We start from the raw sequence: 64,079 nt of genomic DNA on the forward strand, positions 1-64,079 counted from the left end.
TGCAATGTTTTAGGGCTGATCCATTTCCAAAAGTGCATGAGGGCTCTCTTGCAGGCATTTTGAGCGCTTTATGGCCATGTTACACAAGTCTGCACAGACTTTGCCTGAGTGAGTTAGCAGCAGGTAATAGAGTTAAAAATGGGGTTACCTTAGGTTACCACAAGAAAGCCTGAAAATGCTAGAAAAAGTATTTTTTTTAAAAAAAAAAGGTAATGTCACTCTTGAATATATGTGATTAATTGATTTTATATTCAATATTTTTTATTCACCAACAAAAATAAAGAATGGACATTTCCTCCTAGAACTGATCCCTCAGTTTATTACAACATACATAAACAACACATATCAGAAGAAAATAATATGACATTGGGATCTCGTCTATGATGGTCTGCTTCCTCCTATAGTGTAAAGCTTGCTGAGAAATGTTTCACATAATATTTGTTTTGGACTGTTGTGAGTTGACCCCAGTTTGTTTAGGATTAGGCAGCAAGACTACTTGGTTGGGTTCAGGAAAATATCATTTTCAGGACAAATTTGTGTTAAGTCGTTGACTTTTAGTTACGCAAAGGACTTAAACTCAAGTCATTTGGTTGAAAGCCCTGTGTTTGACCCATCAAAGCACCCTGACCCCCTCCAGAAACAGACTTATACTACTGCAAAAAAAAAAAAATGCCTCCAGAAGTGGCATGCAGTGTGATAGTTTGAATGCGTTGCCCGAGTTGCCGTTTTTGGAGAGAAGATAAAGCTGCAAATAATAAAAACAAACAAAAAATTAAAAATCATGACCTGATTTTTCAGAATTTATCAAAAGTAATGGTATATGTTGTTTCAATTACCTTAATCTTGCTTCAACAGTTTGATTTTGAAGTAGGTCTTGATCGAAAAGTAACTGCAACATACTGTACTTGTACTCAAATCTTCCTCCTTCTTCTTTTAGGTTCTTTCTTCCCGGCTCTGAAGCCATCCGAAACTGTCTTCAAGGTGATCTTCTGGCTGGGCTACTTCAACAGCTGCATCAACCCCATGATCTACCCCTGCTCCAGCAAAGAGTTCCAGCGCGCTTTCACTCGACTTCTCAGGTGTCAGTGTCACCAGAGACAGAGGGTCCTGCGCCGCTTTTATGACCAAAAGTGGCGGACAGCTGTCAAGGGAATGGCAAGGGATCAGAGGGGAGACTATAAGCCAGGCTATGCTATACACGAATCCTGCGGCAGGTCTTTGTTACACAAGGGGAAAGGGCGCTCGCTAGGTTTCAAGAGATGGAGTCTGTTCCCACCACTGCAGAAGTCTTCTTTCCAGCTGAAAGAGAAAGTGAACAATTTGTCAAACAAAATCAAGGGAGGGACAGGAAAAAGCACGACACCTGCAGTGGGCCGGATTGAAATAGTGGACACGGTCTCTATGGGGATTTACAACTGTGAGCAGAGCAGCTATCAGTTCTATGATCTGGCAGACTGCTATGGCCTGAAAGAGACTGACATTTAGACGCCACTAGAGAATCTTTTATTTATTTTCAAAGGGTCGTATTTGACCAACATGCAAGAAAGACTGTATCTGAGAATCAAAGCCTGATTAAAGGTGTGGACTGAGAACGATGGCTTGATCCCAGCAAAAAAAGACTTTGTATCAACCCCATCATCCCCGTCTTGTTTACTTAAGATGAAACTGCTTGTGAAGCTGCCACATTTTTGGAAAAGGACACAAATGTAGCCAACTCCTCGGACTCACTGCTGTCTTTTGGAAAGCATTGTGCATTGACATTTCACAGCCCTCAGTTGACAGATGTACTTTTGGCAAGATGTTTAACATGAGCCTCATTTGACAGTTCCACTTCTTTCTTTACATTTTTATATCACACTGTCGCCTTTTTTCTTCTTCTTCTTCTTCTTTTTTTTTTTTTTACTATTTCCCAGCTGACACTGTGCAATGATGACGACTCCCAATGAATGGTGACTGCGTTGATATTCGGTGGACTTTAAATAGAAAACTTAGAAAACAAGGGAAACAGACTGAACCAAATATTTTGAAGCTCTAACAGAGCAAATTTAGTCATAAGTGCAATTTTCATTGTTGCCAGAATGTACGAATTACTTAAATGAAATGTTTCTTGATGAATTCTGATGCTTTTTCTGTTTTGACAAGGCATTGTAAAGACAAGAGGCCAGCAAAGAATAAAGATGTTGCACAGTCAATATTTATTCCAAGTGTTGAATTATGAATTAACATGGCATTGATATATAAACATAACATTGAAATGTACACTTGTTTGATTGAAAACCTGTCAGTCTACTTGGCCAAGTGAGTGCTGATGTGAAATAAACGTGCTTTGTTTTTTTGTATTTTTAGATGTTATGTTTGTTTATGTAAGATGAAAAGATAAATAAAAAAGGAAGGACTATTTGAGTCAAAGGACACTTGTGCCATAAATTGATTCTTCATTTTAAAAAAGTCTGCCACATCCATCAGATGCTGTTATAGTTTCAGTCTTTTAACTGACTGGCTATTGGGCTTCCTCCTCTGTACAGTGCAATGAGCAACTTGAGATGCGTGAATGGAGTCGGAGTTACTTGGTAAAACACATTAAGCTGTGTTCACAGGCCTTGGGGGACAAATCTACTGCAAAATCTGAGGCCTAAATTTCTCACAGTGCAACTCACATCACTGGAGACAATGTATCACATTAAATGCAGCTTCCTCTGGAGCCACAAAAAGTTTTTATACTTCCTCTTCACGTAAGCAGTAGTACCCAAGATCTGTACACACACCTTAATGTGCAGAATTGGTGGGGATGAAGCTAAAGCTGATAAAGCTAATAAAAAGCTAAATTGTCCTCAGACAATAGCAGATTAACTTTTGCTCTCAACTGTTTACCTGCATGCAATCAGAACCTGCTCAAACATGGTTGGTTAACACCAGAGACTTCAAACCAGAAGCCTAGAGATTCTTTATTATTATGCAGATATCTCTGATCCTGCTCCTTTGTTTTAGCATTATTTCAAACATGTGCTTTTGGGAAGCAAAAATTATGTCTTTTTAGGAGATAGTAATTAAACAGATGGAAATATAGCAATATCTAAATGTGTCAAGCAAGGTGAACAGAGTGGTGAGAATCTGCTGACTGAAAGAGAAAACAGAAGATTTGAGGGATTCAAAGAGAGTGACAGACACAGACACTCATAATCTGGAGCTTCGGGCGGTGTGGAGAAAAGAAGAGACAGATCTCTCTATCTAGGCTCTATCAACACTAGAATATCTCAATTCCATCCTTCATTCCACCATGAGTTTACTCATGTCTCGGCCAAGGAGAATGTCAAATAGCTGAATTGCACTGAAAAATATACAAAACAAAACACAAAACAAATATGCTAAAAAACACAAAATAAAAGCTTGCTGTCATGGTTCAAATGCCTTTTAAAGTGTTTTTCCATTTATTCTCACTCACCCCTCTGTCCCGAAAAACAAATTAGACTTGAAACAACATTATAACTCCATCAAAGCCTCATCCTAACTAATGATAAAAGTCACTGGAATGTGTTGATGGTGCTTTCACACTTAGGGTTCAAGAGAGAGCCACTTCCCTGTGCAATTTTAATAAAGAAAGGCTTTGAGTCTGTCTGAGAGCTAATAAACGGACTGCAGATAAGACATCAGCGTTCATCATTTGCACAAAGCTGGTACTTGACCGTCTTGAGTAAGACTAATTTGCTTTGCATTCAGGGCACTGAGTAGTCCTGTGCCATGCAGGATTAGGTTACAAGTTACAGGAAGAATGAGGCAATAGCAGAAAATACATTATACCTTCAGTGAGCTCTTAGGGTTTCCAAAAACTCTTACCACTTGCGCTTCTCACTTTACAGCAATGCTGAACCGCAAATTGAGTCATGTTTTCTTCTTTTTGTCAGTTGTCAGCAAATGTAATTGTGTGTTACCGTGGAAACACAGCCCATAGGGGCTGTCTGAGATAGCCTTGGGTTACACCGGCAGCCTTTTTAGCCTTTGAGCTAAGCCCTTTTTAGCATTTTAGCCCAAATTAGTCTGCCTTCATGCTGCTGTTATGTGCAACTCAAGTAGTACAGTCTGAGAAGCAAAGCTACGACTGGCCTGAAGTGCTAAACAAATCCACGGTGCCGACTTGCGAAAGATAACGATAAACTAAAACAACACTGTGAATAAGATTTTGAGAATAGATTAAGGTTATTGGCAATGTGGAAAGAGTGGACGGGGGAGAAACTGGGGGGGGAGACCCTAGCTCCATCAAGACAAATAAACCTCAATTACTTCCTGCTATTAGCCCCATTCCACCATGAACATGTATTCTAGCACTCTGGCAAAACTAGATACTAAAACAATATTCCTGTTGAAGTGCAGGTTGGTGTGAGTAAGATTACAAAGCTAAATAACCTGTGAAAAACCCATCGGCCAGTTCACGTGTCAACACAGAAACAGCAAAGGTGTTAAATCTAAAATTGTGTAGTTTGCGGGTGACCCAAAAGGACCAGGACCTAAACTGTCTTCACACAAAAATCCACAAAATCCATCTTCATAAAGCTCTGACCAGACCTGGACTGGTCTCCACAGTGTATTCCATCTTGCATGCGGCGTCCTGTAAACCCCTGCCTAGTGACAGGCTTGTGGAAGGTGGATTGGAAACTAATCTAGCAGAACATATCTTCCAGGAAAAGTGATACATTTTAATTTCATATACAGAGCAGACCTCACTCCCTGCACTTTGCCTTTCACTTTTCTTTACCATCACCAAACTGCACCCTGTGCACTCAACATGCAAAGGGAACACGTTTTCCCATAGGGGACAGGGAGTTCCCAACAATTACGGACTTCTGGAAGAGGTTTTCAGAGATGCAATCAAGCAATTTGTCCTAAACAATTCCTTACTTGCCAGAAGTCCTTTTTACTCAATGACTTCTCTGATTTTGAAATTCTTTGTTAAGCTGAGATGTCTCTGTTTAGTTGGCCTTAGCTCCCAAGCTACTAATAGATTGTAGATGGCTCCTCATTCTGTTAATACACAAACATGCTTTATGCTTCATGAATACTGGGCTACCGACATAGGTCAGGCAAATGCAGAAGACATTAAAAAACAGGAAATGACTAAAGTAAAATCCCTTAATTTAACTGTTGTGTGTTCGTATGGTCAAGGGTGGGAATGAGCAAAAGGCATATATATATATATATATATATATATATATATATATATATATATATATATATATATATATATATATATATATATATATATATATATATATATATATATATATATATATATTTGGAAACACTGAAACAGCTAACTTTGTTTCCATAAAATATTCATATTATTATTAAATTTTTCATTATATATTTTCACATCATCAGTTGTAAGCCTACTTTATTGAATGTGTCATTGCCACAAAACCATTATCTATCATTCAGATATTCCCAAAGAAGAGTATTCAAAAATGCTGAGTTTGTCTAAGGCATAACATCAATTTATTTAATGTTTTTGTGTCATCTTGCTGGAAACACTGAGCATCATCACGTTGCAACATAATCCATATCTGGTGATGGGCTGTGTAAGAATGTTTCAGCACATTTGCAATAAAGAAGTGAAAGAAATTGACATTTATTTTTTTTTTATTTGTTTTTCTTTTTTAATGATTGCTTCTCATGTGATATGCATTTAAGACTTATAGTGTAACTATTGTAATCAATAATATAAAAAAAACAAAAACATTTTATGTTATCCTTAACAATGAATGTAAAATGTGGAGCGATGAAATAAAAAGCATCCTCAGCATCCACCACTACCCACACCTGCCCTCAATCATCCACCACCTGCCACTTTGTCACAACAGCTTGAGGTCTGGTATTACCTTTCGCTATTTTTAGTGAAGCTAATAAGGGTGCTGCAACTTCTGAAATCTGCCTGTCATCAATTTTTTTATATGAACAAAAAAAGAAAACAAAACCCTTATTTTATATTCCCTTCTATAAGACCTCCTCTATTCTACAAGAGTAATCCTGCCTCATGATTATACACCCACCTCTTGGTTCTGCCATCTTCCCTGACCCATTTGAAACTTCATTTATTATTTACTGGGGAAAAAACCAACAATTTGTTAAGGAAAGCTCTTTTCAAAATGATGCACAACATTTTTGATTGTGGCTATAATACATCTGGGAATCATTTGAAGGATTTAACTCCAACATATCCATGTGCTTTAGGCATAAACAAAATACAAGGCAATACACCATCTTGCCTAATTATTCTTGCAGGTCATGACCACTGTCTGGGTGACTTGTCAGGTCATATCATGCTTCCGACATCGGGGAACTGCTCTTCCAAGGCTGGAGAAACAGACTAACACATGGACATAATCCAAAGATATTTTCCTAGAAATGCTAATATTGAAAAAAAAAAAAAAAGAGTAAGACAGGAATATTTTTTCCGTCATACAATAAGAAAAGAAGAAAAAAGAAAGAGCACATTACACAGAATGCATTATGATTGAATGCATGGTAAGTGGCCCAGCTCACTAATATTTCTCATAGTATAGTTATGATTCTTTCTGATTTAAACATACATTATTTTTCCATGCTGTTTCAGTTCCTTTGATTCACTAAAAAAGGCAGCCCTTTCTTTTCACAGATTTTTACCTACATAAAACATACGTATACTATCTTTATTTCATAGTTAATCTGCACGTTCGTTTGCATCCTTCCTAGTGTGCGATAGCTCCATCCCAGGAGAGGATCCAGGCAGGCATACCCTGCAGCCCATGAACATGAGGAATGCCCTACGGAAGGAACGGTTGAAGAAACCATACAGGAAGGGGTTTAGAGATGAGTTGATATATCCTAACCACAGAAATATGTCCCAGACGACCACATCTGTGCTGTATTCAATGAACGGGTCCACAATGTTGACTGTAAAGAAGGGCATCCAGAAGATCAGGAAAACTCCCATGATGATACCCAACGTTTTTGCGGCCTTTCCTTCCCTCTTCATTGTGTTGCGGTGTCGTTGTTTCTTGCTTGAATCTTTGCCCACTCCATTAGCCATCTGACTTTCCATGGCACTGATCTGCCTGGCCTGCCGTTTGGCAGCTTTGAAGATTTTCCAGTAGGCTATTAGCATGATAGCCATCGGCAAATAAAAGGCTACCAAGGAGGCCATGACAGCGTAAACTCGGTTGACCAAGAACACGCACACATCCTGAGGGAGCAGGATGTCCACACCGGCAATATGGAGATCTAGCATTATGGGGCCAAAGGAGATGAGCATGGGAACAGCCCAACATACAACAATTAGAAAGGCCACCCGATTGTGGGACATCTTTAAGGAGTAAAGCAGGGGGTTGCAGACGGCGTAGTAGCGGTCGAAGGCAATGCAGCTGAGATGGAATATTGAGGCAGTGCAGAGCATGACATCTAGGCTGGAGTGAAGCTTACAAAAAAGGAAACCAAAGTACCAGCACCCCTCCACAGTCCGAATCATACTGTAAGGCATCACTAATAGGCCAACGAGGCAGTCAGCCACTGCCAGAGACATGACAAAGTAGTTTGTGGGTGACTGCAATTGCTTGAAGTAGGCAATGGACAAGACCACCAGGAAGTTGCCCACCACTGTGCAGATAATGCCAACAGAGAGGAAGGCATATAGGAAAATACGAGACGTCAGGTTCCTCAGTGTAGTACAGGACTCGAGAGATGTGTTACCATCTCCGAGCAATCCCCAGCTGCTGTTATCCATGGTCTAATCAAACCTGTCAAAACACACAGATACGGTCATAAATAATGAGAGTTTTGGGCTCAAGCGAGACGTCTCAAAGCAGTTTGCCTACGCTCTTCTATGGTACATTAACAGTGAAAAAGTGCACAAACCACCCAGAATTCTGTTTGTTTCTGACCCAATTGCTGCTCCATGGTAACTTCTCATGAGCTGAACTCCAAACTTTAGTTTGCGTACGAATTGCAGGAGACCATGGACCTGCTTGTTCTGGTGTGGTAACCGTATCTAAAATGCCATCTCTTTGTTTGGAGAGAAAAAAAAAAAAAAATTTTTTTCATCAACACAAATCTTGATATGATAAGGGAGAATGATACATGGCCACCTGTTGTTTTCTGGAACTAGACAAAAAAAACACTCTTGCCATATAACAGTTAACAAGTTTCAGGATGAATCTTTCACAGCAGGGTTTTTTTTTTTGTTTTTTTTTTAAAGTTGAAGCTTGTTGGAAAGTTGAATGGAAATTAAATAGAAAGCTAAGTAAATAATAAGTCATCAAAATAAAGAATCTTTGTATTGGAGTGTGGAGGCTGAGTTAAAAAGAAGCTGGTGTATAGTCCGTCAGTTCTTCTCTCATTTACCAATATATTTAGGAGAGCAGAACTCTGTGTGTTACATTTATTGCAACATTATTTAGAAACTGAATATAAGAATGTACAAATATCAGTAATTGACAAAATTTCACAAAGGATTGATTTATCCTAAGGGAACAATTACATACTTATGAAACTTTAGCTCTCTGAATTCAGTGAATGCACTACACATTGGAGTATGTCACACAGCAGAGCACATATGACTGTAAGGAACAGAATAACATTAAGTTCCGAGTGCCAGTGGTGTGAACAGGGAGCAGATGTTCCAGCTGACTTGGAGTAGATTTTAATGAACACCGCAGGGACTGGCGGTGATGGCAAAGTGATGCTGAGTGAAAACTGCAGACTTTTTGCTCGGCTTGTATACTTGTTGAGCTGAACCGACGCACAACATCACAGCTTGCATGTATCAGTGAAATCAATTTAAAGTAAGTCATTTTTTTTCGTTACCTATAGATCCTATAGTTATTTTCTGTTGTGATTGTCATAAAGGCTGCTGACGTATTAATTCTTCATTCAGTGCGAGGAGGTATCAGTGCTGAGTGCTGAAGTGCCCTCCTCTACCTCTCTGAAGAGGTAAAGGGCACTTAGCAAAAAAGGGTACGGCTTGTATCAAAGACTTTTAATTTTGTGTATTACCTTTTCTCTGCTATTGTCAACAAAATAACAACAAAACCCCAAGTTTTCAGTTTACTTACACTGCCAGTAGACAATGATTCATATGATTTTAAAGCAAAACCTTCCTATCGAGCTTATAAAAGTTTAAGTCATTGAATAAAACAAAGTGTGATCATATTTGTCTTATATGTCTATATGCCTGGTATTAATACAAATATCATATCATATTCTGTTTATTTGTTCTGTTATGTTTGCTGTGCAACAATACTCAAAAAAACAGTTCTATTAGTATAATGATGATGTCCACATTTAAATGTTGTATAAAATTCTCCAGGCAAGATACTTTCTTTGTTAGTAAGATATAGTATCTACAACTCTGACAAAGCTACAATTAAATCTCACAAATGCAGAAGGATTTTTTTCTTTCCGTCTGATTCTACGGAGAGCAGATAGTTTTTAAACGTGACTCAATTAACTTACATTTCAAACCAGGTCTTTCTAAATACAATCAGCTTTCTCTATCGACTACGTCACATCGAGCAGTACCAGAAAACTGTAAATGACACTCACCTGTACAGAAGAGCAATGATCATCCGTCTGCCTCATGTCTGTATCATACTGCAGGTCTGTCAACCTTGGTTTTTACACAGAGATGAGGGTGGTGGGAGGGCTGGGTTGTGGGCTCTGATGAACACATGCAACAACAATCACGGTAACAAAATACAGTCTGCTGCCAGCTCCCCTGCCAGCTCAATTTAAATGAGTGTAGAAAAGGGCAACTAGGACAGTGACGTTTCTTCATTTTCTGCTCTTACTGTGGTATCCGGAGATTAATTGAAAAGGTTCACATGTGTACAGACCTGTTTCAAAAAATCATTGCATCATTGCTTTTTCCAACACTGATAAGCCAGGAAATTATATATGACACAAAATCAATGCAAGAACATAACACTCCAATTAAGACTATTGATAAATCCATAAACAGGACTGCTTAGGCTGAGTATATGCTATGTGCAATACAGTGCAACTCGTTTTCTACGGATAATTCATCACGAACTCGGTATCAGTCACAGCACTGTGTGTTTTTTTAAGCCCTGTTGTCAGTATGGCTCTGGGGATGGCATTCAGTCCACAAGTTCTCCAGAATGACACACCTCAACAACTATTGAACAGACATGGTTGCAACTTCACATTCGACATCGCCCTAAAACAGCTCTCATCAACCCTTTCATTTGTTTCAGTGTGCAGTAGAGCACATTCAATCCAGCCAAGCTTGAATACCTTGGGCCTCCGCCAGTGACAGACGTATCTCAAGTGTGGCGGATGTGTTCTAATTAAACATGGGGGGATTTTTAATGAAGGGCGCAATAAAAGGCACACTGGCTCCATAACTACTGTTTTGTTGGACCAGTTATTCATATGTGTAATGCAAATGTACTTTACAGATGGCGTAGACTGGCTGCACATCTGCTCTTTTGTTTCTGAAAGAGGAGTGGAAAGAGGTTGATTCCCAGGCTTTGTTTCATTTACAAGAGAGCAAATGAAGTGACCTGTATAATGTGATTACACATGTTATTATCAACAGTGTAGTACAGACTCAGGCTACTATAAATTTAATGTAAGTGATCCTTCACGTTATCTATCATTCTGGACCTGCCTGTGGAGATTTCATGTAATGTGATCAGGAAACAAAAAAAGATAACTGAATTTCAGTTAAGGTACAAAACAATGACAAACACACAATAAGGAATGGAGCGCTTCCTGTAAAAATTCTTTCCCCTTTGTTTTTGTCCGAATGATTAATTTGACTATTTAAGTTTGCTTTATCTAAGCTAATGTGTTATTATGAACTATTTGAAGACACTGACAGATGTGCCACCCACATTTTTTTCACATTTCATTTTTACAGTGGGTTAACAGCAGCTTCTCAATCCTGGTCACTTAAGGTGGAATTTTTCGCAGCATATGCCCATTGAGCACTAGCTTACCAAACCGATTTTATTTGTGAGAATAGAATCATGGTGAGAAACCTGTAGAAGGGTTTTGAAACATCCAAGACAACAAGAAGTTATGTATCCCACAAGGACTGTGACAATCGTGTCTATGGAATTTAGCACATTTGCTCTCTTCCTCCTTTCATCATCTGAATCTTTCTGTGTTCACCTGACACTGGAGCAAGATATCTTAAGGTTCAAATTAAACTAAACACTAAGGCATCAAATGACCCAACTGTCCTCAGTACCCCCTTTGTCTTCATATTTAGGAGTGGGTGTGTGTTCAAGGCTCTGTTTGTAACTGATTGAGGTGGCTGTCATCTGTCTAGTAAAGTGGATTTTGTATGTGCTTCCCCAAAATCTCAACATAGATTTATTCTAAAATCAATACAGATTACTGTACTTTCTATCCTTCAAGTTTCCAAAAGTAAAATCTCAATGCAATTATCATTTCTTTGATATTCCCTCCTGTGCATGTTTTCTCTAAAAGTTATAAATAGTGAAAGGATTGAGAGGAAACAACAATTGCACTTATTTTCATGTGTAGTATGAGAAGAAGGGAACCTACTTTCTCTACTTTTGTGTCCTTAATCTCTGGTTTTAATTAATCAGTGAACTCCAGTCATTGCTATGGCCGTTAAGTTCATGTGTCCATGTGTTTTTATTCACAAAACCTGAAAGAGATTAAATGCGAATACACCATAACAGTCAATTCTCTGATGCGCACACAGACATGTTCCGGACACAGATGTTCCTCTTCTTCATCTCACTACGTTCTGTTTTATTTTTTTAATTTCAACTGTTGATGACTGACTTAATCAAAACTGCTGTGGCCATGGCTGGAGCCAATGTGAGGACTGTGACCTTGACTCACAGAGCACACAAAACTGTAAATATTGCAAATTTAGCTGTACAGACACTAGTTAGGATGATCTTTGGGGCAATGAAGCCCTCTTCTGGTGTGTCATTGCAATAGCATGTACATCATGGAACCATCATCGCTGTATGTATGCACAAACCACATACAATGCAAGAGTACATTTATCAGGTAAAAAAAAAAAAAAGAAAAAAGAAAAACACCTCCATGTGCAACCCCACTCCTGACCGGCACATTTATGAAATTGTGCTAATGTAACAATGTTGACTCATGTCTATTAATGTTGCCTCTCCAAACTCTAAGAATGATTTCATGATGCTTTTGTTAGTCGTTAGCTGCTGTTTATGTCAAACCACTAACTACTCTGATGGAATGAATGTGTGAAGATACCACAGTCAAAGACAATTAGAATATTCTTCCTTGAAATTAATTTATCAGAGCAAAATTCACTTTGCGCTGTTGCTACTTCAGTGGGCAGCTAAGTGCTCAAGCGACAAATGACCAGATGTGTAAAGAGGCTCAGCTGTTTTTCTCTACATTTGACCAGATGATTTGGATCCCTGTTTCCTGCCAAACTCAGGGTGACACATTCTCATGCATTGATATTCATCCAATTTCCGCCATATATGCGCTTGCTTGTTTTTCTCATGCCTGTGTGCGTCAATCTTGCTCTTGTTCTCGTACACATGCTGTGGACACCATTCCTAGGACAGGACTGATAATGCCGACCAACCAGCATCTCTACATGTGTAAGAGACTATAATCGATACCTTACTGTGCATGATCTCACACTTGTTCTGTAAGTTTTAAGATTGGTGAAGAAAGCCTTCCAATGTATAACAATTCATACAGGTATGCTATAGTGTGCATAGACGTAAGGTTAAAAAATAGATTAGAAATGATGGCAAACACATGCAAAACATGAATCCTAAGTTGTTGACAAAGTGAAGTTTTATATGTTTTTTAATCAGACACTACACAACTGATAAAAAAGTAAAATATGTTTTTTATCTGTTCAAAAAAAGAATCAAAAAGAACAATTTAAGAAAACAAGAAGGTATATTTTAAAATGATATTTCAATATTCTGTTTATGAACAAAATATGCAAATGTTGATTATTCCCCTTCTCAGAAACATACAGGAATCAGTATTCTATTCAAAACCTGAATCATTTAAATGAAAAATAATAAATCATAGTACTTCAGCTATTTCAGATTAGCATCCAATAATCAGCATATCAATGTTGACACATTTTCTTCATAGAGTATGATTATGCAACACCCAGCATTATATTCTATGGCAATATTTTCCTGCAATAATCTGACACGCTGAATGTAAAGGAACCCACCTTAACTCCATTGTTAGGGTTATGTATAAGTCATCTTCATCGTTAAATATGTTTTTTAAAACTCCAACATCAATGGTTGGTCTCAGACATAATATGAATTATCGCTTTCCATCATCAAGATTATGTCAACTTTACACCCTAAGCTTCTGGCACGATATGAACTGCACACTTCTTCCCTCATTCGCAGTGGATGTAAACGGGTTTTTTTTATGTTAAAAATGCATATAAAGAGGTATTCCCAAACACATATGAGGGCAGCTCTAACAAAGAATCTCCATAAAGTATAACATATGATATTGCATTCTTAATGATTAGTTCCTTAAATCTAAGAGAATCAAAACACAAGTGATCTGTAAATCATATGTGGAAAGTACTGAGATTTTCTGAAACATAATATGCATCTTTTACAACATGGTTGTGTATTGGTAAATTTAAAATTACACACTTGTTATGTGATTTGGTCTTGGCTCATTGGATCATTGCCTTTTCCAATTCAACTGGCTTAGTCAATGTATCTGACTTAGGGGCCTATATGTCCATCAGCATCTGTGCTGCAACCAGCAGTGTTAGTGACAAGACTGCCAATGAGCCCACTGTGGGCCAAGGAGCACTGCCAGATGTCGATGTTGATTCTGAAATATTAGAAAAATCAGAGGTATTAGTTAAGGACATTCTGTGGAGTTAAAAAAGCACGCATAAAAGAAAGCTTCATCCCAACCTCATCTTTACTTTCCTATTTAAAAATGACAAGAGAATTACAAGTATGACATTGAAACACAAATTTGATTTTTAAATAGATTAATACTACTATCCATTCATTTCTTTATGTCACAACTTACGTGCAGAAACGCTTCCTGGTATAACATTCAAGGCAGTAGATTTGCTGAGCTCACTGCTGAACAGGGAAGTCGCATTAGTAGCTGAAGGAACTGAGTTTTTATCTCTGAACACAGCGGTCGTGTCGACAACCACTGACCCGCTCCTGCAGGGACAAAGACACAAAGGAAGACTTTTTAAAACTACATAGATACCAAAAATAGAGCATAATGCTGTTCAAAAAATTTAATTTTGTCTTACGTGAAGTTGTTTACAATGCAGCGGCTGTAGTCTGCTCCAAAAGCTGCATTTCCCGCAGTGTTTACCTGAAAGACAACTTAACTGTTAGCTTAAAAAAATACAACAAAAGTACTAATGGACATCTTACCAGACAGGATCTAGCTTTCTTATTGCCCTGCAAGGTAGGAGTGTTACTTAAGCTTGAAGAGAGTGGAGACTGAGCCCCACTGGGACCTGGGGCTTAACCTCACTTCTGGGATGTTGCTACCTTGCACCAAGTCAGCACAAAAGAAAACCTTCCAGTAGGTGCAAAAATCACTGTGTGATTAATGGAAATTAATATATTCACCACTTCAGGCGAGGCTTGGGAGTACAAATACAACAACAACTCAATAAATATAACTGCAATTTTTTATTTCTCAGAATTTTTAAGCAGCGGGATGATCTGGAAAATGTGTTTTGTTCTGTTTGGTGTGAATAACAGGTTCCATAAAAAAAATAATTATATTGGCTTAGATTTTTTTTCCAGTGAAAACAATGGTGACTGACTGCTTAAATATTCGATGCATATTTGAAAATTAAACTTCTGCACTTAAGTTCAGAAGATGCTTCTCTGTTTTATGTGCCCATGGAATGTTATTGTTAGAAAGTGAATTCAATTTATCACAATAAAATTTATGTTGTTAGTAGTACACTGTTGTAGAGCATAGACAGCTTACCTCTGTGACCACTGTTGCAGCCAAAGTCTTAAACGCTGCTGAGGATTGATCGGCGAGATCCGATGTGAATGTTTGGTTGAGCCTAAACACAAGGCTAAGGGTTCCCTCAGTGGATGAAGGAGGATCTGTTGATGCTGGAGAAGCTGTCGTAGAGCCGGCTGTAACAGGAGTCGCAGTGGAGGCTTCTGTAACTGGAGCCGCAGTGGAGGTTGCTGTAACGGGAGCCGCAGTGGAGGCTTCTGTAACTGGAGCCGCAGTGGAGGTGGCTGTAACGGGAGCCGCAGTGGAGGTGGCTGTAACTGGAGCCGCAGTGGAGGTGGCTGTAACTGGAGCCGCAGTGGAGGTGGCTGTAACTGGAGCCGCAGTGGAGGTGGCTGTAACGGGAGCCGCAGTGGAGGTGGCTGTAACTGGAGCCGCAGTGGAGGTGGCTGTAACGGGAGCCGCAGTGGAGGTGGCTGTAACTGGAGCCGCAGTGGAGGTGGCTGTAACGGGAGCCGCAGTGGAGGTGGCTGTAACTGGAGCCGCAGTGGAGGTGGCTGTAACGGGAGCCGCAGTGGAGGTGGCTGTACCAGGGGCCGCAGTGGAGGTGGCTGTAACGGGAGCTGCAGTGGAGGTGGCTGTAACGGGAGCCGCAGTGGAGGTGGCTGTAACGGGAGCCGCAGTGGAGGTGGCTGTACCAGGGGCCGCAGTGGAGGTGACTGTAATGGTGGGAGTTGTAGTTGGGGCAGTTATAGGTGCAACTGTTGTTGTAGCTGTTCCTACAAAAACAAAATTTAACTTCTTTTACCACGTGCAAGAACCTCGGGAACACAATATTGTAAAAAAAATAAAAAAATAAAATAAAATAAAATAATAAATAAATTATATAAAATAAATAAATAAATTAAATCATTAAATCAACTCTTACTTGTTGCAACAACACTTGATGTATTCACTGGAATGCTGATGGAACCATTGGTTGCTGCCTCTACCAGAGTATCTACCACAACACTTGTTTCTGGCACTGAGCTGGCATTGTTGAATATCAGCTGAGAATTCACCACGACTGAACCTTGACTGTAAGATGAAGTATTGTTACTATATTTACTGGTATCTGTTAGTTGTGACGCCTCAATATCACATGACACTTTATGAAGACCGAACTATAATTAAGCAAATGAACGATCAATTTTAGAAAAACATATATGATCAAAATAACAACAATGTCTCCAGATTTGTAGGTTAAGAAAACACATATTTAACTTTGCTAAGTTTCAATTAACACAGTGCTGTGCATACAGCTTTAATAATACGCACATTTGTTTTTCTAATGTTAGATAACGAAAACTGTCATATACCTGAAAGAGGTGATCTCAGATCGAAGGAAACGGTTTCCAAATCTCTTAGAAAAGACACCATCAAGCTGGAAAAATGAAATTAAAAAAACAGTTCAAGTAATATCTAAAAACAAGAAGGAGAGATGTGAGAGAATTGTTTTTGCCAGTCTATAATATCATTTGGTTATTCAGTCACCTGTTTTTATTTCATAACTTCATAATCTACATCTCTGCTGTCCATCTGTATGCTCATTTGTTTTATATGTTACTATACCAAACAGGCAAGACTTTGCATAGCATAATGGAGTTCCTTGCCCCTTAACCTAACCTTAACCAATACAATGAAATAACCCGTCACGTTACCCTTACAAACAAGTCTTGACCCTCAGACAGCCATTTAAATACCTCTCTGAAAATGAAGATTGGTCAAATGCCAATAACCACACACACACTCAAGCACACACACAAACACACACACACATTTCACATATATTTATTTAAAAATATACTATGCAAGTTTACAGTTATATAAGGATAATAACAAATGTTAATGTACTTACTTGTGTTGTTACATTATTTTCTAAATCCTTAAACTCTTGAGAGGATCGGTTTGAGAGTTGTGGTCTAAAGGTTTGCTGCAACCTGAATCCCAATGTGATCTTTGAGTCTTCGGGGACAGCTGTAGAGGCTGGAGCACCAGTTGTGATAACTGGTTGTGCTGATGTTACATTCACTGAAGGGGAGATTGGATTACTTAGAAGTATTCAAAATATTTATTACTACCAAATTATGCAAGTTTAAAGATACAAGAGCTGCATAAACTGCATCGACTTCACGTGATGTATGAGCGTGAGACTTTGCATTACCTGCTGGTGAGGTTGCATTAACAGGTGGTGAAGTTGTGTTGACTTGCGGTGAAGTGGCGTTCACTAGTGGGGATGTTGCGTTGACTGGCGGTGAGGTTGCATTGAGAGGTGGAGATGATGCATTGACTGGTTGTGAAGTGGTGTTGACTGGTGGTGATGTTGCATTGCCCGGTGGGGGTTGAGTTGGTGCCAACACAACTGAAAACAACAGTTATCAAAAGGGATTTTGTTGTATTTCTAAACAAATGTTTGTTATCATTTATTCTGTATGGGATTCCAATAATCATTTACAAAATATAAGATTTTGAATGATATCATGTCTTACCTGCTGCTGAAATAGATGATATGTTGACAGTGAGTGAAAAGTTAGAGCTGGAAGCAGCAGTCCTCAACGTTTCAACTACAGAACTGGCATTTGGTAGTGTAGTCACATTGTTGAATATCAGCTCAGCTTCTACCACAATGGATCCCTGTCTGTAAAAGAAGCATTTGTGAAAAGTAATGTTTAATGCCTTGATGTTATTTGGTTGTTGTGGTCATTATTGTTTAACTATGGCTAAGTGACAAGGGCTGATACAGATACAAAAATGAGTAATTTAAATGTATTCTACAAATCTGAACATGTTTGTAATACATGGTAAACCCTAATGGACAAATGAAAAAAGTACAGCACTTCTTTCAGTTTTCATCAATTATCAACAAAAAATTAATGTATTACCAAACAACTTTCTAATATGCGAAAGTAAGCAGTGTTTTATACCTGAAGCCTCTGATTTCAGTTCGATTGAACGCAGCTCCAAATTTTTCCGAATACACAGTGTTGAGCTGTGAATGAATATAAATGTTAATTTCAAAATATGTATTAATCAATGATAATAATAATATCATGCCAGAAATATTCCATGTTTTATTTTCTCTTCGACTTTATGTGAAAAGGTATTAGGCATTGTTGATGAAAAATGCAAAAATAGGCATTGTTGTTGAAAAATGCAAAAAAACGAACAAACATAGAAAAACATTACAAAGTATGCAAACTTACCACTGATGCAACTTGGCCTTTTAATGCCTGGAACTGTGGTGAGGATTGGTTACTAAGTTCTGCTGTAAAATTTTGCTGCAACCTAAATCCCAACTTGATTCTGGGCTCTGGTGGTGTTGCAACTGTTGTAGCTGGGGCTCCAATAGTGGTGACTCTTGGAGGTCTGGAGGTTCCATTTACAGGTGGAGAGCTCGTATTACCTGCAAAAAAGTATTCAAAAAATTAAGTCACATGAACAAATTGCACTTGGTGCCAGAGTTCTTATAATGACACATATTATAGCAACGTTTTTGTGTGGCAGTCATTTAAACTAAAAAACTATTAGATTTTCTTTGAGTGTAGGATTTGTATTACAGGTGGTGACATAGTGGAAATTGTTTGGAATGAGGACAAGGTGACTGGTGGTGCTGTTGCATTGACTGCTGCTAATGTTGCACCGATGGGTGGTGATGTTGCATTTATGGGTTGTGAGGTTGCATTGATGGGTGGTGCTGTTTCATTGATGGGTGGTAATGTTGCATTACCTGTTGGTGAGGTCACGTTAACTGATGGTGCTGTTGCATTGACTGGCTGTGATGTTACATTGATGGGTGGTGATGTTGCATTGACTGGTGGTGATGTTGTATTGATTGATGGTGAGGTTGATTTGAGGGGTGGTGATGTTGCATTAACTGGTAGTGAGTTTGCATTGATGGGTCGTGATGTGTTGACTAGTGGTGAGGTTGCATTGACAGATGGAGAGGTTGCATTGATGGGTGATAATGTTGTGTTACCTGGTGGTGATGTCATGATGACTGGTGGTGAGGTCATGTTGACTGGTGGTGAGGTCACATTAACTGGTGGTGAGGTCGCGTTTACTAGAGGCACTGTTGAATTGGCAGGTGGTGATGTTGCATTTACAGTTGGTAAGGTTGCGCTGACTGATGGCGAGCTTGTATTGATGGGTGGTGTTGTTGCATTGACTAGTGGTGATGTTGCATTGACAGTTGGTAATGTTGCGCTGACTGATGGTGAGGTTGCATTGATGGGTGGTGCTGTTGCATTGATGGATGGTGATGTTGTGTTGACTGGTGGTGAGGTGGCATTTACTGGGGGTGCTGTTGTATTAATGGGTGGTGATGTTGCATTGATTGACGGTGAGGTTGCACTGATGGGTGGTGATGTTGCATTGACTCTTGGGGATGTTGCATTGATGGGTGGTGATGCTGCATTGATTGGTGGTGAAGTTGCATTGATCTGTTGTGATGTTGTATCGACTGGTGGTGAGGTTGCATTACCTGATGGTGTGGTCATGTTGACTGGTGGTGAGGTCATGTTTACTGGTGGTGAGGTGGAGTTGACTGGAGGTGCTGTTGCATTGATGGGTGGTGATGTTGCATTGACTGGTGCTGAGGTCATGTTGACTGATGGTGAGGTCACATTGAGTGGTGGTGAGGTCATGTTGACTGGTGGTGATGTTGCACTGCCCGGTGGGGGTTGAGTTGGTGCCAAAACAACTGAAAAGAACAGTTACCAAAAGGGATTTTGTTGTATTTCTAAATAAATGCTTGTCATCATTTATTCTGTATGAGCTTCCAATAATCATTTGCAAAAGATAAGATTTTGAATGACATGATGTCTTACCGGCTGCCGAAATAGATGATGTGTTGACAGTAAGTGAAAAGTTAGAGCTGGAAGCAGCAGTCCTCAACGTTTCAACTACAGAACTGGCATTTGGTAGTGTAGTCACATTGTTGAATATCAGCTCAGCTTCTACCACAATGGATCCCTGTCTGTAAAATAAGCATTTGTGAAAAGTAATGTTTTAATGCCTTAATGTTGTCTGGCTGTTGTGGCCATTATTGTTTAACTATGGCTAAGTGACAAGGGCTGATACAGATACAAAAATGAGTAAATTAAATGTGTTCTACAAATCTGAACATGTTGGTAATATATGATAAACTCTAACAGACAAATGACAAAAGTACAGCACTTCTTTCAGTTTTCATCAGTTATCAACAAATAATCAATATATTACCAAACAACTTTCTAATATGCAAAAGCAAGCAGTGTTTTATACCTGAAGCCTCTGATTTCAGTTCGATTGAACGCAGCTCCAAATTTTTCCGAATACACAGTGTTGAGCTGTGAATGAATATAAATGTTAATTTCAAGATATTAATTAATTAATAATGATAACAATATCATGCCAGAAATATTCCATGTTTTCTTTTCTCTTCAGTTTTAGGTGACAAGGTACTAGGCATTCTTGTTGAAAAATGCAAGAAAAGTTAAAACTAAAAAAGAAAAATAATACAAACTATACAAACTTACCACTGATGAAACTTGGCCTTTTAATGCCTGGAACTGTGGTGAGGATTGGTTACTAAGTTCTGCTGTAAAATTTTGCTGCAACCTAAATCCCAACTTAATTCTGGGCTCTGGTGGTGTTGCAACTGTTGTAGCTGGGGCTCCATTAGTGGTGACTCTTGGTGGTCTGGTGGTTCCATTTACAGGTGGAGAGCTTGTATTACCTACAACAAGGATTCAAAAAAATTAAGTCAAATGAACAAACTGCACTTGGTACCAGAGTTCTTATAATGACACATATTATAGTAACTTTTTTGTGTGGCAGTTGTTTAAACTAAAAGCTATTAGATTTTTTTTTTTGAGTGTAGGACTTGTATTACAGGTTGTGACATAGTCAAATTTGTTTGGAATGAGGTCATGGTGACTCGTGGCGCTGTTGCACTGACTGCTGCTAATGTTGCACCGATGGGTGGAGATGTTGCATTTATGGGTCATGAGGTTGGATTGATGGGTGGTGCTGTTGCATTGATGGCTGGTAATGTTGCATTACCTGTTTGTGAGGTCACGTTAACTGATGGTGATGTGGTGTTTACTAGAGGTGCTGTTGCGTTGATGTGTGGTGCTGTTGCATTGATAGGTGGTGATGGTGGATTTATTGATGGGGAGGTTGCATTTATGGGTGGTGATGTTGCATTGACTGGTGGTGATGTTGTATTGATTGATGGTGAGGTTGATTTGAGGGGTGGTGATGTTGCATTGACTGGTCGTGAGTTTGCATTGATGGGTCGTGATGTGTTGACTAGTGGTGAGGTTGCATTGACAGATGGAGAGGTTGCATTGATGGGTGATTATGTTGTGTTACCTGGTGGTGATGTCATGATGACTGGTGGTGAGGTCATGTTGACTGGTGGTGAGGTCACATTAACTGGTGGTGAGGTCGCGTTTACTAGAGGCACTGTTGCATTTACAGTTGGTAAGGTTGCGCTGACTGATGGTGAGCTTGTATTGATGGGTGGTGTTGTTGCATTGACTGATGGCGAGGTTGCATTGATGGGTGGTGGTGTTGCATTGATGGATGGTGATGTTGTGTTGACTGGTGGTGAGGTTGCATTGACAGATTGAAAAGTTGCACTGATGGTTGGTGATGTTGTATTACCTGTTGGTGAGGTCATGATGACTGGTGATGATGTCATGTTAACTGGTGGTGAGCTCATGTTGAATGGTGGTGAGGTGGCATTTACTGGGGGTGCTGTTGTATTGATGGGTGGTGATGTTGCATTGATTGACGGTGATGTTGCACTGATGGGTGGTGCTGTTGCATTGATGGATGGTGATGTTGTGTTGACTGGTGGTGAGGTTACATTGACAGATTGTAAAGTTGCACTGATGGTTGGTGATGTTGTATTACCTGTTGGTGAGGTCATGATGACTGGTGATGATGTCATGTTAACTGGTGGTGAGCTCATGTTGACTGGTGGTGAGGTGGCATTTACTGGGGGTGCTGTTGTATTGATGGGTGGTGATGCTGCATTGATTGGTGGTGAAGTTGCATTGATCTGTTGTGATGTTGCATTGACTGGTGGTGAGGTTGCGTTACCTGATGGTGTGGTCATGTTGACTGGTGGTGAGGTCATGTTTACTGGCGGTGAGGTGGAGTTGACTGGAGGTGCTGTTGCATTGATGGGTGGTGATGTTGCATTGACTGGTGCTGAGGTCATGTTGACTGATGGTGAGGTCACATTGAGTGGTGCTAAAGTCATGTTGACTGGTGGTGATGTTGCATTGCCCGGTGGGGGTTGAGTTGGTGCCAAAACAACTGAAAATAAGAGTTACCAAAAGGGATTCTGTTGTATTTCTAAATAAATGCTTGTCATCATTTATGCTGTATGAGCTTCCAATAATCATTTGCAAAAGATAAGATTTTGAATGATATGATGTCTTACCGGCTGCCGAAATAGATGATGTGTTGACAGTAAGTGAAAAGTTAGAGCTGGAAGCAGCAGTCCTCAACGTTTCAACTACAGAACTGGCATTTGGTAGTGTAGTCACATTGTTGAATATCAGCTCAGCTTCTACCACAATGGATCCCTGTCTGTAAGAGAAGCATTTGTGAAAAGTAATGTTTTAATGCCTTAATGTTATTTGGCTGTTGTGGCCATTATTGTTTAATTATGGCTAAATGACAAGGGATGATACAGATACAAAAATGAGTAAATTAAATGTATTCTACGAATCTGAACATGTTTGTAATAAATGATAAACCCTAAAAGAGAAATGAAAAAAGTACAGCACTTGTTTCAGTTTTCATCAATTATCAACAAAAAAAAATCAAACAACTTTCTAATATGCGGAAGCAAGCAGTGTTTTATACCTGAAGCCTCTGATTTCAGTTCGATTGAACGCAGCTCCAAATTTTTCCAAATAGACAGTGTTGAGCTGTGAATGAATATGAATGTTAATTTCAAGATATTAATTAATTCATAGTAATAATAATAATGTCATGCCAGAAATATTCCATGTTTTCTCTTCTCTTCAATTTTAGGTGAAAAGGTATTAGGCATTCTTATTGAAAAATGTAAGAAAAAAAAAACTAAAAAAGAAAAAGTATACAGTAGTACACAAGTACACAAACTTACCGCTGATGCAACTTGGCCTTTCAATGCCTGGAACTGTGGTGAGGACTGGTTACTAAGTTCTGCTGTAAAATTTTGCTGCAACCTAAATCCCAATTTAATTCTGGGCTTGGGTGGTGTTGCTACTGTTGTAGCTGGGGCTTCAATAGTGGTGATTCTTGGTGGTCTGGAGGTTCCATTTACAGGTGGAGAGCTCGTATTGCCTACAAAAAAGGATTCAAAAAAATTAAGTCAAATGAACAAACTGCAATTGGTGCCAGAGTTCTTATAATGACACATTGTAGTAACTTTATTGTTTGGCACTCATTTAAACTAAAAAGTATTAATCTTTTTTCTTGAGCATAGGATTTGTATTGCAGGTGGTGACATAGTGGAAATTGTTTGGAATGAGGTCATGGTGACTGGTGGTGCTGTTGCATTGACTGCTGCTAATGTTGCACCAATGGGTGGTGATGTTGCATTTATGGGTCGTGAGGTTGCATTGATGGGTGGTGCTGTTGCATTGATGGGTGGTAATGTTGCATTACCTGTTGGTGAGGTTAACTGATGGTGATGTGATATTTACTAGAGGTGCTGTTGCATTGCTAAGTGGTACTGTTGCATTGACTGGCTGTGAAGTTGCATTGATGGGTAGTGATGTTGCATTGATGGGTGGTAATGTTGCATTGATGGGTGGTAATGTTGCATTACCTGTTGGTGAGGTCATGATGACTGGTGGTGAGGTCACATTAACTGATGGTGAGGTCACATTAACTGATGGTGATGTGGCGTTTAGTAGAGGTGCTGTTGCATTGACGGGTGGTGTTGTTACACTGACTGCCCTTAATGTTGCATTGATGGGTGGTGATGTTGCGTTACCTGTTGGTGAGGTCATGATGACTGATGGTGAGGTCACGTTAACTGATGGTGATGTGGCGTTTACTAGAGGTGCTGTTGCATCGATGGGTGGTGTTGTTGCATAGATGGGTGGTGATGTTGCATTTATTGATGGGGAGGTTGCATTTATGGGTGGTGATGTTGCATTGACTGCTACTAATGTTGCATTGATGGGTGGTGATGTTGCATTGACTGCTGCTAATGTTGCATTGATGGGTGGTGATGTTGCATTTATGAGTGGTGATGTTGTGTTGACTGGTGGTGAGGTTGCATTGATAGGTCCTGAGGTTGCGTTTATGAGTATTGATATTGTGTTAGCCATTGGTGATGTCATGTTGACTGGTGGTGAGGTCACATTAACTGGTGGTGAGCTCGTGTTTACTAGAGGCACTGTTGCATTGACGGGCGTTGATGTTGCATTGACAGTTGGTAAGGTTGCGCTGACTGATGGTGAGGTTGCATTGATGGGTGGTGTTGTTGTATTGACTTGTGGTGATGCTGCATTGACAGTTGGTAAGGTTGTACTGACTGATGGTGAGGTTGCATTGATGGGTGGTGATGTTGTGTTGACTGGTGGTGAGGTCATGATGACTAGTGGTGAGGTAAAGTTGACTGGTCGTGAGATCATGTTTAATGGTGGTGAGGTTATGTTGACTGGTGGTGAAGTTGCATTCACTGGAGGTGCTGTTGCATTGATGGGTGGTGATGTTGCATTTATTGATGGGGAGGTTGCAATTATGGGTGGTGATGTTGCGTTGACTGGTCGTGAGCTTGCATTGATGGGTGGTGATGTTGCATTGATGGGTGGTGATGTTGCATTGACTGCTGCAAATGTTGCATTGATGGGTGGTGATGTTGCGTTACCTGTTGGTGAGGTCATGATGACTACTGGTGAGGTCAAGTTGACTGGTGGTGAGGTCAAGTGGACTTGTGGTGAAGTTGCATTTACTGGAGGTGCTGTTGCATTGATGGGTGGTGAAGTTGCATTGATGGGTAGTGATGTTGCATTTATTGAAGGGGAGGTTGCATTTATGGGTGGTGATGTTGCGTTGACTGGTCGTGGGCTTGCATTGATGGATGGTGATGTTGCATTGACTACTGCTAATGTTGCATTGATGGGTCGTGATGTTGTGCTGACTGGTGGTGAGATTGCATTGACAGATGGTGAGGTTGCATTGATGGGTGGTGATGTTGCGTTACCTGTTGGTGAGGTCATGATGACCAGTGGTGAGGTCAGGTTGACTGGTGGTGAGGTCGTGTTGACTGGTGGTGAAGTTGTGTTTACTGGAGGTGCTGTTGCATTGATGCGTGGTGCTGTTGCATTGATAGGTGGTGATGTTGCATTTATTGATGGGGAGGTTGCATTTATGAGTGGTGATGTTGCACTGAATGGTCGTGAGCTTGCCTTGATGGGTGGTGATGTTGTATTGACAGCTGCCAATGTTGCATTGACGGGTTGTGATGTTGTGTTGACTGTTGGTGTGGATCCATTGACAGGTGTTAAGGTTGCATTGATTGAAGGTGAGGTTGCCTTGATTGGTGGTGCTGTTGCGTTGATAGGTGGTGATGTTGCATTGACAGGTGGTGATGTTGCATTGACTGCTGCTAATGTTGCACTGATGGGTTGTGATGTTGCGTTGATAGGTGGTGATGCTGGATTGATAGGTCCTGAGGTTGCATTTATGAGTGGTGATGTTGTGTTGACTGGTGGTGAGCTTGCATTGATAGGTCCTGAGGTTGCATTTATGAGTGGTGATGTTGTGTTAGCTGTTGGTGATGTCATAATGACTGGTGGTGAGGTCACATTAACTGGTGGTGAGCTTGTGTTGACTAGATGCACTGTTGCATTGACGGGCATTGATGTTGCATTGACAGGCATTGATGTTGCATTGACAGTTGGTAAGGTTGCGCTGACTGACGGTGAGGTTGCACTGATGGGTGGTGTTGTTGCATTGACTCGTGGTGATGTTGCATTGGCAGTTGGTAAGGTTGTACTGACTGATGGCGAGGTTGCATTGATGGGTGGTGATGTTGCATTGATGGGTGGTGATGCTGCATTGATTGGTGGTAAAGTTGCATTGATCTGTTGTGATGTTGCATTGACTGGTGGTGAGGTTGCGTTACCTGATGGTGTGGTCATGTTTACTGGTGGTGAGGTGACGTTGACTGGAGTTGCTGTTGCATTGATGCTTGGTGATGTTGCAATGACTGGTGCTGAGGTCATGTTGACAGGTGGTGAGGTCACATTGAGTGGTGGTGAGGTCATGTCGACTGGTGGGGATGTTACGCTGACTGGCGGGGGTTGAGTTGGTGCCAAAACAACTGAAAATAAGAGTTACCAAAAGGGATTTTGTTGTATTTCAAAAAAAAAATGCTTGTCATCATCTATTCTGTATGAGCGTCCAATAACCACTTACAAGACATAAGATTTTCAATGATATGATGTCTTACCGGCTGCCGAAATAGATGATGTGTTGACAGTGAGTGAAAAGTTCGAGCTGGAAGCAGCAGTCCTCAACGTTTCAGTTACAGAACTGGCATTTGGTAGTGTAGTCACATTGTTGAATATCAGCTCAGCCTCTACCACAACGGATCCCTGTCTGTAACAGAAGTTTTTGTGAAAAGTAATGTTTAAATGCTGTGATGTTATTTGGCTGTTGTGGCCATTGTTGTTTAAATATGGCAAAATGACAAGGAGTAATATAGTTATCAAAAATGAATAATTTAAATGTATTCTACAAATCTGAACATGTTTGTAATAAATGACAAACCCTAACAGACAAATGAAGAAAGTACAGCACTTCTCTTAGTTTTCATCAGTAATCAACAAAAAATCAATACATTACCAACCAACTTTCTAATATGCGAAAGCAAGCAGTGTTTTATACCTGAAGCCTCTGATTTCAGTTCGATTGAACGCAGCTCCAAATTTTTCCGAATAGACAGTGTTGAGCTGTGAATAAATATAAATGTTAATTTTTAAGGTATTTATTAATTAATAATAATAATGATATCATGCCAGAAATATTCCATGTTTTCTCTTCTCTTCGACTTCATGTGAAAAGATATTAGGCATTGTTGTTGAAAAATGGAAGGAAAAAAAAAAAAGGAAAACAATACAAATTACACAAACTTACCGCTGATGCAACTTGGCCTTTCAATGCCTGGAACTGTGGTGAGGACTGGTTACTAAGTTCTGCTGTAAATGGTTGCTGCAACCTAAATCCCAACTTAATTCTGGGCTCTGGTGGTGTTGCAACTGTTGTAGCTGGGGCTTCAATAGTGGTGACTCTTGGTGGTCTGGAGGTTCCATTTACAGGTGGGGAGCTCGTATTACCTACAAAAAAGTATTCAAAAAAATTAAGCCCAATGAACAAATTGCAGTTAGTGCCACAGTTGTTATACAGACACAGATCAAAGCAACTTTTTTGTGGCAGTCATTTAAATTAAAAACTATTAGATTTTTTTTGAGAGTAGGATTTATATTACAGGTGGTGACATAGTGGAAATTGTTTGGAATGAGGTCATGTTGAGCGGTGGTGCTGTTGCATTGACTAATGCTAATGTTGCATCAATGGGTGGTGATGTTGCATTTACGGGTCGTGAGGTTGCATTGATGGGTGGTAATGTTGCATTACCTGTTGGTGAGGTCATGATGACTGGTGGTGAGGTCATGTTAACTGATGGTGATGAGGCGTTTACTAGAGGTGCTGTTGCACTGATGGGTGGTGATGTTGCGTTGACTGGTTGTGAGCTTGCATTGATGGGTGGTGATGTTGTATTGACAGCTGCTAATGTTGCATTGATGGGTCGTGATGTCGTGTTGACTGGTGGTGAGATTGCATTGACAGATGGTGAGGTTGTATTGATGGGTGGTGATGTTGCGTTACCTGTTGGTGAGGTCATGATGACTAGTGGTGAGGTCAGGTTGACTGGTGGTGAGGTCGTGTTGACTGGTGGTGAAGTTGCGTTTACTGGAGGTGCTGTTGCATTGATAGGTGATGATGTTGCATTTTTTGATGGGGAGGTTGCATTTATGGGTGGTGATGTTGTATTGACAGCTGCTAATGTTGCATTGATGGGTCGTGATGTTGTGTTGACTCTTGGTGTGGATCCATTGACAGGTGTTAAGGCTGCGTTGATTGATGATGAGGTTGCCTTGATTGGTGGTGCTGTTGCATTGATAGGTGGTGATGTTGCATTGACAGGTGGTGATGTTGCATTGACTGCTGCTAATGTTGCACTGATGGGTTGTGATGTTGCGTTGATAGGTGGTGATGTTGGATTGATAGGTCCTGAGGTTGCATTTATGAGTGGTGATGTTGCATTGACTGGTGGTGAGGTTGCATTGATGGGTGGTGATGTTGCATTGACTCTTGGTGATGTTGCATTGATGGGTGGTGATGCTGCATTGATTGGTGGTGAAGTTGCATTGATCTGTTGTGATGTTGCATTGACTGGTGGTGAGGTTGCGTTACCTGATGGTGTGGTCATGTTGACTGGTGGTGAGGTGGCGTTGACTGGAGTTGCCGTTGCATTGATGCGTGGTGATGTTGCAATGACTGGTGCTGAGGTCATGTTGACAGGTGGTGAGGTCACATTGAGTAGTGGTGAGGTCACATTGAGTAGTGGTGAGGTCATGTCGACTGGTGGGGATGTTGCGTTGACTGGCGGGGGTTGAGTTGGTGCCAAAACAACTGAAAATAAGAGTTACCAAAAGGGATTTTGTTGTATCTCTAAAAAAAATGCTTGTCATCATCTATTCTGTATGAGCGTCCAATAACCACTTACAAGACATAAGATTTTCAATGATATGATGTCTTACCGGCTGCCGAAATAGATGATGTGTTGACAGTGAGTGAAAAGTTCGAGCTGGAAGCAGCAGTCCTCAACGTTTCAGTTACAGAACTGGCATTTGGTAGTGTAGTCACTTCGTTGAATATCAGCTCAGCCTCTACCACAACGGATCCCTGTCTGTAACAGAAGTTTTTGTGAAAAGTAATGTTTAAATGCTGTGATGTTATTTGGCTGTTGTGGCCATTGTTGTTTAAATATGGCAAAATGACAAGGAGTAATATAGAGGGTTATATACAAAAATGAATAATTTAAATGTATTCTACAAATCTGAACATGTCTGTAATATATGATAAACCGTAACAGACAAATGAAGAAAGTACAGCACTGCCCTTAGTTTTCATCAGTAATCAACAAAAATCAATACATTACCAACCAACTTTCTAATATGCGAAAGCAAGCAGTGTTTTATACCTGAAGCCTCTGATTTCAGTTCGATTGAACGCAGCTCCAAATTTTTCCGAATAGACAGTGTTGAGCTGTGAATAAATATAAATGTTAATTTTTAAGGTATTTATTAATTAATAATAATAATGATATCATGCCAGAAATATTCCATGTTTTCTCTTCTCTTCGACTTCATGTGAAAAGATATTAGGCATTGTTGTTGAAAAATGGAAGGAAAAAAAAAAAGGAAAACAATACAAATTACACAAACTTACCGCTGATGCAACTTGGCCTTTCAATGCCTGGAACTGTGGTGAGGACTGGTTACTAAGTTCTGCTGTAAATGGTTGCTGCAACCTAAATCCCAACTTAATTCTGGGCTCTGGTGGTGTTGCAACTGTTGTAGCTGGGGCTTCAATAGTGGTGACTCTTGGTGGTCTGGAGGTTCCATTTACAGGTGGGGAGCTCGTATTACCTACAAAAAAGTATTCAAAAAAATTAAGCCCAATGAACAAATTGCAGTTAGTGCCACAGTTGTTATACAGACACAGATCATAGCAACTTTTTTGTGGCAGTCATTTAAATTAAAAACTATTAGATTTTTTTTGAGAGTAGGATTTATATTACAGGTGGTGACATAGTGGAAATTGTTTGGAATGAGGTCATGTTGAGCGGTGGTGCTGTTGCATTGACTAATGCTAATGTTGCATCAATGGGTGGTGATGTTGCATTTACGGGTCGTGAGGTTGCATTGATGGGTGGTAATGTTGCATTACCTGTTGGTGAGGTCATGATGACTGGTGGTGAGGTCATGTTAACTGATGGTGATGAGGCGTTTACTAGAGGTGCTGTTGCACTGATGGGTGGTGATGTTGCGTTGACTGGTTGTGAGCTTGCATTGATGGGTGGTGATGTTGCATTGACTACTGCTAATGTTGCATTCATGGGTCGTGATGTTGTGTTGACTGGTGGTGAGATTGCATTGACAGATGGTGAGGTTGCATTGATGGGTGGTGATGTTGTGTTAGCTGTTGGTGAGGTCATGATGACTAGTGGTGAGGTCAAGTTGACTGGTGGTGAGGTCATGTTGACTGGTGGTGAAGTTGCATTTAATGGAGGTGCTGTTGCATTGACTGGTGGTGATTTTGCATTGATGTGTGGTGATGTTACACTGACTGATGGTGAGGATGAATTGATGGGTGGTGATGTTGCATTGACAGCTGCTAATGTTGCATTGATGGGTCGTGATGTGTTGACTGGTGGTGAGATTGCATTGACAGATGGTGAGGTTGCATTGATAGGCGGTGTTGTTGCGTTAGCTGTTGGTGAGGTCATGATGACTAGTGGTGAGGTCAAGTTGACTGGTGGTGAGGTCATGTTGACTGGTGGTGAAGTTGCATTCACTGGAGGTGCTGTTGCATTGATGCGTAGTGCTGTTGCATTGATGGGTGGTGATTTTGCACTTATTGATGGGGAGGTTGCATTTATGGGTTGTGATGTTGCGTTGACTGGTCGTGAGCTTGCATTGATGGGTGGTGATGTTGCATTGATGGGTGGTGATGTTGCATTGACTACTGCTAATGTTGCATTGATGGGTCGTGATGTTGTGTTGACTGGTGGTGAGATTGCATTGACAGATGGTGAGGTTGCATTGATGGGTGGTGATGTTGCGTTACCTGTTGGTGAGGTCATGATGACTAGTGGTGAGGTCAGGTTGACTGGTGGTGAGGTCGTGTTGACTGGTGGTGAAGTTGCGTTTACTGGAGGTGCTGTTGCATTGATGCGTGGTGCTGTTGCATTGATAGGTGGTGATGTTGCATTTATTGATGGGGAGGTTGCATTTATGGGTGGTGATGTTGCATTGACTGGTTGTGAGCTTGCCTTGATGTGTGGTGATGTTGTATTGACAGCTGCTAATGTTGTATTGATGGGTCGTGATGTCGTGTTGACTGGTGGTGAGATTGCATTGACAGATGGTGAGGTTGTATTGATGGGTGGTGATGTTGCGTTACCTGTTGGTGAGGTCATGATGACTAGTGGTGAGGTCAGGTTGACTGGTGGTGAGGTCGTGTTGACTGGTGGTGAAGTTGCGTTTACTGGAGGTGCTGTTGCATTGATGAATGGTGCTGTTGCATTGATAGGTGATGATGTTGCATTGACTGGTTGTGAGCTTGCCTTGATGGGTGGTGATGTTGTATTGACAGCTGCTAATGTTGCATTGATGGGTCGTGATGTTGTGTTGACTCTTGGTGTGGATCCATTGACAGGTGTTAAGGTTGCGTTGATTGATGGTGAGGTTGCCTTGATTGGTGGTGCTGTTGCATTGATAGGTGGTGATGTTGCATTGACAGGTGGTGATGTTGCATTGACTGCTGCTAATGTTGCACTGATGGGTTGTGATGTTGCGTTGATAGGTGGTGATGTTGGATTGATAGGTCCTGAGGTTGCATTTATGAGTGGTGATGTTGTTTTGACTGGTGGTGAGGTTGCATTGATAGGTCCTGAGGTTGCATTTATGAGTGGTGATGTTGTGTTAGCTGTTGGTGATGTCATGATGACTGGTGGTGAGGTCATGTTGACTGGTGGTGAGGTCACATTAACTGGTGGTGAGCTCGTGTTTACTAGAGACACTGTTGCATTGACGGGCGTTGATGTTGCATTGACAGTTGGTAAGGTTGTGCTGACTGATGGTGAGGTTGAATTGATGGGTGGTGTTGTTGCATTGACTCGTGGTGATGTTGCATTGGATGTTGGTAAAGTTGTACTGACTGATGGCGAGGTTGCATTGATGGGTGGTGATGTTGCATTGACTGGTGGTGAGGTTGCATTGACTCTTGGTGATGTTGCATTGACTCTTGGTGATGTTGCATTGATGGGTGGTGATGCTGCATTGATTGGTGGTGAAGTTGCATTGATCTGTTGTGATGTTGCATTGACTGGTGGTGAGGTTGCGTTACCTGATGGTGTGGTCATGTTGACTGGTGGTGAGGTGGCGTTGACTGGAGTTGCCGTTGCATTGATGCGTGGTGATGTTGCAATGACTGGTGCTGAGGTCATGTTGACAGGTGGTGAGGTCACATTGAGTAGTGGTGAGGTCATGTCGACTGGTGGGGATGTTGCGTTGACTGGCGGGGGTTGAGTTGGTGCCAAAACAACTGAAAATAAGAGTTACCAAAAGGGATTTTGTTGTATCTCTAAAAAAAATGCTTGTCATCATCTATTCTGTATGAGCGTCCAATAACCACTTACAAGAGATAAGATTTTCAATGATATGATGTCTTACCGGCTGCCGAAATAGATGATGTGTTGACAGTGAGTGAAAAGTTAGAGCTGGAAGCAGCAGTCCTCAACGTTTCAGTTACAGAACTGGCATTTGGTAGTGTAGTCACTTTGTTGAATATCAGCTCAGCCTCTACCACAACGGATCCCTGTCTGTAACAGAAGTTTTTGTAATGTTTAAATGCTGTAATGTTATTTGGCTGTTGTGGCCATTGTTGTTTAAATATGGCAAAATGACAAGGAGTAATATAGTTATCAAAAATGAATAATTTGAATGTATTCTATAAATCTGAACATGTCTGTAATATATGATAAACCGTAACAGACAAATGAAGAAAGTACAGCGATTCTCTTAGTTTTCATCAGTAATCAACAAAAAATCAATACATTACCAACCAACTTTCTAATATGCGAAAGTAAGCAGTGTTTTATACCTGAAGCCTCTGATTTCAGTTCGATTGAACGCAGCTCCAAATTTTTCCGAATAGACAGTGTTGAGCTGTGAATAAATATGAATGTTAATTTTTAAGGTATTTATTGATTCATTAATAATAATGATATCATGCCAGAAATATTCCGTGTTTTCTCTTCTCTTCGACTTTATGTGAAAAGGTATTAGGCATTGTTGTTGAAAAATGCAAAGAAAAAAAAAGAAAGAAAAACAACACAAATTACACAAACTTACCGCTGATGCAACTTGGCCTTTCAATGCTTGGAACTGTGGTGAGGACTGGTTACTAAGTTCTGCTGTAAATGGTTTCTGCAACCTAAATCCCAACTTAATTCTGGGCTCTGGTGGTGTTGCAACTGTTGTAGCTGGGGCTTCAATAGTGGTGACTCTTGATGGTCTGGAGGTTCCATTTACAGGTGGAGAGCTCATATTACCTACAAAAAAGTATTCAGAAAAATTAAGCACAATGAACAAATTGCACTTGGTGCCACAGTTCTTATAATGACACAGATCATAGCAACTTTTTTGTGGCAGTCATTTAAATTAAAAACTATTAGATTTTTTTTTGAGAGTAGGATTTGTATTACAGGTGGTGACATAGTGGAAATTGTTTGGAATGAGGTCATGGTGACCGGTGGTGCTGTTGCATTGACTAATGCTAATGTTGCATCAATGGGTGGTGATGTTGCATTTATGGGTCGTGAGGTTGCATTGATGGGTGGTAATGTTGTATTACCTGTTGGTGAGGTCATGATGACTGCAGGTGAGGTCATGTTAACTGATGGTGATGCGGCGTTTACTAGAGGTGCTGTTGCATTGATGGGTGGTGATGTTGCATTTATTGATGGGGGGGTTGCATTTATGGTTGGTGATGTTGCATTGACTGCTGCTAATGTTGCATTGATGGGTGGTGATGTTGTGTTGACTGGTGATGAGATTGCATTGACAGATGGTGAGGTTGCATTGATGGGTGGTGATGTTGCGTTACCTGCTGGTGAGGTCATAATGACTACTGGTGAGGTCAAGTTGACTGGTGGTGAGGTCAAGTTGACTGGTGGTGAAGTTGCATTTACTGGAGGTGCTGTTGCATTGATGCGTGGTGCTGTTGCATTGATCGGTAGTGATGTTGCATTTATTGAAGGGGAGGTTGCATTTATGGGTGGTGATGTTGCGTTGACTGGTCGTGGGCTTACATTGATGGGTGGTGATGTTGCATTGACTGCTGCTAATGTTGCATTGATGGGTCGTGATGTTGTGTTGACTGGTGGTGAGATTGCATTGACAGATGGTGAGGTTGCATTGATGGGTGGTGATGTTGTGTTACCTGTTGGTGAGGTCATGATGACTAGTGGTGAGGTCAGGTTGACTGGTGGTGAGGTCGTGTTTACTGGTGGTGAAGTTGCGTTTACTGGAGGTGCTGTTGCATTTATTGACGGTGACGTTGCACTGATGGGTGGTGATGTTGCATTGACTGGTCGTGAGCTTGCCTTGATGGGTGGTGATGTTGTATTGACAGCTGCTAATGTTGCATTGATGGGTCGTGATGTTGTGTTGACTCTTGGTGTGGATCCATTGACAGGTGTTAAGGTTGCGTTGATTGATGGTGAGGTTGCCTTGATTGGTGGTGCTGTTGCATTGATAGGTGGTGATGTTGCATTGACAGGTGGTGATGTTGCATTGACTGCTGCTAATGTTGCACTGATGGGTTGTGATGTTGCGTTGATAGGTGGTGATGTTGGATTGATAGGTCCTGAGGTTGCATTTATGAGTGGTGATGTTGTTTTGACTGGTGGTGAGGTTGCATTGATAGGTCCTGAGGTTGCATTTATGAGTGGTGATGTTGTGTTAGCTGTTGGTGATGTCATGATGACTGGTGGTGAGGTCATGTTGACTGGTGGTGAGGTCACATTAACTGGTGGTGAGCTCGTGTTTACTAGAGACACTGTTGCATTGACGGGCGTTGATGTTGCATTGACAGTTGGTAAGGTTGTGCTGACTGATGGTGAGGTTGAATTGATGGGTGGTGTTGTTGCATTGACTCGTGGTGATGTTGCATTGGATGTTGGTAAAGTTGTACTGACTGATGGCGAGGTTGCATTGATGGGTGGTGATGTTGCATTGACTGGTGGTGAGGTTGCATTGATGGGTGGTGATGTTGCATTGACTCTTGGTGATGTTGCATTGATGGGTGGTGATGCTGCATTGATTGGTGGTGAAGTTGCATTGATCTGTTGTGATGTTGCATTGACTGGTGGTGAGGTTGCGTTACCTGATGGTGTGGTCATGTTGACTGGTGGTGAGGTGGCGTTGACTGGAGTTGCCGTTGCATTGATGCGTGGTGATGTTGCAATGACTGGTGCTGAGGTCATGTTGACAGGTGGTGAGGTCACATTGAGTAGTGGTGAGGTCATGTCGACTGGTGGGGATGTTGCGTTGACTGGCGGGGGTTGAGTTGGTGCCAAAACAACTGAAAATAAGAGTTACCAAAAGGGATTTTGTTGTATCTCTAAAAAAAATGCTTGTCATCATCTATTCTGTATGAGCGTCCAATAACCACTTACAAGAGATAAGATTTTCAATGATATGATGTCTTACCGGCTGCCGAAATAGATGATGTGTTGACAGTGAGTGAAAAGTTAGAGCTGGAAGCAGCAGTCCTCAACGTTTCAGTTACAGAACTGGCATTTGGTAGTGTAGTCACTTTGTTGAATATCAGCTCAGCCTCTACCACAACGGATCCCTGTCTGTAACAGAAGTTTTTGTAATGTTTAAATGCTGTAATGTTATTTGGCTGTTGTGGCCATTGTTGTTTAAATATGGCAAAATGACAAGGAGTAATATAGTTATCAAAAATGAATAATTTGAATGTATTCTATAAATCTGAACATGTCTGTAATATATGATAAACCGTAACAGACAAATGAAGAAAGTACAGCGATTCTCTTAGTTTTCATCAGTAATCAACAAAAAATCAATACATTACCAACCAACTTTCTAATATGCGAAAGTAAGCAGTGTTTTATACCTGAAGCCTCTGATTTCAGTTCGATTGAACGCAGCTCCAAATTTTTCCGAATAGACAGTGTTGAGCTGTGAATAAATATGAATGTTAATTTTTAAGGTATTTATTGATTCATTAATAATAATGATATCATGCCAGAAATATTCCGTGTTTTCTCTTCTCTTCGACTTTATGTGAAAAGGTATTAGGCATTGTTGTTGAAAAATGCAAAGAAAAAAAAAGAAAGAAAAACAACACAAATTACACAAACTTACCGCTGATGCAACTTGGCCTTTCAATGCTTGGAACTGTGGTGAGGACTGGTTACTAAGTTCTGCTGTAAATGGTTTCTGCAACCTAAATCCCAACTTAATTCTGGGCTCTGGTGGTGTTGCAACTGTTGTAGCTGGGGCTTCAATAGTGGTGACTCTTGATGGTCTGGAGGTTCCATTTACAGGTGGAGAGCTCATATTACCTACAAAAAAGTATTCAGAAAAATTAAGCACAATGAACAAATTGCACTTGGTGCCACAGTTCTTATAATGACACAGATCATAGCAACTTTTTTGTGGCAGTCATTTAAATTAAAAACTATTAGATTTTTTTTTGAGAGTAGGATTTGTATTACAGGTGGTGACATAGTGGAAATTGTTTGGAATGAGGTCATGGTGACCGGTGGTGCTGTTGCATTGACTAATGCTAATGTTGCATCAATGGGTGGTGATGTTGCATTTATGGGTCGTGAGGTTGCATTGATGGGTGGTAATGTTGTATTACCTGTTGGTGAGGTCATGATGACTGCAGGTGAGGTCATGTTAACTGATGGTGATGCGGCGTTTACTAGAGGTGCTGTTGCATTGATGGGTGGTGATGTTGCATTGATCGGTAGTGATGTTGCATTTATTGAAGGGGAGGTTGCATTTATGGGTGGTGATGTTGCGTTGACTGGTCGTGGGCTTACATTGATGGGTGGTGATGTTGCATTGACTGCTGCTAATGTTGCATTGATGGGTCGTGATGTTGTGTTGACTGGTGGTGAGATTGCATTGACAGATGGTGAGGTTGCATTGATGGGTGGTGATGTTGTGTTACCTGTTGGTGAGGTCATGATGACTAGTGGTGAGGTCAGGTTGACTGGTGGTGAGGTCGTGTTTACTGGTGGTGAAGTTGCGTTTACTGGAGGTGCTGTTGCATTTATTGACGGTGACGTTGCACTGATGGGTGGTGATGTTGCATTGACTGGTCGTGAGCTTGCCTTGATGGGTGGTGATGTTGTATTGACAGCTGCTAATGTTGCATTGATGGGTCGTGATGTTGTGTTGACTCTTGGTGTGGATCCATTGACAGGTGTTAAGGTTGCGTTGATTGATGGTGAGGTTGCCTTGATTGGTGGTGCTGTTGCATTGATAGGTGGTGATGTTGCATTGACAGGTGGTGATGTTGCATTGACTGCTGCTAATGTTGCACTGATGGGTTGTGATGTTGCGTTGATAGGTGGTGATGTTGGATTGATAGGTCCTGAGGTTGCATTTATGAGTGGTGATGTTGTTTTGACTGGTGGTGAGGTTGCATTGATAGGTCCTGAGGTTGCATTTATGAGTGGTGATGTTGTGTTAGCTGTTGGTGATGTCATGATGACTGGTGGTGAGGTCATGTTGACTGGTGGTGAGGTCACATTAACTGGTGGTGAGCTCGTGTTTACTAGAGACACTGTTGCATTGACGGGCGTTGATGTTGCATTGACAGTTGGTAAGGTTGTGCTGACTGATGGTGAGGTTGAATTGATGGGTGGTGTTGTTGCATTGACTCGTGGTGATGTTGCATTGGATGTTGGTAAAGTTGTACTGACTGATGGCGAGGTTGCATTGATGGGTGGTGATGTTGCATTGACTGGTGGTGAGGTTGCATTGACTCTTGGTGATGTTGCATTGACTCTTGGTGATGTTGCATTGATGGGTGGTGATGCTGCATTGATTGGTGGTGAAGTTGCATTGATCTGTCGTGATGTTGCATTGACTGGTGGTGAGGTTGCGTTACCTGATGGTGTGGTCATGTTGACTGGTGGTGAGGTGGCGTTGACTGGAGTTGCCGTTGCATTGATGCGTGGTGATGTTGCAATGACTGGTGCTGAGGTCATGTTGACAGGTGGTGAGGTCACATTGAGTAGTGGTGAGGTCATGTCGACTGGTGGGGATGTTGCGTTGACTGGCGGGGGTTGAGTTGGTGCCAAAACAACTGAAAATAAGAGTTACCAAAAGGGATTTTGTTGTATCTCTAAAAAAAATGCTTGTCATCATCTATTCTGTATGAGCGTCCAATAACCACTTACAAGAGATAAGATTTTCAATGATATGATGTCTTACCGGCTGCCGAAATAGATGATGTGTTGACAGTGAGTGAAAAGTTAGAGCTGGAAGCAGCAGTCCTCAACGTTTCAGTTACAGAACTGGCATTTGGTAGTGTAGTCACTTTGTTGAATATCAGCTCAGCCTCTACCACAACGGATCCCTGTCTGTAACAGAAGTTTTTGTAATGTTTAAATGCTGTAATGTTATTTGGCTGTTGTGGCCATTGTTGTTTAAATATGGCAAAATGACAAGGAGTAATATAGTTATCAAAAATGAATAATTTGAATGTATTCTATAAATCTGAACATGTCTGTAATATATGATAAACCGTAACAGACAAATGAAGAAAGTACAGCGATTCTCTTAGTTTTCATCAGTAATCAACAAAAAATCAATACATTACCAACCAACTTTCTAATATGCGAAAGTAAGCAGTGTTTTATACCTGAAGCCTCTGATTTCAGTTCGATTGAACGCAGCTCCAAATTTTTCCGAATAGACAGTGTTGAGCTGTGAATAAATATGAATGTTAATTTTTAAGGTATTTATTGATTCATTAATAATAATGATATCATGCCAGAAATATTCCGTGTTTTCTCTTCTCTTCGACTTTATGTGAAAAGGTATTAGGCATTGTTGTTGAAAAATGCAAAGAAAAAAAAAGAAAGAAAAACAACACAAATTACACAAACTTACCGCTGATGCAACTTGGCCTTTCAATGCTTGGAACTGTGGTGAGGACTGGTTACTAAGTTCTGCTGTAAATGGTTTCTGCAACCTAAATCCCAACTTAATTCTGGGCTCTGGTGGTGTTGCAACTGTTGTAGCTGGGGCTTCAATAGTGGTGACTCTTGATGGTCTGGAGGTTCCATTTACAGGTGGAGAGCTCATATTACCTACAAAAAAGTATTCAGAAAAATTAAGCACAATGAACAAATTGCACTTGGTGCCACAGTTCTTATAATGACACAGATCATAGCAACTTTTTTGTGGCAGTCATTTAAATTAAAAACTATTAGATTTTTTTTTGAGAGTAGGATTTGTATTACAGGTGGTGACATAGTGGAAATTGTTTGGAATGAGGTCATGGTGACCGGTGGTGCTGTTGCATTGACTAATGCTAATGTTGCATCAATGGGTGGTGATGTTGCATTTATGGGTCGTGAGGTTGCATTGATGGGTGGTAATGTTGTATTACCTGTTGGTGAGGTCATGATGACTGCAGGTGAGGTCATGTTAACTGATGGTGATGCGGCGTTTACTAGAGGTGCTGTTGCATTGATGGGTGGTGATGTTGCATTTATTGATGGGGGGGTTGCATTTATGGTTGGTGATGTTGCATTGACTGCTGCTAATGTTGCATTGATGGGTGGTGATGTTGTGTTGACTGGTGATGAGATTGCATTGACAGATGGTGAGGTTGCATTGATGGGTGGTGATGTTGCGTTACCTGCTGGTGAGGTCATAATGACTACTGGTGAGGTCAAGTTGACTGGTGGTGAGGTCAAGTTGACTGGTGGTGAAGTTGCATTTACTGGAGGTGCTGTTGCATTGATGCGTGGTGCTGTTGCATTGATCGGTAGTGATGTTGCATTTATTGAAGGGGAGGTTGCATTTATGGGTGGTGATGTTGCGTTGACTGGTCGTGGGCTTACATTGATGGGTGGTGATGTTGCATTGACTGCTGCTAATGTTGCATTGATGGGTCGTGATGTTGTGTTGACTGGTGGTGAGATTGCATTGACAGATGGTGAGGTTGCATTGATGGGTGGTGATGTTGTGTTACCTGTTGGTGAGGTCATGATGACTAGTGGTGAGGTCAGGTTGACTGGTGGTGAGGTCGTGTTTACTGGTGGTGAAGTTGCGTTTACTGGAGGTGCTGTTGCATTTATTGACGGTGACGTTGCACTGATGGGTGGTGATGTTGCATTGACTGGTCGTGAGCTTGCCTTGATGGGTGGTGATGTTGTATTGACAGCTGCTAATGTTGCATTGATGGGTCGTGATGTTGTGTTGACTCTTGGTGTGGATCCATTGACAGGTGTTAAGGTTGCGTTGATTGATGGTGAGGTTGCCTTGATTGGTGGTGCTGTTGCATTGATAGGTGGTGATGTTGCATTGACAGGTGGTGATGTTGCATTGACTGCTGCTAATGTTGCACTGATGGGTTGTGATGTTGCGTTGATAGGTGGTGATGTTGGATTGATAGGTCCTGAGGTTGCATTTATGAGTGGTGATGTTGTTTTGACTGGTGGTGAGGTTGCATTGATAGGTCCTGAGGTTGCATTTATGAGTGGTGATGTTGTGTTAGCTGTTGGTGATGTCATGATGACTGGTGGTGAGGTCATGTTGACTGGTGGTGAGGTCACATTAACTGGTGGTGAGCTCGTGTTTACTAGAGACACTGTTGCATTGACGGGCGTTGATGTTGCATTGACAGTTGGTAAGGTTGTGCTGACTGATGGTGAGGTTGAATTGATGGGTGGTGTTGTTGCATTGACTCGTGGTGATGTTGCATTGGATGTTGGTAAAGTTGTACTGACTGATGGCGAGGTTGCATTGATGGGTGGTGATGTTGCATTGACTGGTGGTGAGGTTGCATTGACTCGGGGTGATGTTGCATTGACTCTTGGTGATGTTGCATTGATGGGTGGTGATGCTGCATTGATTGGTGGTGAAGTTGCATTGATCTGTTGTGATGTTGCATTGACTGGTGGTGAGGTTGCGTTACCTGATGGTGTGGTCATGTTGACTGGTGGTGAGGTGGCGTTGACTGGAGTTGCCGTTGCATTGATGCGTGGTGATGTTGCAATGACTGGTGCTGAGGTCATGTTGACAGGTGGTGAGGTCACATTGAGTAGTGGTGAGGTCATGTCGACTGGTGGGGATGTTGCGTTGACTGGCGGGGGTTGAGTTGGTGCCAAAACAACTGAAAATAAGAGTTACCAAAAGGGATTTTGTTGTATCTCTAAAAAAAATGCTTGTCATCATCTATTCTGTATGAGCGTCCAATAACCACTTACAAGAGATAAGATTTTCAATGATATGATGTCTTACCGGCTGCCGAAATAGATGATGTGTTGACAGTGAGTGAAAAGTTAGAGCTGGAAGCAGCAGTCCTCAACGTTTCAGTTACAGAACTGGCATTTGGTAGTGTAGTCACTTTGTTGAATATCAGCTCAGCCTCTACCACAACGGATCCCTGTCTGTAACAGAAGTTTTTGTAATGTTTAAATGCTGTAATGTTATTTGGCTGTTGTGGCCATTGTTGTTTAAATATGGCAAAATGACAAGGAGTAATATAGTTATCAAAAATGAATAATTTGAATGTATTCTATAAATCTGAACATGTCTGTAATATATGATAAACCGTAACAGACAAATGAAGAAAGTACAGCGATTCTCTTAGTTTTCATCAGTAATCAACAAAAAATCAATACATTACCAACCAACTTTCTAATATGCGAAAGTAAGCAGTGTTTTATACCTGAAGCCTCTGATTTCAGTTCGATTGAACGCAGCTCCAAATTTTTCCGAATAGACAGTGTTGAGCTGTGAATAAATATGAATGTTAATTTTTAAGGTATTTATTGATTCATTAATAATAATGATATCATGCCAGAAATATTCCGTGTTTTCTCTTCTCTTCGACTTTATGTGAAAAGGTATTAGGCATTGTTGTTGAAAAATGCAAAGAAAAAAAAAGAAAGAAAAACAACACAAATTACACAAACTTACCGCTGATGCAACTTGGCCTTTCAATGCTTGGAACTGTGGTGAGGACTGGTTACTAAGTTCTGCTGTAAATGGTTTCTGCAACCTAAATCCCAACTTAATTCTGGGCTCTGGTGGTGTTGCAACTGTTGTAGCTGGGGCTTCAATAGTGGTGACTCTTGATGGTCTGGAGGTTCCATTTACAGGTGGAGAGCTCATATTACCTACAAAAAAGTATTCAGAAAAATTAAGCACAATGAACAAATTGCACTTGGTGCCACAGTTCTTATAATGACACAGATCATAGCAACTTTTTTGTGGCAGTCATTTAAATTAAAAACTATTAGATTTTTTTTTGAGAGTAGGATTTGTATTACAGGTGGTGACATAGTGGAAATTGTTTGGAATGAGGTCATGGTGACCGGTGGTGCTGTTGCATTGACTAATGCTAATGTTGCATCAATGGGTGGTGATGTTGCATTTATGGGTCGTGAGGTTGCATTGATGGGTGGTAATGTTGTATTACCTGTTGGTGAGGTCATGATGACTGCAGGTGAGGTCATGTTAACTGATGGTGATGCGGCGTTTACTAGAGGTGCTGTTGCATTGATGGGTGGTGATGTTGCATTTATTGATGGGGGGGTTGCATTTATGGTTGGTGATGTTGCATTGACTGCTGCTAATGTTGCATTGATGGGTGGTGATGTTGTGTTGACTGGTGATGAGATTGCATTGACAGATGGTGAGGTTGCATTGATGGGTGGTGATGTTGCGTTACCTGCTGGTGAGGTCATAATGACTACTGGTGAGGTCAAGTTGACTGGTGGTGAGGTCAAGTTGACTGGTGGTGAAGTTGCATTTACTGGAGGTGCTGTTGCATTGATGCGTGGTGCTGTTGCATTGATCGGTAGTGATGTTGCATTTATTGAAGGGGAGGTTGCATTTATGGGTGGTGATGTTGCGTTGACTGGTCGTGGGCTTACATTGATGGGTGGTGATGTTGCATTGACTGCTGCTAATGTTGCATTGATGGGTCGTGATGTTGTGTTGACTGGTGGTGAGATTGCATTGACAGATGGTGAGGTTGCATTGATGGGTGGTGATGTTGTGTTACCTGTTGGTGAGGTCATGATGACTAGTGGTGAGGTCAGGTTGACTGGTGGTGAGGTCGTGTTTACTGGTGGTGAAGTTGCGTTTACTGGAGGTGCTGTTGCATTTATTGACGGTGACGTTGCACTGATGGGTGGTGATGTTGCATTGACTGGTCGTGAGCTTGCCTTGATGGGTGGTGATGTTGTATTGACAGCTGCTAATGTTGCATTGATGGGTCGTGATGTTGTGTTGACTCTTGGTGTGGATCCATTGACAGGTGTTAAGGTTGCGTTGATTGATGGTGAGGTTGCCTTGATTGGTGGTGCTGTTGCATTGATAGGTGGTGATGTTGCATTGACAGGTGGTGATGTTGCATTGACTGCTGCTAATGTTGCACTGATGGGTTGTGATGTTGCGTTGATAGGTGGTGATGTTGGATTGATAGGTCCTGAGGTTGCATTTATGAGTGGTGATGTTGTTTTGACTGGTGGTGAGGTTGCATTGATAGGTCCTGAGGTTGCATTTATGAGTGGTGATGTTGTGTTAGCTGTTGGTGATGTCATGATGACTGGTGGTGAGGTCATGTTGACTGGTGGTGAGGTCACATTAACTGGTGGTGAGCTCGTGTTTACTAGAGACACTGTTGCATTGACGGGCGTTGATGTTGCATTGACAGTTGGTAAGGTTGTGCTGACTGATGGTGAGGTTGAATTGATGGGTGGTGTTGTTGCATTGACTCGTGGTGATGTTGCATTGGATGTTGGTAAAGTTGTACTGACTGATGGCGAGGTTGCATTGATGGGTGGTGATGTTGCATTGACTGGTGGTGAGGTTGCATTGACTCTTGGTGATGTTGCATTGACTCTTGGTGATGTTGCATTGATGGGTGGTGATGCTGCATTGATTGGTGGTGAAGTTGCATTGATCTGTCGTGATGTTGCATTGACTGGTGGTGAGGTTGCGTTACCTGATGGTGTGGTCATGTTGACTGGTGGTGAGGTGGCGTTGACTGGAGTTGCCGTTGCATTGATGCGTGGTGATGTTGCAATGACTGGTGCTGAGGTCATGTTGACAGGTGGTGAGGTCACATTGAGTAGTGGTGAGGTCATGTCGACTGGTGGGGATGTTGCGTTGACTGGCGGGGGTTGAGTTGGTGCCAAAACAACTGAAAATAAGAGTTACCAAAAGGGATTTTGTTGTATCTCTAAAAAAAATGCTTGTCATCATCTATTCTGTATGAGCGTCCAATAACCACTTACAAGAGATAAGATTTTCAATGATATGATGTCTTACCGGCTGCCGAAATAGATGATGTGTTGACAGTGAGTGAAAAGTTAGAGCTGGAAGCAGCAGTCCTCAACGTTTCAGTTACAGAACTGGCATTTGGTAGTGTAGTCACTTTGTTGAATATCAGCTCAGCCTCTACCACAACGGATCCCTGTCTGTAACAGAAGTTTTTGTAATGTTTAAATGCTGTAATGTTATTTGGCTGTTGTGGCCATTGTTGTTTAAATATGGCAAAATGACAAGGAGTAATATAGTTATCAAAAATGAATAATTTGAATGTATTCTATAAATCTGAACATGTCTGTAATATATGATAAACCGTAACAGACAAATGAAGAAAGTACAGCGATTCTCTTAGTTTTCATCAGTAATCAACAAAAAATCAATACATTACCAACCAACTTTCTAATATGCGAAAGTAAGCAGTGTTTTATACCTGAAGCCTCTGATTTCAGTTCGATTGAACGCAGCTCCAAATTTTTCCGAATAGACAGTGTTGAGCTGTGAATAAATATGAATGTTAATTTTTAAGGTATTTATTGATTCATTAATAATAATGATATCATGCCAGAAATATTCCGTGTTTTCTCTTCTCTTCGACTTTATGTGAAAAGGTATTAGGCATTGTTGTTGAAAAATGCAAAGAAAAAAAAAGAAAGAAAAACAACACAAATTACACAAACTTACCGCTGATGCAACTTGGCCTTTCAATGCTTGGAACTGTGGTGAGGACTGGTTACTAAGTTCTGCTGTAAATGGTTTCTGCAACCTAAATCCCAACTTAATTCTGGGCTCTGGTGGTGTTGCAACTGTTGTAGCTGGGGCTTCAATAGTGGTGACTCTTGATGGTCTGGAGGTTCCATTTACAGGTGGAGAGCTCATATTACCTACAAAAAAGTATTCAGAAAAATTAAGCACAATGAACAAATTGCACTTGGTGCCACAGTTCTTATAATGACACAGATCATAGCAACTTTTTTGTGGCAGTCATTTAAATTAAAAACTATTAGATTTTTTTTTGAGAGTAGGATTTGTATTACAGGTGGTGACATAGTGGAAATTGTTTGGAATGAGGTCATGGTGACCGGTGGTGCTGTTGCATTGACTAATGCTAATGTTGCATCAATGGGTGGTGATGTTGCATTTATGGGTCGTGAGGTTGCATTGATGGGTGGTAATGTTGTATTACCTGTTGGTGAGGTCATGATGACTGCAGGTGAGGTCATGTTAACTGATGGTGATGCGGCGTTTACTAGAGGTGCTGTTGCATTGATGGGTGGTGATGTTGCATTTATTGATGGGGGGGTTGCATTTATGGTTGGTGATGTTGCATTGACTGCTGCTAATGTTGCATTGATGGGTGGTGATGTTGTGTTGACTGGTGATGAGATTGCATTGACAGATGGTGAGGTTGCATTGATGGGTGGTGATGTTGCGTTACCTGCTGGTGAGGTCATAATGACTACTGGTGAGGTCAAGTTGACTGGTGGTGAGGTCAAGTTGACTGGTGGTGAAGTTGCATTTACTGGAGGTGCTGTTGCATTGATGCGTGGTGCTGTTGCATTGATCGGTAGTGATGTTGCATTTATTGAAGGGGAGGTTGCATTTATGGGTGGTGATGTTGCGTTGACTGGTCGTGGGCTTACATTGATGGGTGGTGATGTTGCATTGACTGCTGCTAATGTTGCATTGATGGGTCGTGATGTTGTGTTGACTGGTGGTGAGATTGCATTGACAGATGGTGAGGTTGCATTGATGGGTGGTGATGTTGTGTTACCTGTTGGTGAGGTCATGATGACTAGTGGTGAGGTCAGGTTGACTGGTGGTGAGGTCGTGTTTACTGGTGGTGAAGTTGCGTTTACTGGAGGTGCTGTTGCATTTATTGACGGTGACGTTGCACTGATGGGTGGTGATGTTGCATTGACTGGTCGTGAGCTTGCCTTGATGGGTGGTGATGTTGTATTGACAGCTGCTAATGTTGCATTGATGGGTCGTGATGTTGTGTTGACTCTTGGTGTGGATCCATTGACAGGTGTTAAGGTTGCGTTGATTGATGGTGAGGTTGCCTTGATTGGTGGTGCTGTTGCATTGATAGGTGGTGATGTTGCATTGACAGGTGGTGATGTTGCATTGACTGCTGCTAATGTTGTACTGATGGGTTGTGATGTTGCGTTGATAGGTGGTGATGTTGGATTGATAGGTCCTGAGGTTGCATTTATGAGTGGTGATGTTGTTTTGACTGGTGGTGAGGTTGCATTGATAGGTCCTGAGGTTGCATTTATGAGTGGTGATGTTGTGTTAGCTGTTGGTGATGTCATGATGACTGGTGGTGAGGTCATGTTGACTGGTGGTGAGGTCACATTAACTGGTGGTGAGCTCGTGTTTACTAGAGACACTGTTGCATTGACGGGCGTTGATGTTGCATTGACAGTTGGTAAGGTTGTGCTGACTGATGGTGAGGTTGAATTGATGGGTGGTGTTGTTGCATTGACTCGTGGTGATGTTGCATTGGATGTTGGTAAAGTTGTACTGACTGATGGCGAGGTTGCATTGATGGGTGGTGATGTTGCATTGACTGGTGGTGAGGTTGCATTGACTCTTGGTGATGTTGCATTGACTCTTGGTGATGTTGCATTGATGGGTGGTGATGCTGCATTGATTGGTGGTGAAGTTGCATTGATCTGTCGTGATGTTGCATTGACTGGTGGTGAGGTTGCGTTACCTGATGGTGTGGTCATGTTGACTGGTGGTGAGGTGGCGTTGACTGGAGTTGCCGTTGCATTGATGCGTGGTGATGTTGCAATGACTGGTGCTGAGGTCATGTTGACAGGTGGTGAGGTCACATTGAGTAGTGGTGAGGTCATGTCGACTGGTGGGGATGTTGCGTTGACTGGCGGGGGTTGAGTTGGTGCCAAAACAACTGAAAATAAGAGTTACCAAAAGGGATTTTGTTGTATCTCTAAAAAAAATGCTTGTCATCATCTATTCTGTATGAGCGTCCAATAACCACTTACAAGAGATAAGATTTTCAATGATATGATGTCTTACCGGCTGCCGAAATAGATGATGTGTTGACAGTGAGTGAAAAGTTAGAGCTGGAAGCAGCAGTCCTCAACGTTTCAGTTACAGAACTGGCATTTGGTAGTGTAGTCACTTTGTTGAATATCAGCTCAGCCTCTACCACAACGGATCCCTGTCTGTAACAGAAGTTTTTGTAATGTTTAAATGCTGTAATGTTATTTGGCTGTTGTGGCCATTGTTGTTTAAATATGGCAAAATGACAAGGAGTAATATAGTTATCAAAAATGAATAATTTGAATGTATTCTATAAATCTGAACATGTCTGTAATATATGATAAACCGTAACAGACAAATGAAGAAAGTACAGCGATTCTCTTAGTTTTCATCAGTAATCAACAAAAAATCAATACATTACCAACCAACTTTCTAATATGCGAAAGTAAGCAGTGTTTTATACCTGAAGCCTCTGATTTCAGTTCGATTGAACGCAGCTCCAAATTTTTCCGAATAGACAGTGTTGAGCTGTGAATAAATATGAATGTTAATTTTTAAGGTATTTATTGATTCATTAATAATAATGATATCATGCCAGAAATATTCCGTGTTTTCTCTTCTCTTCGACTTTATGTGAAAAGGTATTAGGCATTGTTGTTGAAAAATGCAAAGAAAAAAAAAGAAAGAAAAACAACACAAATTACACAAACTTACCGCTGATGCAACTTGGCCTTTCAATGCTTGGAACTGTGGTGAGGACTGGTTACTAAGTTCTGCTGTAAATGGTTTCTGCAACCTAAATCCCAACTTAATTCTGGGCTCTGGTGGTGTTGCAACTGTTGTAGCTGGGGCTTCAATAGTGGTGACTCTTGATGGTCTGGAGGTTCCATTTACAGGTGGAGAGCTCATATTACCTACAAAAAAGTATTCAGAAAAATTAAGCACAATGAACAAATTGCACTTGGTGCCACAGTTCTTATAATGACACAGATCATAGCAACTTTTTTGTGGCAGTCATTTAAATTAAAAACTATTAGATTTTTTTTTGAGAGTAGGATTTGTATTACAGGTGGTGACATAGTGGAAATTGTTTGGAATGAGGTCATGGTGACCGGTGGTGCTGTTGCATTGACTAATGCTAATGTTGCATCAATGGGTGGTGATGTTGCATTTATGGGTCGTGAGGTTGCATTGATGGGTGGTAATGTTGTATTACCTGTTGGTGAGGTCATGATGACTGCAGGTGAGGTCATGTTAACTGATGGTGATGCGGCGTTTACTAGAGGTGCTGTTGCATTGATGGGTGGTGATGTTGCATTTATTGATGGGGGGGTTGCATTTATGGTTGGTGATGTTGCATTGACTGCTGCTAATGTTGCATTGATGGGTGGTGATGTTGTGTTGACTGGTGATGAGATTGCATTGACAGATGGTGAGGTTGCATTGATGGGTGGTGATGTTGCGTTACCTGCTGGTGAGGTCATAATGACTACTGGTGAGGTCAAGTTGACTGGTGGTGAGGTCAAGTTGACTGGTGGTGAAGTTGCATTTACTGGAGGTGCTGTTGCATTGATGCGTGGTGCTGTTGCATTGATCGGTAGTGATGTTGCATTTATTGAAGGGGAGGTTGCATTTATGGGTGGTGATGTTGCGTTGACTGGTCGTGGGCTTACATTGATGGGTGGTGATGTTGCATTGACTGCTGCTAATGTTGCATTGATGGGTCGTGATGTTGTGTTGACTGGTGGTGAGATTGCATTGACAGATGGTGAGGTTGCATTGATGGGTGGTGATGTTGTGTTACCTGTTGGTGAGGTCATGATGACTAGTGGTGAGGTCAGGTTGACTGGTGGTGAGGTCGTGTTTACTGGTGGTGAAGTTGCGTTTACTGGAGGTGCTGTTGCATTTATTGACGGTGACGTTGCACTGATGGGTGGTGATGTTGCATTGACTGGTCGTGAGCTTGCCTTGATGGGTGGTGATGTTGTATTGACAGCTGCTAATGTTGCATTGATGGGTCGTGATGTTGTGTTGACTCTTGGTGTGGATCCATTGACAGGTGTTAAGGTTGCGTTGATTGATGGTGAGGTTGCCTTGATTGGTGGTGCTGTTGCATTGATAGGTGGTGATGTTGCATTGACAGGTGGTGATGTTGCATTGACTGCTGCTAATGTTGCACTGATGGGTTGTGATGTTGCGTTGATAGGTGGTGATGTTGGATTGATAGGTCCTGAGGTTGCATTTATGAGTGGTGATGTTGTTTTGACTGGTGGTGAGGTTGCATTGATAGGTCCTGAGGTTGCATTTATGAGTGGTGATGTTGTGTTAGCTGTTGGTGATGTCATGATGACTGGTGGTGAGGTCATGTTGACTGGTGGTGAGGTCACATTAACTGGTGGTGAGCTCGTGTTTACTAGAGACACTGTTGCATTGACGGGCGTTGATGTTGCATTGACAGTTGGTAAGGTTGTGCTGACTGATGGTGAGGTTGAATTGATGGGTGGTGTTGTTGCATTGACTCGTGGTGATGTTGCATTGGATGTTGGTAAAGTTGTACTGACTGATGGCGAGGTTGCATTGATGGGTGGTGATGTTGCATTGACTGGTGGTGAGGTTGCATTGACTCTTGGTGATGTTGCATTGACTCTTGGTGATGTTGCATTGATGGGTGGTGATGCTGCATTGATTGGTGGTGAAGTTGCATTGATCTGTTGTGATGTTGCATTGACTGGTGGTGAGGTTGCGTTACCTGATGGTGTGGTCATGTTGACTGGTGGTGAGGTGGCGTTGACTGGAGTTGCCGTTGCATTGATGCGTGGTGATGTTGCAATGACTGGTGCTGAGGTCATGTTGACAGGTGGTGAGGTCACATTGAGTAGTGGTGAGGTCATGTCGACTGGTGGGGATGTTGCGTTGACTGGCGGGGGTTGAGTTGGTGCCAAAACAACTGAAAATAAGAGTTACCAAAAGGGATTTTGTTGTATCTCTAAAAAAAATGCTTGTCATCATCTATTCTGTATGAGCGTCCAATAACCACTTACAAGAGATAAGATTTTCAATGATATGATGTCTTACCGGCTGCCGAAATAGATGATGTGTTGACAGTGAGTGAAAAGTTAGAGCTGGAAGCAGCAGTCCTCAACGTTTCAGTTACAGAACTGGCATTTGGTAGTGTAGTCACTTTGTTGAATATCAGCTCAGCCTCTACCACAACGGATCCCTGTCTGTAACAGAAGTTTTTGTAATGTTTAAATGCTGTAATGTTATTTGGCTGTTGTGGCCATTGTTGTTTAAATATGGCAAAATGACAAGGAGTAATATAGTTATCAAAAATGAATAATTTGAATGTATTCTATAAATCTGAACATGTCTGTAATATATGATAAACCGTAACAGACAAATGAAGAAAGTACAGCGATTCTCTTAGTTTTCATCAGTAATCAACAAAAAATCAATACATTACCAACCAACTTTCTAATATGCGAAAGTAAGCAGTGTTTTATACCTGAAGCCTCTGATTTCAGTTCGATTGAACGCAGCTCCAAATTTTTCCGAATAGACAGTGTTGAGCTGTGAATAAATATGAATGTTAATTTTTAAGGTATTTATTGATTCATTAATAATAATGATATCATGCCAGAAATATTCCGTGTTTTCTCTTCTCTTCGACTTTATGTGAAAAGGTATTAGGCATTGTTGTTGAAAAATGCAAAGAAAAAAAAAGAAAGAAAAACAACACAAATTACACAAACTTACCGCTGATGCAACTTGGCCTTTCAATGCTTGGAACTGTGGTGAGGACTGGTTACTAAGTTCTGCTGTAAATGGTTTCTGCAACCTAAATCCCAACTTAATTCTGGGCTCTGGTGGTGTTGCAACTGTTGTAGCTGGGGCTTCAATAGTGGTGACTCTTGATGGTCTGGAGGTTCCATTTACAGGTGGAGAGCTCATATTACCTACAAAAAAGTATTCAGAAAAATTAAGCACAATGAACAAATTGCACTTGGTGCCACAGTTCTTATAATGACACAGATCATAGCAACTTTTTTGTGGCAGTCATTTAAATTAAAAACTATTAGATTTTTTTTTGAGAGTAGGATTTGTATTACAGGTGGTGACATAGTGGAAATTGTTTGGAATGAGGTCATGGTGACCGGTGGTGCTGTTGCATTGACTAATGCTAATGTTGCATCAATGGGTGGTGATGTTGCATTTATGGGTCGTGAGGTTGCATTGATGGGTGGTAATGTTGTATTACCTGTTGGTGAGGTCATGATGACTGCAGGTGAGGTCATGTTAACTGATGGTGATGCGGCGTTTACTAGAGGTGCTGTTGCATTGATGCGTGGTGCTGTTGCATTGATCGGTAGTGATGTTGCATTTATTGAAGGGGAGGTTGCATTTATGGGTGGTGATGTTGCGTTGACTGGTCGTGGGCTTACATTGATGGGTGGTGATGTTGCATTGACTGCTGCTAATGTTGCATTGATGGGTCGTGATGTTGTGTTGACTGGTGGTGAGATTGCATTGACAGATGGTGAGGTTGCATTGATGGGTGGTGATGTTGTGTTACCTGTTGGTGAGGTCATGATGACTAGTGGTGAGGTCAGGTTGACTGGTGGTGAGGTCGTGTTTACTGGTGGTGAAGTTGCGTTTACTGGAGGTGCTGTTGCATTTATTGACGGTGACGTTGCACTGATGGGTGGTGATGTTGCATTGACTGGTCGTGAGCTTGCCTTGATGGGTGGTGATGTTGTATTGACAGCTGCTAATGTTGCATTGATGGGTCGTGATGTTGTGTTGACTCTTGGTGTGGATCCATTGACAGGTGTTAAGGTTGCGTTGATTGATGGTGAGGTTGCCTTGATTGGTGGTGCTGTTGCATTGATAGGTGGTGATGTTGCATTGACAGGTGGTGATGTTGCATTGACTGCTGCTAATGTTGCACTGATGGGTTGTGATGTTGCGTTGATAGGTGGTGATGTTGGATTGATAGGTCCTGAGGTTGCATTTATGAGTGGTGATGTTGTTTTGACTGGTGGTGAGGTTGCATTGATAGGTCCTGAGGTTGCATTTATGAGTGGTGATGTTGTGTTAGCTGTTGGTGATGTCATGATGACTGGTGGTGAGGTCATGTTGACTGGTGGTGAGGTCACATTAACTGGTGGTGAGCTCGTGTTTACTAGAGACACTGTTGCATTGACGGGCGTTGATGTTGCATTGACAGTTGGTAAGGTTGTGCTGACTGATGGTGAGGTTGAATTGATGGGTGGTGTTGTTGCATTGACTCGTGGTGATGTTGCATTGGATGTTGGTAAAGTTGTACTGACTGATGGCGAGGTTGCATTGATGGGTGGTGATGTTGCATTGACTGGTGGTGAGGTTGCATTGACTCTTGGTGATGTTGCATTGACTCTTGGTGATGTTGCATTGATGGGTGGTGATGCTGCATTGATTGGTGGTGAAGTTGCATTGATCTGTTGTGATGTTGCATTGACTGGTGGTGAGGTTGCGTTACCTGATGGTGTGGTCATGTTGACTGGTGGTGAGGTGGCGTTGACTGGAGTTGCCGTTGCATTGATGCGTGGTGATGTTGCAATGACTGGTGCTGAGGTCATGTTGACAGGTGGTGAGGTCACATTGAGTAGTGGTGAGGTCATGTCGACTGGTGGGGATGTTGCGTTGACTGGCGGGGGTTGAGTTGGTGCCAAAACAACTGAAAATAAGAGTTACCAAAAGGGATTTTGTTGTATCTCTAAAAAAAATGCTTGTCATCATCTATTCTGTATGAGCGTCCAATAACCACTTACAAGAGATAAGATTTTCAATGATATGATGTCTTACCGGCTGCCGAAATAGATGATGTGTTGACAGTGAGTGAAAAGTTAGAGCTGGAAGCAGCAGTCCTCAACGTTTCAGTTACAGAACTGGCATTTGGTAGTGTAGTCACTTTGTTGAATATCAGCTCAGCCTCTACCACAACGGATCCCTGTCTGTAACAGAAGTTTTTGTAATGTTTAAATGCTGTAATGTTATTTGGCTGTTGTGGCCATTGTTGTTTAAATATGGCAAAATGACAAGGAGTAATATAGTTATCAAAAATGAATAATTTGAATGTATTCTATAAATCTGAACATGTCTGTAATATATGATAAACCGTAACAGACAAATGAAGAAAGTACAGCGATTCTCTTAGTTTTCATCAGTAATCAACAAAAAATCAATACATTACCAACCAACTTTCTAATATGCGAAAGTAAGCAGTGTTTTATACCTGAAGCCTCTGATTTCAGTTCGATTGAACGCAGCTCCAAATTTTTCCGAATAGACAGTGTTGAGCTGTGAATAAATATGAATGTTAATTTTTAAGGTATTTATTGATTCATTAATAATAATGATATCATGCCAGAAATATTCCGTGTTTTCTCTTCTCTTCGACTTTATGTGAAAAGGTATTAGGCATTGTTGTTGAAAAATGCAAAGAAAAAAAAAGAAAGAAAAACAACACAAATTACACAAACTTACCGCTGATGCAACTTGGCCTTTCAATGCTTGGAACTGTGGTGAGGACTGGTTACTAAGTTCTGCTGTAAATGGTTTCTGCAACCTAAATCCCAACTTAATTCTGGGCTCTGGTGGTGTTGCAACTGTTGTAGCTGGGGCTTCAATAGTGGTGACTCTTGATGGTCTGGAGGTTCCATTTACAGGTGGAGAGCTCATATTACCTACAAAAAAGTATTCAGAAAAATTAAGCACAATGAACAAATTGCACTTGGTGCCACAGTTCTTATAATGACACAGATCATAGCAACTTTTTTGTGGCAGTCATTTAAATTAAAAACTATTAGATTTTTTTTTGAGAGTAGGATTTGTATTACAGGTGGTGACATAGTGGAAATTGTTTGGAATGAGGTCATGGTGACCGGTGGTGCTGTTGCATTGACTAATGCTAATGTTGCATCAATGGGTGGTGATGTTGCATTTATGGGTCGTGAGGTTGCATTGATGGGTGGTAATGTTGTATTACCTGTTGGTGAGGTCATGATGACTGCAGGTGAGGTCATGTTAACTGATGGTGATGCGGCGTTTACTAGAGGTGCTGTTGCATTGATGGGTGGTGATGTTGCATTTATTGATGGGGGGGTTGCATTTATGGTTGGTGATGTTGCATTGACTGCTGCTAATGTTGCATTGATGGGTGGTGATGTTGTGTTGACTGGTGATGAGATTGCATTGACAGATGGTGAGGTTGCATTGATGGGTGGTGATGTTGCGTTACCTGCTGGTGAGGTCATAATGACTACTGGTGAGGTCAAGTTGACTGGTGGTGAGGTCAAGTTGACTGGTGGTGAAGTTGCATTTACTGGAGGTGCTGTTGCATTGATGCGTGGTGCTGTTGCATTGATCGGTAGTGATGTTGCATTTATTGAAGGGGAGGTTGCATTTATGGGTGGTGATGTTGCGTTGACTGGTCGTGGGCTTACATTGATGGGTGGTGATGTTGCATTGACTGCTGCTAATGTTGCATTGATGGGTCGTGATGTTGTGTTGACTGGTGGTGAGATTGCATTGACAGATGGTGAGGTTGCATTGATGGGTGGTGATGTTGTGTTACCTGTTGGTGAGGTCATGATGACTAGTGGTGAGGTCAGGTTGACTGGTGGTGAGGTCGTGTTTACTGGTGGTGAAGTTGCGTTTACTGGAGGTGCTGTTGCATTTATTGACGGTGACGTTGCACTGATGGGTGGTGATGTTGCATTGACTGGTCGTGAGCTTGCCTTGATGGGTGGTGATGTTGTATTGACAGCTGCTAATGTTGCATTGATGGGTCGTGATGTTGTGTTGACTCTTGGTGTGGATCCATTGACAGGTGTTAAGGTTGCGTTGATTGATGGTGAGGTTGCCTTGATTGGTGGTGCTGTTGCATTGATAGGTGGTGATGTTGCATTGACAGGTGGTGATGTTGCATTGACTGCTGCTAATGTTGCACTGATGGGTTGTGATGTTGCGTTGATAGGTGGTGATGTTGGATTGATAGGTCCTGAGGTTGCATTTATGAGTGGTGATGTTGTTTTGACTGGTGGTGAGGTTGCATTGATAGGTCCTGAGGTTGCATTTATGAGTGGTGATGTTGTGTTAGCTGTTGGTGATGTCATGATGACTGGTGGTGAGGTCATGTTGACTGGTGGTGAGGTCACATTAACTGGTGGTGAGCTCGTGTTTACTAGAGACACTGTTGCATTGACGGGCGTTGATGTTGCATTGACAGTTGGTAAGGTTGTGCTGACTGATGGTGAGGTTGAATTGATGGGTGGTGTTGTTGCATTGACTCGTGGTGATGTTGCATTGGATGTTGGTAAAGTTGTACTGACTGATGGCGAGGTTGCATTGATGGGTGGTGATGTTGCATTGACTGGTGGTGAGGTTGCATTGACTCTTGGTGATGTTGCATTGACTCTTGGTGATGTTGCATTGATGGGTGGTGATGCTGCATTGATTGGTGGTGAAGTTGCATTGATCTGTTGTGATGTTGCATTGACTGGTGGTGAGGTTGCGTTACCTGATGGTGTGGTCATGTTGACTGGTGGTGAGGTGGCGTTGACTGGAGTTGCCGTTGCATTGATGCGTGGTGATGTTGCAATGACTGGTGCTGAGGTCATGTTGACAGGTGGTGAGGTCACATTGAGTAGTGGTGAGGTCATGTCGACTGGTGGGGATGTTGCGTTGACTGGCGGGGGTTGAGTTGGTGCCAAAACAACTGAAAATAAGAGTTACCAAAAGGGATTTTGTTGTATCTCTAAAAAAAATGCTTGTCATCATCTATTCTGTATGAGCGTCCAATAACCACTTACAAGAGATAAGATTTTCAATGATATGATGTCTTACCGGCTGCCGAAATAGATGATGTGTTGACAGTGAGTGAAAAGTTAGAGCTGGAAGCAGCAGTCCTCAACGTTTCAGTTACAGAACTGGCATTTGGTAGTGTAGTCACTTTGTTGAATATCAGCTCAGCCTCTACCACAACGGATCCCTGTCTGTAACAGAAGTTTTTGTAATGTTTAAATGCTGTAATGTTATTTGGCTGTTGTGGCCATTGTTGTTTAAATATGGCAAAATGACAAGGAGTAATATAGTTATCAAAAATGAATAATTTGAATGTATTCTATAAATCTGAACATGTCTGTAATATATGATAAACCGTAACAGACAAATGAAGAAAGTACAGCGATTCTCTTAGTTTTCATCAGTAATCAACAAAAAATCAATACATTACCAACCAACTTTCTAATATGCGAAAGTAAGCAGTGTTTTATACCTGAAGCCTCTGATTTCAGTTCGATTGAACGCAGCTCCAAATTTTTCCGAATAGACAGTGTTGAGCTGTGAATAAATATGAATGTTAATTTTTAAGGTATTTATTGATTCATTAATAATAATGATATCATGCCAGAAATATTCCGTGTTTTCTCTTCTCTTCGACTTTATGTGAAAAGGTATTAGGCATTGTTGTTGAAAAATGCAAAGAAAAAAAAAGAAAGAAAAACAACACAAATTACACAAACTTACCGCTGATGCAACTTGGCCTTTCAATGCTTGGAACTGTGGTGAGGACTGGTTACTAAGTTCTGCTGTAAATGGTTTCTGCAACCTAAATCCCAACTTAATTCTGGGCTCTGGTGGTGTTGCAACTGTTGTAGCTGGGGCTTCAATAGTGGTGACTCTTGATGGTCTGGAGGTTCCATTTACAGGTGGAGAGCTCATATTACCTACAAAAAAGTATTCAGAAAAATTAAGCACAATGAACAAATTGCACTTGGTGCCACAGTTCTTATAATGACACAGATCATAGCAACTTTTTTGTGGCAGTCATTTAAATTAAAAACTATTAGATTTTTTTTTGAGAGTAGGATTTGTATTACAGGTGGTGACATAGTGGAAATTGTTTGGAATGAGGTCATGGTGACCGGTGGTGCTGTTGCATTGACTAATGCTAATGTTGCATCAATGGGTGGTGATGTTGCATTTATGGGTCGTGAGGTTGCATTGATGGGTGGTAATGTTGTATTACCTGTTGGTGAGGTCATGATGACTGCAGGTGAGGTCATGTTAACTGATGGTGATGCGGCGTTTACTAGAGGTGCTGTTGCATTGATGGGTGGTGATGTTGCATTTATTGATGGGGGGGTTGCATTTATGGTTGGTGATGTTGCATTGACTGCTGCTAATGTTGCATTGATGGGTGGTGATGTTGTGTTGACTGGTGATGAGATTGCATTGACAGATGGTGAGGTTGCATTGATGGGTGGTGGTGTTGCGTTACCTGTTGGTGAGGTCATGATGACTAGTGGTGAGGTCAGGTTGACTGGTGGTGAGGTCGTGTTTACTGGTGGTGAAGTTGCGTTTACTGGAGGTGCTGTTGCATTTATTGACGGTGACGTTGCACTGATGGGTGGTGATGTTGCATTGACTGGTCGTGAGCTTGCCTTGATGGGTGGTGATGTTGCATTGACAGCAGCTAATGTTGCATTGATGGGTCGTGATGTTGTGTTGACTGTTGATGTGGATCCATTGACAGGTGTTAAGGATGCATTGATTGATGGTGAGGTTGCCTTGATTGGTAGTGCTGTTGCATTGACAGGTGGTGATGTTGCATTGACTGCTGCTAATGTTGCATTGATGGGTCGTGATGTTGCGTTGATAGGTGGTGATGTTGCATTGATGGGTGGTGATGTTGGGTTACCTGTTGGTGAGGTCATGATGACTAGTGGTGAGGTCAGGTTGACTGGTGGTGAGGTCAAGTTGACTGGTGGTGAAGTTGCGTTTACTGGAGGTGCTGTTGCATTGATGCGTGGTGCCGTTGCATTGATAGGTGGTGATGTTACATTTATTGATGGGGAGGTTGCATTTATGGGCGGTGATGTTGCATTGACTGGTCGTGAGCTTGCCTTGATGAGTGGTGATGTTGCATTCACAGCTGCTAATGTTGCATTGATGGGTCGTGATGTTGTGTTGACTGTTGGTGTGGATCCATTGACAAGTGTTAAGGTTGCATTGATTGATGGTGAGGTTGCCTTGATTGGTGGTGCTGTTGCATTGATAGGTGGTGATGTTGCATTGATAGGTCCTGAGGTTTCATTTATGAGTGGTGATGTTGTGTTGATTGGTGGTGAGGTTGCATTGATAGGTCCTGAGGTTGCATTTATGAGTGGTGATGTTGTGTTAGCCGTTGGTGATGTCATGATGACTGGTGGTGAGGTCATGTTGACTGGTGGTGAGGTCACATTAACTGGTGGTGAGCTCGTGTTTACTAGAGACACTCTTGCATTGACGGGCGTTGATGTTGCATTGACAGTTGGTAAGGTTGCGCTAACTGATGGTGAGGTTGCATTGATGGGTGGTGTTGTTGCATTGACTCGTGGGGATGTTGCATTGACAGTTGGTAAGGTTGTACTGACTGATGGCGAGGTTGCATTGATGGGCGGTGATGTTGCATTTATTGACGATGACGTTGCACTGATGGGTGGTGATGTTGCATTGACTGGTGGTGAGGTTGCATTGATGGGTGGTGATGTTGCATTGACTCTTGGTGATGTAGCATTGATGGGTGGTGATGCTGCATTGATTGGTGGTGAAGTTGCATTGATCTGCTGTGATGTTGCATTGACTGGTGGTGAGGTTGCGTTACCTGATGGCGTGGTCATGTTGACTGGTGGTGAGGTCATGTTTACTGGTGGTGAGGTGGCGTTGACTGGCGAGGGTTGAGTTGGTGCCAAAACAACTGAAAATAAGAGTTACCAAAAGGGATTTTGTTGTATCTCTAAAAAAAATGCTTGTCATCATCTATTCTGTATGAGCGTCCAATAACCACTTACAAGAGATAAGATTTTCAATGATATGATGTCTTACCGGCTGCCGAAATAGATGATGTGTTGACAGTGAGTGAAAAGTTAGAGCTGGAAGCAGCAGTCCTCAACGTTTCAGTTACAGAACTGGCATTTGGTAGTGTAGTCACTTTGTTGAATATCAGCTCAGCCTCTACCACAACGGATCCCTGTCTGTAACAGAAGTTTTTGTAATGTTTAAATGCTGTAATGTTATTTGGCTGTTGTGGCCATTGTTGTTTAAATATGGCAAAATGACAAGGAGTAATACAGTTATCAAAAATGAATAATTTGAATGTATTCTATAAATCTGAACATGTCTGTAATATATGATAAACCGTAACAGACAAATGAAGAAAGTACAGCACTTCTCTTAGTTTTCATCAGTAATCAACAAAAAATCAATACATTACCAACCAACTTTCTAATATGCGAAAGTAAGCAGTGTTTTATACCTGAAGCCTCTGATTTCAGTTCGATTGAACGCAGCTCCAAATTTTTCCGAATAGACAGTGTTGAGCTGTGAATAAATATGAATGTTAATTTTTAAGGTATTTATTGATTCATTAATAATAATGATATCATGCCAGAAATATTCCGTGTTTTCTCTTCTCTTCGACTTTATGTGAAAAGGTATTAGGCATTGTTGTTGAAAAATGCAAAGAAAAAAAAGAAAGAAAAACCACACAAATTACACAAACTTACCGCTGATGCAACTTGGCCTTTCAATGCCTGGAACTGTGGTGAGGACTGGTTACTAAGTTCTGCTGTAAATGGTTTCTGCAACCTAAATCCCAACTTAATTCTGGGCTCTGGTGGTGTTGCAACTGTTGTAGCTGGGGCTTCAATAGTGGTGACTCTTGATGGTCTGGAGGTTCCATTTACAGGTGGAGAGCTCATATTACCTACAAAAAAGTATTCAGAAAAATTAAGCACAATGAACAAATTGCACTTGGTGCCACAGTTCTTATAATGACACAGATCATAGCAACTTTTTTGTGGCAGTCATTTAAATTAAAAACTATTAGATTTTTTTTTGAGAGTAGGATTTGTATTACAGGTGGTGACATAGTGGAAATTGTTTGGAATGAGGTCATGGTGACCGGTGGTGCTGTTGCATTGACTAATGCTAATGTTGCATCAATGGGTGGTGATGTTGCATTTATGGGTCGTGAGGTTGCATTGATGGGTGGTAATGTTGTATTACCTGTTGGTGAGGTCATGATGACTGCAGGTGAGGTCATGTTAACTGATGGTGATGCGGCGTTTACTAGAGGTGCTGTTGCATTGATGGGTGGTGCTGTTGCATTGATGCGTGGTGCTGTTGCATTGATAGGTGGTGATGTTGCATTTATTGATGGGGAGGTTGCATTTATGGGTGGTGATGTTGCATTGACTGGTCCTGAGCTTGCCTTGATGGGTGGTGATGTTGCATTGACAGCTGCTAATGTTGCATTGATGGGTCGTGATGTTGTGTTGACTGTTGGTGTGGATCCATTGACAGGTGTTAATGATGCATTGATTGATGGTGAGGCTGCCTTGATTGGTAGTGCTGTTGCATTGATAGGTGGTGATGTTGCATTGACAGGTGGTGATGTTGCATTGACTGCTGCTAATGTTGCACTGAGGGGTCGTGATGTTGCGTTGATAGGTGGTGATGTTGCATTGATGGGTGGTGATGTTGCGTTACCTGTTGGTGAGGTCATGATGACTAGTGGTGAGGTCAGGCTGACTGGTGGTGAGGTCGTGTTGACTGGTGGTGAAGTTGCGTTTACCGGAGGTGCTGTTGCATTGATGCGTGGTGCCGTTGCATTGATAGGTGGTGATGTTGCATTTATTGATGGGGAGGTTGCATTTATGGGTGGTGATGTTGCATTGACTGGTCGTGAGCTTGCCTTGATGGGTGGTGATGTTGCATTGACAGCTGCTAATGTTGCATTGATGGGTCGTGATGTTGTGTTGACTGGTCGTGGGCTTGCATGGATGGGTGGTGATGTTGCATTGACAGCTGCTAATGTTGCATTGATGGGTCGTGATGTTGTGTTGACTGGTCGTGGGCTTGCATGGATGGGTGGTGATGTTGCATTGATGGATGGTGATGTTGCATTGATGGGTCGTGATGTTGTGTTGACTGGTGGTGTGGATCCATTGACAGGTGTTAAGGTTGCGTTGATTGATGGTGAGGTTGCCTTGATTGGTGGTGCTGTTGCATTGATAGGTGGTGATGTTGCATTGACTGCTGCTAATGTTGTTTTGATGGGTCGTGATGTTGCGTTGACTGGTGGTGATGTTGCAGTGATAGGTCCTGAGGTTGCATTTATGAGTGGTGATGTTGCGTTGACTGGTCGTGAGCTTGCATTGATGGGTGATGATGTTACATTGACTGCTGCTAATGTTGCATTGATGGGTCGTGATGTGTTGACTGGTGGTGAGATTGTATTGACAGAGGGTGAGGTTGCATTTATGAGTGGTGATGTTGAGTTGACTGGTCGTGAGCTTGCATTGATGGGTGGTGATGTTACATTGACAGTTGGTAAGGTTGCGCTGACTGGTGGTGAGGTTGCATTGACAGTTGGTAAAGTTGTATTGAGTGATGGCGAGGTTGCATTGATGGGTGGTGATGTTGCATCTATTGACCGTGAGGTTGCACTGATGGGTGGTGATGTTGCGTTGACTGGTCGCGAGCTTGCATTGATGGGTGGTGATGTTGCATTGATGGGTGGTGATGTTGCATTGACTGCTGCTAATGTTGCGTTGACGGGTCGTGATGTTGTGTTGACTGGTGGTGAGATTGCACTGACAGATGGTGTGGTTACATTGATGGGTGGTGATGTTGCGTTACCTGTTGGTGAGGTCATGATGACTAGTGGTGAGGTCAAGTTGACTGGTGGTGAGGTCATGTTGACTGGTGGTGAAGTTGCATTTACTGGAGGTGCTGTTGCATTGATGCGTGGTGCTGTTGCATTGATGGGTGGTGATGTTGCATTTATTGATGGGGAGGCTGCATTTATGGGTGGTGATGTTGCGTTGACTGGTCGTGAGCTTGCATTGATGGATGGTGATGTTGCATTGACAGCTGCTAATGTTGCATTGATGGGTCGTGATGTTGTGTTGACTGGTGGTGAGGTTGCATTGACAGAGGGTGAGGTTGCATTGATGGGGCGTGATGTTGCGTTACCTGTTGGTGAGGTCATGATGACTAGTGGTGAGGTCAAGTTGAGTGGTGGTGAGGTCATGTTGATTGGTGGTGAAGTTGCATTTACTGGCGGTGCTGTTGCATTGATGCGTGGTGCTGTTGCATTGACTGGTGGTGATGTTGCATTGATGTGTGGTGATGTTGCACTGACTGATGGTAAGGTTGAATTGATGGGTGGTGATGTTGCATTGACAGCTGCTAATGTTGCATTGATGGGTCGTGATGTGTTGACTGGTGGTGAGATTGCATTGACAGATGGTGAGGTTGCATTACCTTTTGGTGAGGTCATGATGACTAGTGGTGAGGTCAAGTTGACTGGTGGTGAGGTCATGTTGACTGGTGGTGAAGTTGCATTTTCTGGAGGTGGTGTTGCATTGATGCGTGGTGCTGTTGCATTGATGGGTGGTGATGTTGCATTTATTGATGGGGAGGTTGCATTTATGGGTGGTGATGTTGCCTTGACTGGTCCTGAGCTTGCATTGATGAATGGTGGTGATGTTGCATTGACTGCTGCTAATGTTGCATTGATGGGTGGTGATGTTGTGTTGACTGGTGGTGAGATTGCATTGACAGCTGCTAATGTTGCATTGATGGGTCGTGATGTTGCGTTACGTGTTGGTGAGGTCATGATGACTAGTGGTGAGGTCAAGTTGACTGGTGGTGAGGACATGTTGACTGGTGGTGAGGTCATGTTGACTGGTGGTGAGGTCATGTTGACTGGTGGTGAAGTTGCATTTACCGGAGGTGCTGTTGCATTGATGCGTGGTGCTGTTGCATTGATGGGTGGTGATGTTGCATTTATTGAAGGGGAGGTTGCATTTATGGGTGGTGATGTTGCATTGACTGCTGATAATGTTGCATTGATGGGTGGTGATGTTGTGTTGACTGGTGGTGAGATTGCATTGACAGATGGTGAGGTTGCACTGATGGGTGGTGATGTTGCGTTACCTGTTGGTGAGGTCATGATGACTAGTGGTGAAGTTGCATTGACTGGAGGTGCTGTTGCACTGACTGATGGTGAGGTTGAATTGATGGGTGGTGATGTTGCATTGATTGTTGATGTGGATCTATTGACAGGTGTTAAGGTTGCATTGATTGATGGTGATGTTGTGTTACCTGCTGTTGAGATCATGATGACTCGTGGTGAGGTCATGTTGACTGGTGGTGAAGTGGCGTTTACTGGAGGTGCTGTTGGATTGATGGGTGGTGTTGTTGCATTGACTCGTGGTGATGTTGTATTGATGTGTGGTAATGATGCATTGACTGATTGTGAGGTTGCATTGATAGGTGGTGATGTTGCGTTGACTGGTGGTGAGGTTGCATTGACAGCTGGTGAGGTTACATTGATGGGTGGTGATGATGCGTTACCTGTTGATGAGGTCATGATGAATGGTGGTGAGGTCATGTTGACTGGTGGTGAGGTCATGTTTACTGGTGGTGAGGTGGTGTGTACTGGAGTTGCTGTTGCGTTGACTGGCGGTGAGGTTACATTGATGGGTGGTAAGGTTACGTTGACTGAAGGTGCTGTTGCATTAATGAGTGGTGACGTTGCATTGACTGGCG

At 41.7% G+C, this 64,079-nt stretch overlaps 3 protein-coding genes across 3 annotated transcripts in view; 1 reads left to right on the forward strand and 2 right to left on the reverse strand.

The window, feature by feature from the left end:
* adra1d (adrenoceptor alpha 1D) overlaps nt 1-2,408 on the forward strand; it is a 9,883-nt gene extending 7,475 nt beyond the window's left edge. The window contains exon 2 of the mRNA XM_037098974.1: nt 938-2,408. Coding sequence (XP_036954869.1) covers nt 938-1,485 — 548 coding nt within the window. The 3' untranslated portion in view covers nt 1,486-2,408. The remainder of the gene's footprint in view (nt 1-937) is intronic.
* A 4,283-nt stretch (nt 2,409-6,691) lies between these two features.
* Nucleotides 6,692-7,750, reverse strand: LOC119028483 (5-hydroxytryptamine receptor 4). The gene has a single exon (XM_037114576.1). The coding sequence runs from the start codon at nt 7,748-7,750 to the stop codon at nt 6,692-6,694; it is 1,059 nt and encodes a 352-aa protein (XP_036970471.1).
* Nucleotides 7,751-12,907: 5,157 nt separating this feature from the next.
* Nucleotides 12,908-60,580, reverse strand: LOC119028537 (mucin-19-like). Its single transcript, XM_037114697.1, has 67 exons — nt 60,026-60,580; nt 59,776-59,840; nt 59,346-59,494; nt 59,125-59,217; nt 57,006-57,205; nt 56,755-56,819; nt 56,325-56,473; nt 55,999-56,196; nt 53,964-54,163; nt 53,713-53,777; nt 53,283-53,431; nt 52,957-53,154; nt 51,195-51,394; nt 50,944-51,008; nt 50,514-50,662; nt 50,188-50,385; nt 48,153-48,352; nt 47,902-47,966; nt 47,472-47,620; nt 47,146-47,343; nt 45,111-45,310; nt 44,860-44,924; nt 44,430-44,578; nt 44,104-44,301; nt 42,069-42,268; nt 41,818-41,882; nt 41,388-41,536; nt 41,062-41,259; nt 39,027-39,226; nt 38,776-38,840; nt 38,346-38,494; nt 38,020-38,217; nt 36,258-36,457; nt 36,007-36,071; nt 35,577-35,725; nt 35,251-35,448; nt 33,216-33,415; nt 32,965-33,029; nt 32,535-32,683; nt 32,209-32,406; nt 29,527-29,726; nt 29,279-29,343; nt 28,836-28,984; nt 28,489-28,707; nt 27,148-27,347; nt 26,899-26,963; nt 26,462-26,610; nt 26,135-26,332; nt 23,138-23,337; nt 22,873-22,937; nt 22,445-22,593; nt 22,099-22,317; nt 20,526-20,725; nt 20,272-20,336; nt 19,836-19,984; nt 19,490-19,708; nt 18,213-18,412; nt 17,934-17,998; nt 17,499-17,647; nt 17,174-17,371; nt 16,868-17,040; nt 16,329-16,393; nt 15,899-16,047; nt 14,992-15,749; nt 14,294-14,358; nt 14,056-14,198; nt 12,908-13,848 (listed from the first exon to the last, which is right to left on the reverse strand). The coding sequence occupies exons 1-67, from the start codon at nt 60,218-60,220 to the stop codon at nt 13,745-13,747; spliced, it is 10,590 nt and encodes a 3,529-aa protein (XP_036970592.1). The 5' UTR covers nt 60,221-60,580; the 3' UTR covers nt 12,908-13,744.
* Between the last annotated feature and the right edge of the window lie 3,499 nt (nt 60,581-64,079).

This window comes from Acanthopagrus latus, chromosome 1, assembly GCF_904848185.1.
Source record: "Acanthopagrus latus isolate v.2019 chromosome 1, fAcaLat1.1, whole genome shotgun sequence".
NCBI classification, from domain to species: Eukaryota; Metazoa; Chordata; class Actinopteri; order Spariformes; family Sparidae; genus Acanthopagrus; species Acanthopagrus latus.

Excerpts from the sequence above, each read along its gene's own strand:
- LOC119028483 (XM_037114576.1), bottom strand. The coding sequence starts at position 7,750 with ATGGATAACAGCAGCTGGGGATTGCTCGGAGATGGTAACACATCTCTC.
- LOC119028537 (XM_037114697.1), bottom strand. The coding sequence starts at position 60,220 with ATGAGCTCTCCACCTGTAAATGGAACCTCCAGACCATCAAGAGTCACC. Across the intron at positions 22,594-22,872 it reads ACTGAAATCAGAGGCTTCAG|ACAGGGATCCATTGTGGTAG; the intron begins GTATAAAACACT and ends CTTCTCTTACAG. Across the intron at positions 17,372-17,498 it reads ATCATCTATTTCAGCAGCAG|TTGTGTTGGCACCAACTCAA; the intron begins GTAAGACATGAT and ends TGTTGTTTTCAG.